The sequence below is a fragment of the Coloeus monedula genome (genome assembly GCF_965178545.1).
Source record: "Coloeus monedula genome assembly, chromosome: 7".
Lineage (NCBI taxonomy): Eukaryota > Metazoa > Chordata > Aves > Passeriformes > Corvidae > Coloeus > Coloeus monedula.
The window spans coordinates 12,524,936-12,597,024 of record NC_138787.1 but is presented as its reverse complement, the minus strand read 5'-3'; the positions used below and the strand labels follow the sequence as shown (position 1 = coordinate 12,597,024).

Here is a 72,089-nt window from a genome sequence, read left to right as displayed (position 1 = left end):
TTGTTGCTGATGAGAATTTATCTACAGTTTCAGAGAGGCAGAAAAACTCACTCCTAAAAAGAGAAGAGATAGTGAGCCGTTGTTTCTGCATGAGCTGATCCCATCAGTCTCCACATGCCCCTGCTGTGCAGAACTAGGATGCTAGGTTAGCCTTGCCTCAGTGCTGCAGATTACACTCAAATCTCATTTATCCTCAGTAGCTGTATTGATAACTGCTTTGGGAGAGTGCCTTAAGATGTATTACCTTAATTCATGATTTGCCTTGCCTCCCTCAGCCTCTCTCTCCTGTGTGCTCTGAAAGCCTCCCTGTACTCTGGGGTCCTCCAGCCTTGCCTGGTCACTGTGCTGTCCCTGTACCCCAGCAGCTCTCTGCCTGGCCCTAGTCACAGGGGGCCCTGGAGGGTCAGTTCTGGAGTCAGGGGCTTTGTTGTGGCACAGCTTCTGTACTTGGGCAGTTCTTGCTTCCTGCACAGCTTGTTTGTACTTGTTTGTACCTGTGCAGGGTCACGGCAAAAGGATTGCAGATTTCTGCAGATGATTCACAAGAGTATGATGTATTTCTGCTGTTGTATGGGAACTCATTACAAGGCTCCTAATGTTTTTCCATTTGGTAATTTAAGATCTCAGGTTTCTTGCACTGAAAAGCCCCTCTAGCATTTGTGAGGAGGTGAACCTAATAGTTCCAAGCTAAAGCCAGGTTCCTGAGACCTCAGTTGAGTGTATTCCTCAGAGAAGACAATCAGAGATCTTTCTAAATGGGAACAGCTTTCCTGGCTACACTTAAAGTGTTTGTATAGATCTGCAACAAAATTAGAAAGGGGTACTTGGGGATGAAAGCACCACATGCCCTGATGCCTCTGACACCTTTCTGTCTTTGTGGCAGTATATCATCCTCACTGTCTGCATCACACACCTGCTAGAAAGGGCTCACTTGCCCTTCCTGGGTCCACACACAGATGTTTGTATCCTGGTGTCAACCTGGCTTGTCTTTGGGTCGCTCTGGACTAAAATGGGTTGATACCTGCTTCAGAACTTCTTGCTGTGGTTTTTAACACTTTGTACACTGCTTTGCCATCTCCCTCTATTTCTCTCCATATCAGCATTACTCATCCACTTCCTTGCATTAGTGTTCCATATGCTCTCTTGCTTCACAAGAAAGGCTCAGTATAGCCTCCATGCATTCCCCTCCCAGTGCTCTGTCTTTGGGCAGCAGAGACTGACAGAACGAGTTGAAGCTGACAAGCCAGAAAGCCAAGTGTCAAGGCTCTGTTGTCCCTGTAATGGTTGCAAAAACGTCTGTACAGCTCTGTATTCCTCCAGCAGACCAGGGGCCCTTCACTGCTCACCTTGGGAGAACAAACTGGCAAATACCTGAGCTGGAAAAGGACTGCCCCTGCAAGAAGGCTGGTTACAGTGTCGGAGGAGAAGGAAATTCAGAGTCATTAAATAGGAAAGGATCGACTCATCACGTGCTCTGGACTTTTTAAGCAAACACAGCAGGGAAATAGAGTAACTGTGGCTTCCCTTCCCCCACACAAATAACTGGAGTCCTTATTTCAGCAAGTGCCACACAGCGCACAGCTACGCAACTCATTTTCATTTTACAGGGCTTCTTGGCTTTTACTGTGACAAAATTCACTGCCTGTAAAACTCTTGAATTTTTATTATCACTTTCAGAAAACAGCATTCCTCTTTATTTTCCTGTCAGTGGCCTCAGACTTTTCTGCTGAAGAGTTCTATTTCCTAGACATGTAGGATTTAAGGGATGGTCAAAACAGATTGCCCACTCTGTACAGTCCATGAACTTTAACGGTGCAGATACAATGAATACATTTTACTGTATTTTTTGTGTCCTGAACACTGTTAGGCAAAGAGAGCTTGTTTTAATGCTGTTCTGCATGCTTCTAGAAACCAGCCCAGTCCTCAACAGACTCTCTTCCCTTAGGCTTTCTCAAGGGGAACTGGAACCCTCTTTCTCTGCTTGTGTTTGGTTCACATCTGACCAACAGTTCTCTGTCCTTCAGCTTCAGCTCTGATGTGGCTTTACCTTTTCCTAAACTGCAGGAGACCTTGTTTTAGTGTTTATATAGAGCCACCTCCCTCCCTGTTCATACTCTGGTGAATTGGGTTTTATTCACGACACCTCAAATCCATGCTCTTCCTCACACATGCTCTACGACTGTTTAGGGAAGAGCAGCTTTGTCTGCCCATGCAGGCCATGGCTCCATTCTGAAGTGCCTGGGAAGGGGAAACTGACCCTGGTCACAGCACAGGGGCTGCTAGCGAAACGTCCATCTGTGTGAGACCACACCTGATTATAGGAACTCACCTGGTACAAAATTTCAGGACTCCTGGCACTGGAGTCAGACAAGTCATTCTCTGGCTTAAGTTTGTACAATGACAACCATCATCATTGGGATCCCCAGGACTGCATTTTTTATATCATTTTAAGGGAATACTGTTCAATTTGTAGCAGGTTTGGGTGGAACCAGATATGGAGTCAGCCCCTGAGAATCTAGCTCTGGAGTCCTTACCCAAAGAAGGCTCTCACTGACTGTGTAGCTGGCATTTTCTGATGGCCCACATGTCCCTCCTACTCTCTAGACATAAGAACAGTTTCAAATAAATCTGTGGCATTTTTTATAGTTTGGTACTGTGGCAAGCTAAGGGAAACTATTATCCCAAAGGAGAAAGACACTTTCATCTTCTAGTACACACTTCATTGTGAAAAAATAACTCAAGGGGATAAAAAAAGGTTATTTTTTGCCTAGATCATTCTGTGCTCGATTTACATCATGGCCTATGAACTATTTTATTCTGTCACAACTGTGGAGGCAGGGAGCTGCATCGTAGCCTGGGAAGAAACAGCAAGAGGTAGAGAACCAGGAAGTTCTTAATCCACCTAATGTGCAAGCCAGTATATCACATGGATTAAGAACCTAAATTCTCTATTTTGATGACCTCTTTACATGTGTCTGATCATTCTGTGTGACAGCAGAAAGAAACAGAAAATGGTTTTATGTGCTTTTAAACAAGAAAGAGTTGCAGAGGGCATTACTAAACTGTAGATTTCAATCATCAGTTCCCAGGAACATGAAGATCATTAGCTTGGGGGATTTCACTATAATGTCACTGCAGAAGATTTATTCTGTTGAACATCAGAAATCCATGCAGATGAAGAAAATACAGGTCTTGCCCTCAGGAGCAATTAGTGAGCTAAAGTCAAGCTAGCCAGGTATGGGACAGAAGTGCTACTCTAACGGAAGTGTTGACAACTGGCCTTGCTTTAACTTTAATAAATGGGATAATTTCCTGTGACAGATAGTTAAAAAGCTAAAAACCTCAATGAAACCCAAAGAGCTGAGGGTCATTGTGAGTGCTGTTGTCTGCTTAAGTGCATCAGAATAACTGGCTCTTGCTTCTGCCGGGCATTTTAGAGTAAAAGTCTCTGGAAATTGAGGAGCATATATATATACAAGGGAGCAGAGAAGCCTGTAGCAAAGAAATAAGCCTTTTACCCCGGTAGAACTTACTGCACTATGGTGTGAGACACAGGAGCCCATGGAGAAGCTGCCCAGCATCAGCACTGACAGTGCTATTGCTCTCCACAGCAGGGTCCCCCACCTCAGGCGTAGTCCCTGGGTCTCCCTCCACGTGGCAGATTCAGTGCAAGAGAGACGGTGGCTGTGGTGAAGTGTGTATGCATTAGGGTGGGTGTAATTTTGCTTTTTCTCCTCTGAAATAAAATTCACACTATTAACTTCAGTATGAACAGTTTTCCCAGCACCAGAAACATCTGCCTGCATTTTCTCCCCTCTCTCTCTTCCCTATCTCTCTTATTCACTATTTTCCCTTCAGAGTCTGTATCCCCTGTTAACAAAGAAATAAAAATTCATCACCACAGCTGTCTTGCTGCTGTTCTGCTGCTCCATGATTAATATTCAGGCTGGAAAGCTGGTGATCTTAACCTAGAAACAGAAGAAGAATGACTTACACTGCAGGTCTGGTAAAGCTCCTCTCTGCTTCTGCTCTTCTGTTCCCACTCTAAGTCTGAAAACTGTCTCAGATTTCACAGTGGTGATTTCTGCTCCTAATATCAACTCCTGAAGGGCTCGGCTTCAGCTCAGTTGTTGCCAAATCATCAAACACCTATGGGAGATGTGGCTGAGATTTGGTCCAGTGGATGAAAGGGAAAGAGGGGAGAGCGATTATAGAAGTAAGTAAGACCCTGAATCTGAGAACTGGGTCTCATATTTTATTTCTCCTTATTTGCTTCCCATAAAATCATACTTATCTTACCTGTAGAGGTTGTCTCTGGCACAGTCCTGTTTCACTGATACTTTTGTTACCCAAATGGCATTAAAACTGGGAACATGAGGCAGAAAATTTGCATCAAATTCTCACCATCATACCTTGGTTCAACCACATAAATACCGTTACACTTATGTGGTGTTTTCTCTGCAGCAGGGATGTGTCCCAGGCTGAACCAGTGGGCAGGAAGATGGTATTGCAGCTGTGTCCACCATGTAATCTGGATGGGGCATTGAACGTAAGTTCCAGTCATGATTTTTTGTCTGCTAATGTAATGATTTTTGGTTAGATGCTCCGAGAAGAAGTATTTAAGATGTATCACATTGCTATACGTGCAAGGAGTCCCTTAGGTTGAATAGAGGAGCCCATGCTACAATGTTGTGCTGGCATGGTGGTGTGGGGATTGCTGTGTTTGTTCTGCAGGGCAAAAGGAACATGTCATGCACAGGACACAGCTATCCCACTCTGGTGTCACTAGGTCTGGAGCAAATGAAGCCAGAGCAGTGGGGGCTGTGTCTTTTGAAATAATGAAGAAATCTGGGGGGAGGGTGTTCAGTGAAGGCCTACATTAGTCTCTCCCACTAGTGCCCTGCAGCTTTTAATTAATCAGGTCCAATTATTCAGCCTATATCCATTTGAATAGTGGATAACACTGGAAGGAATTCACTTTCAATGGGATTTATGGCCCCCTTCCCTTAAATCATTTCAGATAAGAGATTGTAAGTGTTATGAAGCCTGCACGAATCAGTATGATCCAAGCAGTTAATGCTGTGATGTATTTATTCAGGGAACAAATTGGAAACCAGGAGGAGAGGAAACAGTCTTTTAATTTACAGGAAAACAATAATTTATAATTATTTTGCCTTTAAGTCAGAGAACAAACACAGCTGTTGTTTGAGGCTCTTAATCTGATTGCTGAAATGCTGGCTTTTCAGTGTAGAATGAGCCAAGGGGACAAGCACTGCCCTCAGGCAACAGAGAGCAGTTCTCTTCTGCTAAGGAGAGTCAGATGAGGAAAGGACTGGACTTGCTTTCAGAATGTGATTAGACCCGTGTGTTTCAGCTTGTTTCATGTTACTTGCTACCTTCTATTTAATGTATTCCCCACTTGGCTCACACTCCCAAGGTGAACTGGGAACCAATCAGCTGTGGGTTTGTGCTGCTGGAGGACTATTTCTGACATGCTGGGAAAGTTCCCAAAGTCTTTTCTCACCTTGCTTCCATCTCCTGCCTCCTCTGTCAGCTGCCAAAACATCACACTTGCTAGTGACAGCAAAGGAATTGAGGTAGTGTCCCATCTCAACACAGCTGATAGCAGTGTCTGGAAGCTCCAGGCAGGTTCAGGATGCCGTCACATGAAGGGCTGAAGCCTTGCACTGTTCAGAGACAAGAGGCTCTTGAGGGATGGAGCAAACATTGCTGTCCCACCTTGCCCCAAATCTTGTCTTCCATCCTGTCCTCCTTTTAAGGATGAGTGAAGGAACACCCACACAGGAACAGGGGCATTGGGGCATCACTTTCTGCCTCTTAGAAGTGCAAGAATTACTAAAGAATCATTTTAAAACTAACTGCCTTTTTGAAATGGGGTGGTAATATATTCCCTTATATTCTCCTAATGGAAACATTAGTGACTGATCAGTTCAAATGAATCTCAGTGTATAATCTGTTAATGTAGTTATATCCCATGGCAGCTGTCAGTTTGGAGAGGATGGAAATACCCTGGCTTTCATTCATCTGTCTAGGGAAGTTCACTGGGATTCAGATATTTTTACTATCTCTCATCCTCTGTAGTAGACAAAGTGGAACAAATGTCCTTGAGTGCTGGTGATACTTGCAAGGAACAGAGGTGATGAGCAGAAAACAGCATGATGAAAAGAGACTATAGGGGATGAATAACAGCATATGTCCTATTTTGCTGCAGGGGCCTTCTGTTTATAGCAAACTCTAGGGTTTGGATGTAGTATTGTTCTGCCTATGCAACTGGGTTTTTTTTTCCTCTGTGCTTAGTCTTCGCCAGCAGAGATCTCTCAGGTTTCAGAGTCTCTCTGTAATTAGAAAGAACAGCTTAAATCCTGACTTCAAACGAGAAGCCACCAATCTGCTGTGTAAACAGAGAGCTTGAGTGAGCTCCCAGGAGGGTTTTTAAAATATGTTCTGCTAAGCCCCTGGGGGCAGGAGCCAGATCGGGAAGGGGATGAAGCCCTTCATTGCTACCAAGCAATCACACATGTTGGGGACATTAGGGAGCATGGGGAAGAAGCCGCCCAGCGCAGCTGCACAGCACGCAGGTTCTTAGTGTAAAAGCACGGCTGTACCTTCGGTAATGCCTCCCGAGGCTGCATGACTTTCGTCTGAACCAGGAGGGAGCCCAAATGATTTTCTGCCTAGGGAGTTAAATTGCATAGCACATGGTACTGGCCTCTGTTAGCTGCAGGGAAGGAGGAGGAGGTTTGGGAAACAGTGTAGTATCTGATCCAGCATCAGCTCTACAGGGACAAAATTCCCTCTTCATCTTTTTTTTTGGAGCAAATTGGAGCTGGCAAGTGACATCCCAGATGTTTCAGGCATATAGTACTTCACACTGAACTGGCACTGGGCTCCCTCCAGCTGGGTCAGCTTTCCTGCAGAGCCATAGTTCAAATGGGAGTCTGGATCCTGAAACAGCTTCATGGCACAGACTGTAGGGCCTTCCCCCAGCTGCTGTAAACAGCAGTAACACTGTGCGCTGTCTTTGTATGGATATTGAGAACAGACTAAAGAGGTAGACTGAGGTGTGAAGGTCTAGCAGACCTTTTGCAAAAGATAAAGGAAATCTATGGAGGAAATCTATTGTCCCATACTACCTCTAATCTGTGCTAATTGCTGTCAAGGTGATTTAAATGATAAATAGGAATATAAACAGGAATCTCTGGAATTCTTTGGTAAGCCCATATGGCTGACTTGCTCTGGAAGTTACCAGCAAGTACAGCTAAGGTGCTGCTTAGTTTACAAGAGTTCATGGGGACTTTGGCAGGCCAAGAATGAATGTGATCTATTCCTGCTGGTCCTAACTCTCAGCAAAGACCAAGAAAGCTCCTGGCAGCTCAAGAAGAGATCAGGAAATGTATGACTGTGTAAAGGCACCTTTTTCCCCACTTGTGCGGCCTTATTTTGGATTAAGTTGTTCACAGAGTCAGGCTTAGCATTTCAGACCCGTGTGTATCAATTTCTTTACTTGCTTTTAAACATAGCCACTCTGAAAATACAAAGAGTAGATCAGAAGAAATAAATTTTGCATGCCTTAGGTCTCTTATTGAAAAGCCAGGTGACATTCTCCCCAGGAGTCACACAAGCCATGATCATGGCTATGTCGAACCTTCATTTTCAGGAGGAGGAGCCTACAGACACCCTGTCAGGTCTCTCAGCCCTGCCCTGCCATCACCACAGGTTGCTGATTCTTCTGACTTCTCTGCCTGTCCCAGAACCAATATGCTTTATAAAATCTGCAGCAGTTGTTTTGCAATATGAACACAAAATTTTGGAGCTTGTGTGAACAGGATGGGGTGTTTCTTTGATATAGAGGGGATAACATATCTTTGGCTACTGCATGGGCTGGGAAGGATTATCTTTGTTTCTCAGGGCAAACATGGTAAGAAGGTGATTAGATACTTGCCCCCTCTTTCATCCCCCATTATTCTTTCATACTGCAGCCAACTCTCCATATGATTATTGTAATGTGTGGCTAGGAGGCTCTACCAAACTTTTCCCTTTGTCTGTGAATGCCAGTCCTCCAAAGAGCAAGTAAAAGAGCCTCATAACATCCCATCCTTTTACAGAATCACAGAATATTCTGACCTGGAAGGGCCCCACAAGGATCATCAAGTCCAGCTCTTAAGTGAATGACCCATGCGGGGATCAAACACCGACCATGATGTTATTAGCAGTCTGCTCTAATCCACTGAGCTACTCTCAGGGTTTCATAGGAACAAAGAGCCAGTCAGCAACACAATGAGACAAGTCTCCCACTTCTCTGAAGCCTCCCACTGCTGGTAAGGAAATGTAGGTTGAGATCATCTTGTTATCTGGGTCTGAATCCTGGCAACTCTTGTGCAATATTTTGGGCATCTGGCAAAAAGGCATGTGCACTGCAGAGCTAGTTCTGGAAGGGCTTTGTAGGACTAGTCCTGTTGTATAGGACTGGATGAAACCTGAAACCTGGAAAGCCTGTGACGAAGGTGGACATGGGCTGTGGAGCAGCTCTTACAGACCTTGGTGTGACACTCATGGGATCTGCCTCCACACTGGCGTGGCCGCCAGTGAAACCAGAAGTAGAGAAGTGGAAAGTCAGGTGTGGCTTTGTTTGAACTACACATTTCCAGTCATTCTGGAAAGCAATTCTCATACCTGGACTGTTGAGTGGCAGTATACCACGTACAGACAGCATATAAACAGTGGAACCGAAGCACAATATTCTAGGGGAGAAAGTTTCTAGAGGTGCTTGATACTCAGTCATCTTGTAGGCTCTGTGGGTGGAAATGCACAAGCGGTATCACAGTAGAGAGTTACAACTCTTCTCTTGGAGAAAAATGCCCAGAAATGGAAAGATTATCAGTTGGAGCATGAATTGGAGTGAGATTTGACCTGGAATAAAGAAGGTTGATTAGTCTCAAAAAGACTTATGCCAAACAAAAGGCCAAATCATTAACTGGTGCAAGTCACCATTTAGGTCAGCTGGCCCAGAGTGATTTAGTGGAAGAGGGACTTGAAAAGCTGTTTTGCTAAAAGAGATGTGAGTGTGATAGTAGATAGCAAATTGAATCATGTGAGTCTACAGTGTGTTATGGTAGGAAAAAAAAGTAGCTAATGAGATTCTTATCTATGTATGGAAAGGCATCAAACCACAGCTGAGGGAGGCACTGTTTCCTCTCAATGCCTGATGATATCCCAAACAAAATATACTGCTTTTAGTCCTGGGATGTATCACAATAGAAAGGTATAGATAAATCCATGAGGATACAGGGAGAGGCACTGAGATGTACTACTGTAGGACTGGAGAGGCTGACTGGTGAGGAAAATGACAAAAAAAGGCAACATAGATAACAAGGAGCCTGAAAAAATGAGATTACATATGTCCATGTCCTTGCCAGGTGTGAGTTCCACAAGGTAAGGGAATAGTTTAGGTGGTTATAACAGGCTATGACCAGAAATAGTGGCATAAAATTATAAAACATAACTGACAGTAACATGAGGTCACTCCTACCCCACAGATAATTCTCTGGGAAAAAGGTGAAGGAAGTGCTTTTGCATGGCATACCCAGCTGGAGAAAATATCCTTCACCCTGATCTCTTCCATTTTAATGGGTCCAAGTAGCTGCTGCAGTAAGGGTTTGGGTTTTCCTGCCATTTTTTGCCTCTCTGTTACGATAAATATTGATAGCCTTGCCCAGAGCACTTCCCTTCTCCTTGCTCCATGTGGATCCTTAACGTGCAGGTTTGGGCTGTGCTGGGAAGGGTCTTGCTTCAGCTGATCTCTCTCCCTCTATTGAGAAGCTGTGGTGCTGGGAAAGGGTAGCATTTAGCATGGAGGGGAATGTGGGTAGGTGACTGCCATTAGCAGTCTGTAGGGAGAAAGTTGCCAGCAGTATGGAAATAATGGCGTATTGTGCATGTGATCCTTTGCCCTTTTGGCTGATGAAGGAGCCTCAATCAGTCCTGCCCCTCTGGGTAGGGGATGGGAGTGCACACTGGGCCCTCTGTTAATAGCTGGGAAGAAATTCAAGCAGTCAGCACCACCTCCAACTCAGGCAGCCCCTCGGTCAGTGGAATAAGGCGTGAGTTTCTAGACCGTAATGAGCTTGTTTTTCCATGAGATTGCTGTAATAAGCTGTAATGAACAAAGAGCTGCAGGATACAGAGTGAGTGGGTGATAGGATGGCAGATGAAATTCCATGTTGATGTATGTAGAAGTAATGTGGGGAAAAACAATAAGTGGATGAGTACATATTAGCTATTACCACCCAGAAGGGAGATCTGGAGCCATCCTGGGGAGAAAAACTGTGCAGCATCAGTCAAACTGGAGGTGGGGGGAGGGAACAGCCGGGAAAGGAACTGGCAGCAAAACAGAAAACATCATTATACTGCTGTATAAATCCATGGTACATATGTGTCTTGAATGCTGCCTGCAGTTGGTCCCCCAGAGAGGATGTAGTAAAATGAGAAAAAGTGTGGCAGTGCTGGCAGGAGTCCTGCAGGGTGACAGGGGGCTTTGGCTGGGAGTGAGAGGCAGGGACAGAGCTGGGAGCAGCCACAGGGTGAAATTTTGAAGAGCCGTTGGTCAGGAGGGACAAACATTGAGGCAACAGGTATGAAATGACTCCTTTATGAAGGGACAGTAACCAAGCTCTTCACCTGGAAAAAGTGACAGCTGAGGGGGCTATACTGGAGATTGGTCAAGTCATGATGTGCACGGAGATGTGAATAAGGAATGCTCATTCACTATTTATCACAGCATGGGAGCTAGGGGGACAAGGAACAAAGTTATGGTGAAAAAGTTTAAGGGAAAGAGAAAAGAACAGCTTTTTTTACCAATGCATGGCAAAACCTGGAACTGGTTACCACAGGACAGAAGTCAGTGACATGCTTATAAATGAGTTCAAAGGGCTTGGAAAAGTTACGGAAGTAGTTTAAGTAGGGATGCTAAACTGGGATGCAGATGCAACCTCCAGCTCAAGGAGTTTCTTTGCTCTAGATTGCAAGAAATTGGGGGGATTACTATCCTGTAGCTGTCCTGTGTTTTGCCCTAAGATGCCACATTGGCCAGACAGGATGCAGAAGAAGACCGGCTTTAAGTCCAAGGCAGATATGGCAGAGGCTGTGTTAGGGGTCTAGCTGTGGCTAGATCAGTGCCAACTCCACATCCTCCAGGAAGCAAAGCCACACTTAGCAATTAATGTACTAGTTCTTGTGACTGACACTCTTTCAATACAGTCCTACTCCAGGGAAGAGTTAGCTGTTCAGGAGCATGTGAGAGTAATTCCTAACAAAGAATTGTCCAAGCATTTCCTTTAGGGAAGCAGCCACTAGAAGATAGACCTTTGTTCTGCATCACTGACTGCTTTAGGTCATCCCTAGAGATGGATTTAAAGCAAAACCTCTTGAACCCTCTTGAACTTTAAGGAAACTCATTCCTGGATCTTCCATCTGGCTCAAAAGCTCTGTAAGGGGCTGAGATTCAAACACCTCTGAACTGAGGGGAAGTCTGGAGCCAGATCCACAGCTGTAGCTCGAGGCCATCCTGAGCTTTTCATGTGAGCTTTCTTTGAGAGCACCAGCTCTGTTACGCACGGTGCAGATGGACCACAGGCCATGTGGAAGATAGAGTGAGAGAAATTCCTCTCACACACCACTAGCACAGAAAATTTACCTTCAGGTAAACTACTTTAAGAAGGCTTCATTATATTGGACAGCTGTTTACCCTGCTGAAAAGTGTGAGGAGTCCTTTTCTGCTTTTCCAAGACTTTCATCTCCCCTCTCTTTCAGGAAGAGTAGATGTAATAAGATTTAAAGCTCTGCCATGTAATTGTCATGAAGTTTATATCCCATGATTCCTGTTTGTGAGCAGAAATAAATTAAGCACCTGGATAAGCCCTCTTTCTCTCCCCTCTCCTGAGCACCCAATGTGATGAGAAAACTGCTGAGAAACAACCACAATTAACGATGGGGTCACATTTAGTTCAGCACCATCGGCTGGTTAATTGGCTGATTCCATTACAGTTCCCCTTATCTGTGTGCCAACACAGCTTCTAACAAGCTGCTTGCTGGGTAATTAATCCTGTCCAGGGTTTACATCATGAAGCTGGGTCTGCTTTAAGGGACTGTGCCATTACTAGCCCTCTGCTAGCAGGGCTGCTTCACTCAGAGCTCCTCCTTGCAGAGCCTGACTGTAGGTCCAAGTGGCAGAAGGGACATGCAGAGTCATTACATTCCCTGGAGAAAAGCCAGCCCTTGGTTTTGTGTAAAGAGTCCAGACCCTGTACTCAGTTTCCTGTTTTTGCTTGATGTTGCTTGACAGATCCAAAGTTAGGCAGTGCCTTGAGAAGTTAACTAACCCTCCTGCAAATGCAGGTCATTTTATTAAACAATTCCATAACAGGATATAAGCTCTGCTAAAAAATTGAAATAATAAGTTTATAAAATAACCACTATCCTGATTGACAAAAAGAATGTAAGAGCAAGAGGAAAATTAAAATAGAGACTGGAAAATGAAGATGGAGCTGGACATTGAAGTGTGGGAAGGGCCAGGCCTGAGCATCCATGCACAGGGAAGAGCAGACAGACACTAGCAGAGTCAGCAAACAAGCAGCTATCAGGGAGGTCTGTCACCTCTGTCACTGTTGTGTCTTCTGCCACAGGCACACAAGTGGGCTTTTGGGTGTGAGGCATACCCTTGTTTGTACTGGTGAATGCACTAGACAGAAGTGCTGATCTTATGTGCTCTGATGCAGAAAAGTCCTTTCAGCCTCTCAGGTAAGCTGTAAGTGAGAGAGGATTCACCTCGGCCTTCCCCAGTCTGTGTTGTGCCAAGATGTGTGCCAGGCAGCCAACAGGAGTGATTTAAGGAAAGAAAATTAAAATATGGTGGAGAGTGAATGATTCTAAACATTCATTTGTGGAGCCTCTATTCTCTGATTTCTCATGAAAACGCTTCTAAAAATGAGTGCATGAACAGTAGGTCACTTTGGAACAACATTCTTGGAAGCAGGGACATTGGAGATGCATGTGGAGAAGGCATAATGCCAGGATTAACAGGAATGCAGGCAGTTGGATGCTTTGAGCTGTGGATAAAGGACATAGATGCTTGTATTTTTACCACCTGTTCTCAGTCAGCTTTCATTTAGGAGGAGATTGATTACCTCCAGCTTGTTCATGGGAAACTTTCCTGTATCATGTGCCCTCAGTCCTGGCTTTAACTTGCATCAGTCCAATGTTAAAGTAGTCCAGCAGCTGTTAACAATCACCCAAGTGGATTTTTTTACTTCTGGAAGTTGGAAAAGAAAGGAGATGGTCTCAGAGATAGCACCTGATGAGATGAATCTTGAGCTATTCCTCAGAGTCCATTTGCAGCTTGCTCAGTGCAGGAGCACCATGAGCTCAGGGACCTCTGTGTGAGTTCTCCCAGCTAAACTGGTTTTGCTTCAGCCAACAGCCTGGTGGACTTGGAGTGTGCAGGGCAAGTACCCAGTCTGAAGCCATCTTCAGAGTAGAAAGAGAAGACATCTACCTCCTAGCCAAACAGGACAGGAAAGGCTCTGTTAGCTGGACTATCCGGACCACCAGGAGACAGTGGGGACCTGTGGAGATAACTTCATCATTGTGAAGGTCTGTTGTAATATACAGCCATGCAAAAAAATCCTCATTATTAGTCTTTGCATAAATCAAATTTGGACATTGGTCTGCACCTATCAATTCAGGCAGGTGAAACAAACACAAAAGAGGCATGTGATAAAGTGAGATGAGAAGGGATTGCTTTTAAGAGTGGTGCCCCTGGAGGAGCTGGGGAAGGCTTTGTAGCACTGTGCTGAGGAGGGGAGATCAGCATGATAAAGACAGAATTTCTGAAAGGACACAAAGGGAGCTAAGGAGCAGGAAGGGGAAGGCACTGAACAGGGCATGGGGTCAGCAGTTGAAGTCTTGAAGGACAGATGGAGGGGAGAGAGGGAAGATGAGACTTGTAAAAAAGCAAAGAAGGCAACTGTGTTGTTTTGGTGAACTAGAAAGTGGGGATAGATGAGATTACATGGCTGTACTGAAAAAAGATGTGGACACGCGTGTTCAGTTAATTTTTCTCACAATCAGTAGCTGAGAAATCAATACTCATTAACAGCATAAGTGACCCTTGATTAAGAGAACAACAGAATTATGAAGGAAAGAGGATGCCTTCAGACACTTGGAACCAATAGAAGTAGTGCCTACTTCTCTGTGTCCTTTTTTCCTGTGGGGCTGCTAGGGGTGAGACCGTTGATCAGAGTTAGATGTCTTTTCTCCATGATCACTGGTGTCAGAAAGGAAAGGTGATAGGAATTTGACAGTGACCGGTCTGACAGTGTAGGTTCTTATTTTGTTTCAAGCTCCTGACTAACAAGTGGGAATACTGGAACGTGATGGATGTTTGACAAGTCTGCTTTTGACTTAGAGAACTGCTCCCCCATTTTCCTCTCCTGCTGCAGTTTAGCTAACCAGCTCTCAGCATGCCTGCTCCTCTTGGGAACAGCGAGCTTTGGACACCCACAGCTCTGTGATGCTGCCCAACCTCTTAGCATGGGGCTTCCAACCCTGCAGCAAGGAGGAGCTGCTCGAGAAGAACTTTGCCAGGTAGCCAGTACCTTCATTTTTGCTGACAAACAGTGCCTGCACATTTATTTTCACCAGCATTGGTGCATTAGGGGGATTTTTGCATTTCTGACTGTACTACTATGACACTTCACAGCCTCAGTTACGGCTGCATTGTGGATATTTCCATTTCCAACACTCTGGAGCTCAGAATTTGTCAGGGCTGAACACTTCTGAAGAAAATTATCTGAGGAAGACAAGAGGCACTCCAATATGTCAAAGAACAGACTGGGACTATTGATGTATTTGGTGCCATGTTTTCAAACTGGTGCCTGTTGGGAGCCACATCCATCTGTCTTTAGTTTTTTCTTCCTCCAGGAGTATGTACTAAGTACCATCTGATTTATTTATAAAGTATGAAACAACTGCTGTTGAAGGGAAAATCTAATGCTGTTCAGGTCATCCTAACTTCAATGGGTAAGACACCTGAAGCTTTGATATTATTACTGAGGATATCAGAACTGGTGAAGCTTTAAGTACAGCATTTGGAAACATGGAAGATTTTCAGCCAGAGTGGGAGTAGGGTTGATACAGGAAAATCCTGAGAGCATCGAGACAGAAGCTAGAAGTTTGATGATGATTTTTCTTATTATTACCAGTCTGCCTTTACAAAGGTACCAATAAGAAATGGTACTGGTTTTCCTGTGCAACTGCACTGCTCGAAAGTATCTCGAATATCAAATGCAATTTGTTGAAATCTGTAGTCCTGATGTTCTGCTAGAAGGGAATATATTATATCCTATATGGGTTTTTTTATTTTTCTTCAGGAGCCCAGTTAGCCAATGCAATTTTCCTATGAGGAAAGAATTTCAAAGGGTCAGGTCCACATATTTCTAATACCTTCTAGGGAAATTAGCATTTCTGACAGACCAGTGTGCAAATCTTTTTTTCTGTGTCTGTGAATGCATTGTGGCCTTTGTTTGGTTGTTAGGGATTTCTTGTTTGTTTTCTAGTGAGCTTAGCTAACATGCAGTTTCTGTTGATCTGCTTATGCTGTGGAAGGTCTGAGTTCTGTGGTGTTGCCTGTACATTACAGATACTGTGCACACATTTTAACCAGATACTGGACAGCCTCGTGAGAGTCCAAGAAGTCCCTGGCTATCTCAGATGGGATCATTTGCACTTTATGGAGAGCAGGACATAAGTCTTGTCATCAGGAAGATGCATTAGACCTATTCTGCTTGCCTTTTTCCATAGGTTTGCTCTGTGCATCCCTTTTGAGACAGACTAAGCATGCTGTTTATGGGTGTGATTTTTTGCTACCAAAACACTAATGCTATCTCTAGTCCTACTTATATGTGCTGACACTAATAAGTCTTGTATTAGTAAAAAGGTATTTCCCTCTAATAAGGAAGGTTTTGTCAAATAAGGATGCTTTTTAACAGTTTTCATGCATGGAAGAAAAAGGGATGGAAGAGAGGAGATATGTGTTGCTTTAGCTACACTGATCTAGTTAAAAGTAGCACCATTTTTGTGTGTAGACAAGAGCTTAGGAAATGTGCAGGTCTTAGTCTGGGGGCAGGACTTTAAAGCACCCATTGAAGTCTAGTGTCAGTTTTCAAGGCTGAAGAATATTATTTTATTTAGGCTTCCAGACCAGCCTTGCTCCAGGAATGCACTTAGGTTGTTTTTAAAGCAAACATGAAATCAATAGCCTGGTGTTCTGCTCTGCTATTTCTTGCCAGAGCCTAAGGACCACACATGGGTTTTCCCTCCTCTTCGTCACACTGCCAGGCATGCTCTCGGATAACGGCAGGCAGTTCTTGGGGATGAATGCGGAGAGGTTCCAAATGGCCAAACACGCACTGGACATCTGGGCAGGTTTTGCTGCAAAGTATTTTCCATCAGGCTTCCCTCCAGATATTGCCATGAAAGGACCAACTCACACCAACCACCCTGTCACGGATTTTATCCAGCCTCTGACTTTAGTGGGAGTTTCATCTGAGTAAATCTCAAATAGGAGCCTGTTGGCTTACCTCACCATTTACAATGTTCCTGGTGGAACCTGGGGCTGTGGTTTTTATTTTGACCCTGGCAAACACCAGCCCCGAGAGCAAAACAGCACTGTGCCCTCCTGCACACCATGCCAGTGGTGGGCCTCTGCTCACATTTCCTGGGACTCTGGTGCAGGAAAATAACTTACTTTCCTCCATCCTGTGCAAGGAACAGGAGCTTCACCTAGAGCAACAGATTCTGAGTGCTTGTCCATGTAGGACTGACCTGCAGTTGGGTACCCATTCCCGACTCCAAGCAGCCACCATCCTCATGAGCTAAATAACAGCCTCTGGCCAGCTACTGACCTCTCTTGAGAGTTGAATGCTCCTTTGGGTTTTAGCAGCTCCCTCGGGCCAGGCTAGATCCTGTCCTGCAGGGTTTGAAGCTGAACCATATGGTACCAAGACAGGTCCCCAGACAGAAATGAAAACACACATTAGCAAAGAGGACAGAAACAGGCTAAAATTGGAAGTGACCATTTCGTGTTTGATGTTATTCAGGGGAGCCTGTTCTTCATTTAGGACATTAATAGTTGTAACAGAAGCTGTAATATTTCAACAACAGTGGTGATTAGGAGCAAAGAGGCAGCTAATCTCCATCTAAAAAGAGCTAACTAGCCCGTCCTTTAGCCCCCACCGCACTGTCACATTTAAATACCATGAATATTCACTGCTTGGCACCCAGCTGGCATCTGAGCTGTTTTGACACAAAAACCTTCAAACTCAAAGAGTTTTTAATCAGTCTGCAAGAGAGAGAAGAAGAAAGTGAGAGAAAGAAATAGGAACAGAGAAAATGAATCAATGAGTTCAACAGAGAGGGGGGTATCCGAATCCAGTTAACCCCTTCCTTTCCCTGCAGACATAAGTGCTGTCTGCAGCTCTGCCGCCCTCTCCCAGGCTGCAGGGGAATGGAGAAGGGGCACCCCATCTCCTCTGGGCAGTCCCATACCTCCTGAGTGCTCAATCCTAACCTGGAGCCCCATATTCCTGGGTATCCCATCCTAGTTGAGTGCCCATTCCACCTGGCTGTCCCATTTCCTCTGGCTACCCCATCCCACCCCAGCGTCCCTTGCTTCAGGCACCCCATCCCACTCACCTTCCCATACTTAAAATGCATCCCCTCCTGCTGCCTGTGCTCGTTTCCTGGCACAGGACTTATTTACTCTCACCTTTGCCTGTGTTTGTGACTGGTTACCAATATTCTTGAGGCAGACAGCACTGTTTCACTGACAGTATGTGATGTGCTTTAGAGCAGCCAGTCTGCCTGCAGAGTTTTCATCTCAGAAAGAGGTTTCTCAGTGTTAACAGCTGCCATCTCCAGTATCCTTATTGAAATCTCAAAGTTGCCTACAGCCCACACAAATCTCTCTGCAACAGCTTTTGCCACAGGATTAACTATGCAGCTGCAAATACTGAAAATCACGCCTTGTCCTGCAAGAAATAACCCCATAATGTTCTGAAGGGTAAAGTTTTACCAGCACTGTGGATCTGAGCACTGACAGATGACCCAGCAGTCCCCATTTAACCTGGGTCAATCTCATACACACAAATGCATTTCTGTCAAACTAGTCTAAGCACACAACACAGAGCTTATGCAACTTTGTGCTTTTATGTCAGCTTTGGGCTACTTGGGGTAGACAGTTTATAGCTGATTTGGCAGGACAGTAGGGTGGCGTAGGAGCTGGTCTACTCCAACACCTTGCCATGAAAAAACTGACTTGTCTAAGTTTTCTAAACGTGTTTAACTTGGTGGAGTGCTAGATTCATGTTTCATGTCATATGGCTGTGGCATTTTTGATCAATACTGGGAACCACAGAGTCAGATTTATTTTATAATCAAACCGCAGCCTAAGCCTAGAAACTTTGTGGCCCAGACTGCAGACCTCAACCACATGTGGGGAATCTGTACTTGCACCTCAGCTGGCAGCATGTTCAGAGCACAGTGGGGACTTTTCCAACCTACTGTGTCTTCAGGGAATCTATTGTGGGCTTAAACTACACATAGGTTGTTGTCTCATCTGCCTTCAGGGTCTTTAAAATGGAGATGCAACTCAAAAGCCAGTGTCACAGTTCTTACAAGGAAACCTCTGGAAAAGTGAGGTACAGAAGCCTGGGACTAATTTAGGCAGATTGTTGCGGTCACTGCAAAGGATACTGGTATCCAGGAAGGGTGTAACTGAGGTGGTGTTGTGCAGACCTTCCAAGGCAGGCCTGTGCTGAGGGAAGGTGTTGCAGTTGGAAACAAGAGGACAGTGGCTGGAAGTCCAAGGCCAATGAGAAAAATAAGCAGCTAGCACTAGAGGAGCAAAGTGGATAGCTGCATCCCACTGGCAGTGGAGCTGAAGATCTCTTGGGAGAACAAAAGAGAGCAGGGTTAGTGAGGAGCCTGAAGGCCCTGCTACATGGTGTGATGAAAAGGGTGCCACAGTGGAGGGACTGGGAGCAATGTGGTGGCAATGCTGTGTGAGTCAGATCTGCGCTACGCTGATCTGTCTGGGCTGGAGGTGGAGCATTATGGATGTCAGGGAAGGACAGCAAGGAGAAATGAATGTAACCAAGATGGGAGATGAGAGCTTGGGAGCAGGTTTTTCCTGTGTGGGTTCTCCAAATCTAAAGCTAGTGTAAGATTTATTAGGAGTTACTAACGCTGTGGTGACTTTTACTGAATACAGTCTGGGACTCCTTTGGGAGGAAGAAATAGAAAGATTTGGGTTCCACATTTCCTTAGTGCTCTCAAGATCCTCTGATGCTCCCCAGATACAGAGATCTCACCCAGGACTTTAAAATTTACAAGCACACACACAATAGCCAAATGTGCTTTGTAATCTCTTCCCAGGCAGCAGACAAAGTGGGTTTTGCATAGATTGGTACTTACTCTATTCAAGTTGATAATTATTTTGAATGGAATACTCCCCATGAAGCATGCCTGGAACAGCATCAAACCCTATGGGCTGTGGGAGGCACATCCATCAGCTGCACTCTGGGGTGCATTCTGGAAAAGCTCACAGCTGGATAGGAGGATCCATTTTCCTATATACTTAAATGAGAAAATAGCAAGAGCTTTTCTTCAGTCTCTTCTTGCCAACATCTGGCCATGACTTAAAATGAATTTGCACAGTTGCTATGAACTATATCTGGGCATGCTTCCTTTGCCTGTGGAAAAATGTGGGAATCTAATCATCCAGTACAAAAAGAAGGTGTTCCAGCTAATATGTGCCTCAAAGACCCCGAGGACATGGATTTGGAATGTTTTTGAGGAGATGGATCAAAACTATTTTATTTGACATTCACCTACAGTTTTCTGTTGCCCGACTCCATCATATTTGCATAGAGCCAACATGTTCAGTATTAGGAAAGTAAAATCCAGGCTGAGCCACAGGCAGCAGAGGTGTTGAACTGGCAGCTCTCACCCACCTGAGTCCACTCTCTCCCCAGCCTGTCCCAAAGGGAGCATGGTGCTCCTGTGGTGGTGCTTTGAGGGTGGGGGGGGGGGCTCAGATAAGACATAAAACAGAAGCTGTGGCCATCTGTGGCCATTAAAATTCCATGACACCTTTTGGTACTGAAGCAGTTGGTGCTAGAAGTACCCACTTGCAATACAAGACAGACAAGCCTTGTGCAGCCTGGTGAGAGAGTGCCTCATCAGGTTTGACCGGTGTTTTTCCACCTGCAGTGGAGAACGAGGCAGATCCTCATGCTCACTGCCCAGAAGTCACTAATCCCAGAGCTGGGAGCAGAGTTGCTGCATCCCTGTGACCAGAAAATAAGCTGAAAAGGAAAGAGCTATGTATGGATTGTACAGCATGCTAATAAGAGAACTCTATTGTTGCTGCGACCGGATTTTCACACAGTGCTGCTGGATGGTTGCACATAAATGGACAAGTCTATTTGCAGGAGGTAGGACCGTAGAGTAGTTTGGGTTGGAAGGGACCTTTAAAGCCCATACAGTCCAAATCTCCCCCAATTTTTTTAAAGTTTTTGAGATCCTGGGAATGCTTGCAGCGAGCCATGCAGTGAGATGTAGCCTGACACTCCAAGATTATTATGTGAGATAAGAAGGCTCTCAAGCTCTTATTGTAGGCTGAATCACATCTCTAAAACTGTTAGAAAACTAAACTTGGGGTGAAAGTAAAGGCCCTACAGAAAATAAAGTCTAATTCACCACATAGAGGGGTAGAAAGCAAGGGTGATGGTGGGGACCTTTACTGACTGACAGCTTACAGATCCCGTCCTCAGCACTTGCTCTCATGCCTGAGTCTCCCTGCTGTGCAGTGACCCAGGGCAGGAACCAATCCAGCTGAAAAATAAACATTTTTTTTCCTAGAGTTGTTTTTTATCTGGATGAGTTCTCTGGTCTCATTCACCACGTGCTACACAGACAGCATGCTGGCATAGCTGGTGGTGCAGAGTATGGGCAAGGAAGCAACGGGGAGTGGAAGGGGAGCAGGATCGCTTAAACTGATGTAAGAAGCTCTGATTCCAGAAACACAGCCACAGCCTACCCAGAGTGCTCTCCTGGGTGCCGGGGCTGACCTGCAGTTTGCACAGAAGGAGCAAGGGGAATAAAATGCCTCTCTCAAAAACCTTTCAGAAATTCTTGAGTAATCAGTGCAAATCATCCCAAAATGCTGCCACTGGGACTGTGCAGTTGATGCATAAGGGTGCTGGAACCTTATGAAACTTACTGGTGTGGCATCCTGATACTGAAAAACAACAGCACTTTATGTCTTGGTTCCTTTCTGTCTATAATAACTCTCTTGCAAAATCCTTTCTTCTCTGTCCTTCTCTGGGAGGAAAAAAAAATCTGGTATTTCCCTTTGCTCCTTCCTTGGCACATCCTGTGTACCTGGGAGCTTGCTCAACATTCCTGGTATTGCTTTCTGTTAGGAAGGTGTTGTGTCTACACCCCAGGGGAAGAGCTGCTTGGTCTGGCCTTGTAGGTGGAATCCCCATGGCACCACCCCACCCCAGCTGCTGCCCAGGGAGGAAGCACAGGGCTGTGAGCCCTTTCTGGCTGCTGTATTTCATCTCTCTGTGCTGCTGCTTCCCAGGCAGCATGTGATCTTCTGTGGTATGCTCTGGCTTCTATAGGGAATGGGTTAATGCTATAAAATAGTCTTTTTATGGAACCTCTTGGCAACACAGAAAACTTTCCCATTGCCAGGGTGTTCTTTTTATTCAACAATTTGTTCCCAGAAAGCAGCCCATTTAAACAGGTTTTCTCTATTAAGGGGCTTCAGCTGCATTTGGGTTTTTTTGAGCTTATTCAGTGTGCTGTAAACTGCAAAATAGTGTCCTACAATAGATTTGTCTGAGGGAACTGAAGTGTGTACTCCTGTGATTCTGCCTACTGTGGGAGCTCCTTGAAAGCCAGATGTCACATCCAAAGAGTAATCTGTGTTTACAAACACATGGCCACACATACTCAACATTTTCAGCAGCCACCAAACTGAAATCAAATCTTGCAATTTTGCTTCTCTACCCACCTGCCCTGCACACAGACAAAAGCAAGAAAAAAAGTTTCCAGAACTTAGACGGGATCATCTCTTTTATTTAGATGAGGAAAACACACATTGCTGTCTGCAGAGGGCTGAATTTAACATCCCAGCTGGGGCCTCTCATCTGTAAGTTCTTGCAGACAGAAAAACACCAACTGCTAGCAAGATAATCCAATTTCCCTTCTCCCGAACTCAGAGGAAGGCTGCCTACTCCCCCACGCCATGTGGGTTTCTGTCTGGCAGAACTTCTCCCAACCACTATACCCCGGGCAAGATCCATATCAAAGCTTCAGCCCCCCAGGGATCATTAGAAGATCATTTATTTCTGCATATTCCAGTCGGGGATGCAGGGGTAGGGGTGGAGGAGGCAGATAACTTTATTCACAATGCAAATAGGCTGCCCTTACTTTCAACCTTTGCTTCAAACCTGGAGATATTAAAAAAACATGAGCTCTTCTAAAATAATAAATACACTAATTCTGCTGAATGTTATATTGCTGGTGCCTCCAGAAGAGTGCCCTGGCACCATTTGATGGGAAAAGTCAGTGAAATCTGTGAACTCTGCTCTTGCCCTCGCTCCCCAATTTGCTGTTAAAAGTTCAGTCGAGTGGGCTGAACCCATATGGAGCACTTGGCTCATTTAAGAAAGATTGTTAGTAGGTAGTTTTGCACCACAGGACTAAGATGCTTCCAGGACTGAGGGAAAGTCAACCCAATTCTCTTCGCAAATTTGAAGCGCTAGTCTGTGACTTACTAATAGGGAGCAGTGAGTTATTAAGCTCATCACAATGCAGCATCCTGCTCCTCTAGTCCAGAGGGAGCCAGCTACTTAATAAAACAGAACCCAGTGCTAAGCTACAGGGATAAAAGGATCTACATTAATATGAAAATATTAATATCTGGAAGAGTAGATTATAATCTAAATGGGTTAGAATGAGATAGCACCATTGTTTAGAAGAAACAGCTTGCTCCTAATCTCATTAGAGTAATGATACTAGCAATGGAAGATATCTTCAGACCCTTGAAAGCGCTTTGGAGGCTTGGTAAATGTGGTGATCCTGCTGGGTGGGTTCAAAAAGCTGCCCTAGGCTGCCTTTCAGTGTCAGCTGGATGATCTGTCTGAAGGAAGCAGAATGTTCAACTGAAGGGGATGATATGGCTTCTCCTTCTGAAAGATGTGCATCTTTGCAGAAGTTCTGCATCCCTTGCAAAAGTGAGCATTGCCCAGAGACACTCGTGACTGGGGAGGTTTCTCTGCTCCACTTCCCTCCAAAACTTTATCTGGAGCCACAGGGGAGGTGGGTGGAAATTGGTAAGATGAGGCTATGTTCTTCCTCCCTCACTTGTGCACACCGAAGGGCACTTGGCATAGCAGTGCCTGCTATGAAAGGGCAGAAAAAGATGGGGTCAACTTCAGGGGCTGTTTCCCCCCAGGCCACTGCCCCAGGGGCAGCCCCTTCAGGGTCATCTCTCTGCAGTTGCCTCAGGCCCTGTCTGATGTGAAGTGTCCAACCCTCACTGCTCACACACTGCTTCCCTCCAGGCCTGCCATTTTTTCCTCATGTGTATTAAGTTGAGCAAACCTACCCTGGCAGAGACTGTGATGCAGCCTGGGCACATACAGGCAGCTCCCTGAAGACATGGTGATGGCTAGCAACCTGTCTGCCTTCGCTGGCCATGTCCGAATGATAAAGGTTCCTCCTCTGCCAGCGGGGCAGCTGCTTTCCTGGGTTTCTCTCTGCCACCTTCAAAGACATTCTAAGCCTGCCTCCTCACTGAGCCCCCAAGACAGCCTCATCATTCTGCTTGCAGGAGCCTCAAACATGGTCCCAAGCTTGGGGCTCACAGCTATCTCCAATTGTCTTTCATCTCTTTTTGCACAGAATCTGCAATGGATGGTCAGCATCCCTGCTCCCAGGTCTCTTGCAGACTGTCTTCTTTCAACGTCATTGAATCTTCCAGGTCTGTGTCCAACTGAATGGCTTCTGAGAGGGTTTTGTATAAAACAGACATCTAATCAGGTGAGAAGCCTTCAGCATTTACCCATTGAAGCATGGCATGGTTTATCCTGGGGCTTTTCACCAACTGCAGGACGCAGGTCCTGCAACTCAGCCCTCAGCTCACCAGCATCAGCATAGTGACCTGTGCAACAGCATCATGTTTAGCTCACAAGAATTGCTCTCAGACATCGTCATGGGATAGTTGACCTTGGCAGTACTGTCACATGGTGACAAACCCAAGAGCCCTGTTCAGAGACATAAATTTTTTCAGCCATTTTGTTTTAAATCCAGTCAAAATGTCCAACGGCCCAGATTTAATTAGCAGAGAAAATTCTGCAAAGAAAATGCAACAACCATTACTGATGAGAAGGGTGAAGCAAAAGTGAGACTGCATTTAATAAGAGCTGTTATTTTCCTCTGGCACCTGTGGCACTTCCAGCCTTAGTCACCAAAGTAAATTTTCCAGCACATCCTTCAGGGAAGTGCCCAGTCAGGCCAGCAGTCTAGCTCCCGCTTGCTCCGTTACAGAGGCCTGTCATAGAGACATTGCAAACAGACAAACTATGGGCCAGGTGTCCAGCCAAGGCTGGCAAGTAGAGCTTAATCCACTCAAGATATGAAGGACCTTTCATAACACATGGTTTTGATTTTCACAAATATTGAGACTATTCTTTGCATTAATGATAAAGTGGATTAAATATGCCCCATTTTTCTAGATAGTGCCCCTCTGTAGTTTCACTGGGACCAAAGTGGATCTGGCATTTAAACTAAAGAAATCCCTGTTTAGCATGTGGGAGTCTCTGGAGAGGCCTCAGATCTGCATTGCAGCTGTGAAATACAGCATCTCCTCTGTTGCTTATCAGAGATCTATGTTTCTCCTGGGAAAATTTTGCCCAAAGGATTCAGCCCTTGCCAAATTTTCTACTGGAATTTGTTTGTTTATTTTAAATTTCTTTTTAAACATCTGAAACCAACAAACTTTAAAAATGCTCTAAATCTATCAACTTGAGTTAATCTCTTAAAATAAAATAATAAAAAAAATTAATTCCTCCAGGCTGCCAACTTCTATTTCTAAGACTTAGTCTAAAATAGATTTAAATGACTGAAATTCTAAACCCAGGAAATATGAAATTTAATTGGAAAGAATCATGGTTTTTCTTTTCTCCTGTGCTACTACACCTGCTCCTGAATTTTAAAATGGTTCATATCAAACAGGCATGTGTGTGTACAGTGCTGCTCTTTTGGCCTCTGTGCCTGCTTTGCAGCCACAAGGAAATACAGGTACCCAAGGAAAAAGTCACTCAGGGACAGCTCTGCCTCATCTCCCCACTCAGTCCTCACAGAGAACTTTCCCCTTTTCTATGCTCTCTTCCTTCTTCATGTCTATACACAATTGTCATGGAAAAAATATCAGGGCAGGAACGGAGCCAGATATTTTAGGTCTAGTACAACATCTAATGTTTTCCATGGTTTCTACTATGCTGAAAGGCAGAACTTTGCCATGATGCTATATGGACCCTGGAGATGATGTTTGGCTGTGAATGCAGCTACATCTCCCATAGCTCCAGGCGTGTTCCAAGCAAGTGGGTGGGCTGGGATCTATAAATAGTGTGTACTAATCCATCCTTCAGTTTATGGCTTCTGAGAGGGAGGCATGGTAGAAAACACACAGCTACAATCTATTCACACAATTTAGTAATATTAGATCCTCAGGAGGTATTTCTGCTTACTTCACAAACATCTGTTTATTGGAAATACCATTTTGATAAGCAATTTTCTCAGCCTCAGTATTGCAGCAGTACAGACGTTACAGGTGAGGATGATGATATGGTCCTTTTTTGGTCCTAGTGCAGGGTGGTTCTCCCTAGTACAGAGGTGTAGGACCACAGTTCTTTTCTCACAGCTGCACCATACATAGACATCTGCAACACATGAAGCACTTGGACATCAGCAATCATAATCAAGCCCCCAAAGTCAAACTTCAAGGAAAGGTACTCCCCAAGGACCCACAGTTCTCTGGGTAGGACTCATTTTGAACTCTAGTGATGTTAGATGGAGATCTTCCAGTGTATCTCAGCATGGAATATGTTTGTCCTGGAAACAGCTTCAACTGCATATTTGAATGAAATCTCTTTGCTCTGGAGAGAGCTAATGGTCAACTATCTGTAGGTATTTTTCCCATGTCATCATCTTGAGTCCTGCTGACTGGTAACATACAGAGCTGTCTGATGTAATGTATGGCCAAGAATGGAGAATCCCAAGTTTCTGCCTGTTTCTGGTGGCTATCCAGGGAAAATGGTATTCACTGAGTAGGACAGTGTGGGAGAGTAACCCTCTTATAAAAAGTGAATTCTGATGTTTGTATCTGTATCCAAGCTGTTGCAGTGTATACAATTACTTGTATTTTAAGAGCCTTGCTACCTTGTCTCACTACCCTGGAAAAGACTTTGGAATATTAAAAAGAGAACCGTCAATCCCACTATCAGCAAATAATCCTCTAGGAGATAAATACGGTAAAAGAATCATACTTGTCTTAGCCAATATTGATATAATCTCAATTTCATATGTTATTGTATTTGAAAAACTGTTCTGGAACTATTCAGAGAACATACATGTGATGGGGTAAATGAGTAGCATATGATTTACTTTTAAAAGGTCAGGCTGTGCAGCAGTACGTATCTCTAAAAGTATTTATTACATCGTATGACCAGCTGGTTGAATGTCTTACTATGATACAGCAGCATCGTGGTACTGTACATTTTGAAGGCAATGCTAAATTCAGATCCTGGCTCCAGCTGAAAGGCTCAGGATGCCGTGACTTGCTGTTTGGGGCTGAAGAGGAAAGCAAAGTTCAGGGTTGGATCCAGACCCAGAGCCCCAGAGTCCCTATTTTCCTGCTGCCAGGAGCACTGGTTTTGCCCTACTTGTTTGACTAGGAATGAATATGACTGGCTTGGTTTTCTTCCAGACCGGTTTCACTTTGCCTCATTATAAACTTCACCATGTACTGTCCTTTCCCCTGCCTTATCTCCCCATCTCCTTCAAGGGCAACGCTGGAATGTAAGAGGGGTGCTTTTGCTGGGAGCTGTTCTGAGCTAAGAGGACAGGCAAAAGTGACCCTTTATCCTGCTTGGTGTTTCAAACAGCTTCCGCTTGCGGGGAGGGGGTGTATTGAGAATGTGTGAGAGAAAACACTGAAAAGGGAAAAAAGGCACAAAAAGGGAGGAGAAAAAAAGTACAGCAAGGAAGCTAGAGACAAACTTCAAGTTGTGGATTATTTCTCACCCAGGCTCTAATTAGGAAGCCTCTTTTGGGACTGTGAAGCTGTCAGGCTGCCAAATGTCAGCGTGTTTATCGGAGATCAGGCGAGTCTCCTGTCTGCAGCAGTGAGTTCCGTGCCATGATCCTCCTGGGTCCTTCCAGCGTGTGTGACTCACTCGGCACTGGCACCTCCGGGGGCTTCAAGGCGCAGCGGAGGGCTTCTTCTTCTCCCTTAAAAACCCAAAAATAAGCCCATTCCTGGGATTTGGCCTCTTCATGCTGTTTCTGCATGGAGAGGGTTAACCATACAGTGCAGAGCAGCTTCAGCGTATGTGACTCAGATTCCCAGGGAAATCCCCAGCTTATCTGATGGAGCCTGTTAGTCTGCTAATTGAATAAGCTCCTATTAAAAGTGCAATGTTTTTTAATGACTGCTAACAACGGGCCAGATTCTGATCTGATCTTTTCGCTTGGGATGGTTTTTGCTGCTGGTCGGGCCCAGCCCCTGACTGCAGGCAGGCAGCCGCCCCCAGCCCCACCGGCCTCAGCAGAGCTGCAGCCGGGCACTGAAGCCAACACACCGGCTCCAGGGCTTTTGGGGTGCGGGTGAGCTACCGGCCTCGAAGCTTCACATTTAAGGAGCCAGGACTTCATGAAATGTAACAGGCAGGAAGCTTTTATTGGGGATCTTTAGGAAGAGGCAGAATGCTGCAGTGCAGCCAGCAGAGGAAAGCATTTGTTGGGAGGCTAACAAGGATTTAATGTAACATAACTGCTGAGCATATTTTTGATGTGATTCGAGCCGTGCTCTGAGTAATTAATTTTCCCAGTATTGAAACCAGGTTGATTTGTTGATTCTGCGTATAAGGTGTTGTCTGTGTCTGCCTAGGAAAAATGTTGTGTATGGCTCTGCATATGCACATTCAAACCCTAATTTTAATTAGAATTATGTGTATAATATCTGTATCTCCTTTTTCTCGACAGGAATTGACTTTGAGAAGGTGTATGCCTAACAGGTAAAATTTTTTAGTATGTGGTTAGCATTTAAAGTTAACTTCGTTGGGTTCCAGGGTACTTCCAAAGGAGACTGTAACACCTCTGATTTCAGCTAGGCTCAGGGTGGGGTTGAGCTCTCTGGCATGACCCTGTGACCACATTTGCCTTCCTTTTCTTACCTGAAACTCCCAGTGGGTTACCCAAGCCTATGTAACATCAGAACCATGTAAAGTTTCTAACAAGAAGGCTTTTTTTTGTTTCTTCTTGCAAGCCAGGAATGAGATCTGACCACCTTCAACCCCACGCATCTCCACACCTACTCAGTTCCTTTGTGTCCTTTTTGCTTTTCTCCCAGGAAAGTTTCTATTAAAATGCAGGAGCTTCTTTTAGGAGATCTCACACATCTACGCTGCCACTGAGCTGCTGCTTTAAAAGTTTCATAGCAACCCGTAAGTTGTGGGTTTTTTCCACACAGTAACAACAACGAAGTGTCAAAAATCTCAAGCTCCTGTTATCAGAGGCAGAGTCTAACCCCCATTTCTCAGCCTGTTTTCTATTCCCCACTCCCGAGTTGTCAGATGCTGTGACATGGCTCCATCACACCACGACTAGCAGTCCCAACAAACAGAAAATGATTTCCAACTGGCAAACACGCTGTTTACTTTCCAGAAAAATTGCACTTTCCCATCTGACAGCTGATCAAGGGATCTCCTGCTGCTGTCAGCATGAAGAAGTGTTTAAACACAGGGATGGAAGTTTAAACATTTTCTCATTATCACAGAATAAAAAAAATTAAAAAATAATAAAAAAAAAAGGCATTGAGTCTCTCCGACCACCTGCTGTGCCAGTAATGAAGCGATGTCACATGACCAGCCGGCAAGGACTTTTATCTCTGCCCCAATATCATTACTGAAGTGACACCTGTCACATGACCTGCATCAGAGCTTTCATCTGGGCTCCCCAAATGCAGTTCTGGCTTGTGAGGGGGATTTTCCTGGCACTTTCCTCCCCCACACACACTTTAAAGAGCATTGCCCACTTGCACCATTACAGACAGGGGTTTGCAAGTTTTAAAGCCCTTGGATCTTTTCTTGGGCATATATAATTCGGCCAACAAACTTGCTCCAGGCCGAAACAAAACAGAATCCTGGCCTGGGAAAGAAGTTATTTCATTTACTTCAAGATGTTTTTAAAGCAAATATTTAAGTCTGATGTTAAATTCTCTTTACATAAAGGAGGACGTTAAAGGATTTCTCAAAAACCTCAGATTTGTTTTTGGTTTTTTACTAGGTGGTGAGAAGAAACAGTTTGATGACCCTTAAGCACAATGATCTCTATTTACATGCACTTTATAAACTCTCACTTGCTTTACCAAAGCATCCTACTCCTGCCAAAAGAAAGTATTTTCTGGGGAAAAAAAAGGAAAGGTCGGTCCTACACCTCTCTGCCAATATCTGGGATTTTTTGTGAGGTGTTCAACAGCAAACACATGGATTTGAGATGGGCCCACATAAATGACAGCAGTATTGAGCACTTACTTGCCAGAACCCATTCAATTATTATCTCAAAACATTAGACATTCAAATGTGACAGGGGATGATCACCCCACAGGAACTAGATGTGAGCAGGTTGGAGATAAGAGAATATGAGCTTTATGGATTTTTCCACCTCCTCCTTTCCTACTCCACACTAATCCATGAATGAAGTCAGGTACTTTTCTCCTTGCATAATCTGATTCAGCTCACAAAACAAAGAAAAACTAACTCAGCAAAAGAGTTCATCGTTTTCCATCTGTTTAGTGAACTAAATCAGTTCTTTAAGGGCTTACAAAGGTGCCAGGAGAAAAAGAGAAAGACTGTAAAGCTTGAAGCAGGGAGGGGAATGGGGGAAGCAGAACTGCCTTTTTGGGTGGCACTAACTTGGTACATGAATTCAGATGTGTTTCTTGTTACCTACTCTTTCTGACTCATTACAACACTACAACCATTTTCCCTGAAAGCTGTTGCCCCTGAGATTGTGCAGGCCAGGGTATGGAAAATCTACTGAGATCAGTACTCCTGATGTAAATAGTGTTCCCATTAGTTGAGGAGAGGAGTGGTTCGGAATCTGTTTCTCTCTGATCTGGCATGTTTTAGGCATTGGACCTACAATGTTGAGCTCATGAACAGAAGACTGCTGGGTTGCAGCATATCCAGGGTCTTCCTGGCTTTCTGCCCCTCTAGATACAGAATTAAAAGGTATCATTTGACTCTTTGGCAATTCAGCATATGGCTAAATTTAGCAATGGCATGGCCATTATGGGGTAGCAACTATGTAAAACAGCAAAGCCATTCTGTCCCACTGCTCCAGGGCAGAAGAAATTTACAACTGATGCTCTGGATAGACCATGAGGAAAAGTGACTCAGTTCTCATCATTAGATCCCTCACTGACCATGCATAACAAATCCTTTCATTTAACATATCTTGAGCATTTAGTTGCTCTCAATTACGAGCAGACATTCAGCCACAACCATCCCACTGCAGGCAAGGGAGATCCTGCTTCTTCACTTCTCTTAGTCCAGACATCTCCGAGAATGCAAAAGGAATGCAGAACACCCCTATCCCAACTTGGGCATCATTTACAGCTGCTCTGTTCAGTATTGCAAAGGGAGGTCAGGTCACTGAGAGTGGCTGATGTTTGGGAGTTCTGGGTCCATGCAATCCAGAGGTAGAAAGACTTGGGACATAGCTTGTCTTTTCATCAAGGCAGAGAATTTTAAGGAACATAACATAAGGATTATCTTGTCCTCTTAACTGAGCAGTGCCTGCAGATAGTCTATGTCCCCTTCAATGCAGCTAATCCATACATTCCTGAAATTATGTCTGTAGCAAGGGCAAAGGGGACTATAAACAGTTGTTCTGCTTCCTGCCCAGATCTGCAGTGTGTGTTTGGTAAACGATGGACTGGAGTGGGGCCGGAGATGCAGCTCTCTTACACTAAAAGCCCACCTTTCAGCTGTTTCTATGGCTGCCACCCATAGCTCCTTGACTGGTTTTGTTCCAGTGCCTCAATGGTCTGCATAATTCTTGCTCAGAGAAGTTCTCCCAGTCATGCCAGTGACACTACTCAGATGAATAAAAATATTCAAGAAGGTTTGTATGTCTGCACTTCAATGATTTCTCTTTGTCTTCCTTTTTTCCCAGATGTGCTGTGAGGTTACACCAAGGCTACTGGTTTCTATGTCCCAGAGCTAAGAAAAAGTATCTGAGATAACTGAAACCAAGCAGACTAGTACTTGAACATAGTAAATTACTTGCTTTCCCAATTCTTCCAGGAAGAATTCTATGAGAAATTTCACAGTAACTGCAGTTGGAAAAGAGGTCTCTGATTTCCCCATGTATCCCCATCAGCACTCACCTCAGATTAGCTTGTCTTCTCATAGTCTGTCAGCAGCCTTGAGATCAAGGAGATTAAAACACTGTGGAAACTCATTAATGAGCCAGGACTCTCTGCAACAGCTGGACCAAAAATGGACTGCATTTGGCTGCATCTTAATTCTCTGCCATCTCCCCTCTGCTCATCAACACCTGCACACATTTGGGATGCTGTATAAGACCCCTGAATTCAGCTCTAAGCAACCAGTCTGCAATGCACATGTCTAATGCTCTGCTGGTATGGAACCAGTATGCTGGTAATCCTGTTAGTAATGGCAGAAGCTCCCTCTAGGAAATTATAACAAATAGTCTTAAACAATTCCTTTTGTTGACAACTCTATCCAAGAAACCATCTTCCCTGGAGACTTCACTCAACTTTTGACTAATCCCCTCCTTCCCTCAGGAGCTCTTTTGTTGAAGGAGATTGTAGGCATACCCCAGGAATGACAGGTCTCTGTAAGCCTTGGATAAGCCTCTACATTCTTTCAATTGTCAGTCCCCATCTGTCCTGTTTGTACATCGATCTTCTGGTCCAGGGAGCTCTCTATTAAGTGACACATGGCTGAATATATTCTGCAAGTCCAGTGTCCAGACTGTGCTGTTACGTCTTCGTTGCCAAATCAATCCTTCTGACATTGCTTTCTGAAAAACAAAAGGCAGGACATCTGCACAATTTCATTCTCTTCTACTGAAAGGTGATTTTTTAAAAACACACACCCCACCCCTCAATCTGTGTCTTTGTTTTACAGTCTCAAAGATTTTTCCTCAGTTTGTAAATATAAGGAGTTATTTCAAAGGTCCTTCGTGTACAATCTGCCCCTATTGCAGAGGAATTCTATTAGGGTAAAAATCCATGGCCTAAGTCCTAAATCAAAAAGAAAAATAAATCCCAATTACAAATATTCTGCAGGGCTAGTGCCTTCAGTCACTCTGCTTGTTAAAAGTTGGTTTAAAACAGGCTCTTCTCTTCCTGTAGATTCAACTACACGTAGCTGGTACAGTATCACATACATGTAGGAGGCACACCATTAGTTATCTGAGTATTTATTTTGAGAGACAGAATGAGAACAGTAGCAGACTCCAGTGATCCATATGTTCCTCCTCAGCAGGTAGAGGGAAAGTGGTGGGTGGAATTGGGTAGAAAATGGGTGGAGTGTTGGCATGGAGTACATATCACCCTGGGATAGACGACTGACAGTATCTCATCTTTTCCTGACACCAGAAGGAGAACAAGGAGGAGTCTGTGATGATGTTTTGTCCCTTGCTGTGTTGCTCAGGGCCCATGGATTCAAGATGGAGCCTGGTATGTTTAGTTTTTTGGTTTTGTCTATTTTTGTAACTTAACTCAGGTTGGCAAATGAAGGAAGGCTGGCCAGTTTCATTATGTTCCCAGGAAATTCCATTCTCTCATGTGCCAGCATGAGGCTGTTGTGCTTTAGATGCCTATCTACCTCTCATTACATTTGAAAAAGCATACAGAACCCCCTGCTTTCCATTGGTAGCCTATTAAAATGACAAAAAAATTACTGTTTCATTTATAACCTGGCTCACATGTCTGAATCCAGATGCCTTTTTTAAAAAGAGAATTAATAATACGAGCACCATCACATATAAAATGTTTTCCTGTAATGAACTGCAGAAGAAAACTTGAGTTGACATTTAAGCTTGTTTAGTATGCTTTGTAAGCAGCTAAAAAAAAGGGACACAATCATTTTGAGGCCAGGTTAATACAAAAAAAATGTTTAAGAGTGTCTCCTACTAGTTCCAAGTTTCACTATTTTAAATGATATATTTGTGAAATGCTCTCTGAATCGGTTAAAATGGGCCAAATCCAAGTTCATTGAACACTGATGCATGAGTGCCCTCCTCAAGTGAGTTGTCCCAGAAGCCTTAATGGAACTGACAGCCAGCTTTTCTGGCAGGATTAGTTCCTCTCTGATCACAGAGAGAGAACAGCCGTCCTGTCTGCACTCAGCTGAGCAGGTGAGTAAGGAAGGCATTCAGGCTGCTTCCAAAACCCAGTCTGGTCACAGCTCTGGCAATGTCAGGTCTTTCTTAAACGGATTCAAGGCTGGCCTCTCTCTGCCTGCTGTTGTCTACATGATGAGGGCAGAAGGGGTAGAGAGAGGCTGTGAGACCAGGCACTGAGTGCTGGGACCTGATCCTATGGCAGGTACATGCCATCTACGTGCATTTGAAAGCACAGATGGGTAGCTGAGGTGTGTCCTGCTATCCTAAGATTGACTCTTAGCTTGGCAGACGATAAGACAGTCAAAGTAATTTGGCCTCAAGACCAGTTTCCAGGTCTGCCCTGCAAGCACAGATGCAGTGGTGACACAGACAGGACACATGCTGCTAACAAATGCACAAAGTAAACAAAGAGACAGGATATAATAAAAGGGTATTTTCTGGTAATTTCTTTCAATAACAGTGATTTTAAGTGAGCCTTTGGTCTTCTGTAACAAAAAGAAGATGAAAAATATTGATGCTGAAGCATCATTTTGAGGTGTGGCACTAAAATAGTGATTAATTAAAATCAAGGATATTACAAGCTAAGGAGATTTTGCTTAGCTCTGCCCAGGTTCCAATGTGTGTGAAATCAAAACAAGTAAGCTATGAAATGTGAACTCAGTAGGCAAGGACAAAGGAGAACAAGGCAATTTGGCCATTTTAAGCAATGGGGAAATGAAGCAATAATTTGACTGGGGAAGCATCAGAGGAAAGGGCACTGGTCTGAGACTTGCAATAGGACAAAACAAATCCAAACCTCCTGTGATACCACTGAACATTGTCCATAGGGGGCATTGGCTTGCTGATGTCTTCTCTCTGAATGTGAGATTTCCCACTTTGTTCTCACCCTGGAATGTGGTCATCCAGCCCTGAGCATCAGATCTCTTTTCCTACCTTCAATACACGAAGGAATTCATGCTAAGGGTGACGGCAGCAGCTTTGACAATGGCAACTGCATGCTTACCAAAGAATTATTCAACCATCCATGATTTCTACCAAAACTTGCTTGAACCTCCTGAGACATGGCTTTTCCAGTAAGAAGCAAACAGGTCACAGATTTCAGGTTGCAGTCTCACTCCTGGAACTGTGAGCACTGATTGTCCTGCGGAAAAATCAGGTTAAAGATAAAGCTGCAAAACGGTCCTTTTCCTTCATTGAGCTACTTTCTTAATGCTCTCCTGTGACATTAACCACAGTATAAACTAATTCAGGATCCTATTTCTCACAGCTGCATTCCTTCTGATTGTTTTTGGAAAATCATTTCTTTAATCTAGACACCCTTCTCTAGAAATCTCATCTGCAGTTTCTTTTCTCTTTTCTTTTTCTTTTTCTTGGAGCAACCAGCAAAATAGTATTTGGTAGAACAGTGGTAGGAATGCAGCCCGCTAATCAAAAGGATTCAAATGGATCTGTGCACTGCCAAGCTCTCTCCTTCCCACCCAGCAGAGGGGAAAAAAAGAAAAAGAAAAAGAAAAAAGAGATAGAGCGAAGGCACAGAGCTTCTCTCCTTCAGCAATCTCACAAATGCAAAACCTTCCACTCCAGTGACTCCTCATTAACTTACCAAATCTGACAGTCTAATTATCGTAGCCGCTTCACGCTTAGAATAAATAAATACTAAAGTGGGTGTTTAAAGAAATTGAGCAGTGAAATTCAGTCATCTAGACAGTCAATAGAGAGTTTATTTTAAATTTTTATATTCTTATGTATTTATATCATTTTAGGAAAGATAATGAGATAGTTGTCTTTCAGGCTAATTGAGTTCCTATGCTCATAGTTGCTTGCTGTCACAATCTCAAACTTAGCTTTAACTTTTGTGCCTTAGAAACCTGATCACTACATCCCCATTTACTCTTTTCTGCTGATAACTGGGTGAAGTCAGAAGTGCACCTGAGGATGGGAAATGACTACGTGAGACTTCCAGCCTGGATGTCTTTCACAGCCAACAAGACAACTAAATCTTTTCAGATTTGCATTTTGGAGTGTTAAAGGGAAAATGGAAGTTAAAGAAACCTCAGAAATAACTTGCAATTAGAAAAAAATACAGAAAAACATCTGCTAACCTCTGATGCAATAGTGTCTGCCTCCGTGAACGGTATTAGCAGCACTCGCCCCAAGAGTGGTTTGTCTCCCTGAACAATAAGACCTTTATAGAGATTCTCTGGCCTGAGATCAATGGGAGTCAGAGCATTTGATCCATGTCTGTAGGACTTTGTTTCCACAAGTCACATGGGCCAAACTTTGTGCCAGTAGCTTTTGCAAGAGCAGGAGCTGGGGAGTGAGCAAAGGAAATTTTCCTTTTTTCCCATCTTTCCCTTTGCCCCGTGCTCCTAAAGAGTGCCCAGCACAATACCTGCCCCAGGACAGCATGCAGGGAAGAGCTTAAACAGGGCAACATGTCCAGAGTCCTGTGCACTTGGCAAGCATGTGCTGTGATGTTGCAACAGCTCTTTCCTAGGGTGGTGGCTTAATGACAGAAAACAAAACTTTAATGCCCTGTCAGTATGAAGGCAAGCAGATCTTCCACCAGCGTGGGGATCACACCAGGTGAAGTGAGGGGTGGTTTTCCTGAGTTAAGTGAAGATTTGTTTTATCACCTCACAGATAAGAATGCTTCTGGCTTAAGAGGGGCAGCTGAATTTCCTGCTCAATGCTAGTTTTGATTTATTCCTGTTTTAAGACACATTATAAGCCAGATTCATATACCTGGTAGGAACTTTGTAGGTGTCTGTATCTGACTTGCAGTGAAGGATATCCATTTGCTGTGTACAGAGGTCTCAAAGCAGAGTGGTAAAAAACCAAGTGACTGTATGAACCTTCTAGCTATTTAGGAGATCCTAAGGAAACCATCCAACCCAAACAAGGGGTCATGAAAGCCAGCTCTTCTTGTATGTCCCCTGTGATAACATTTACCATTTGCTGGTTAATCCCCACAGTAATGGGATTTTTGGTAGGCAGTGGCTTGCAGCCTTAACGTCCTCATTGCCCACACTTGCTTACTTGCTTTGTCTTAGTTTAGATGCAACAGACATTAAAATGACTGTCAACATCAAGCCTCCCTCCTCCTCCTTGTCTCTGAAAGGCTGAATAGTGGGCTGTTTCAGGAGAAATGGTACAGTGTCTTCATCACCTGCTGCACTGATTTTGTGTTGCTGGGGGAGGTAACAATTACAGACCAGTTGTACCCAAAAAGAGCAAGTACCTCCTAGTCAAAGCCAGGATCACATCCATGCAACACACAATCCTCCTCATGGAGCACATACCAGAATTTACTAACTGCTGTGCTGAGGATATGGCCGGGGTTGAACATCTCCTACGCTGTGAGAAAGGTCTCTACTGAGACTGGATATTGGTCTGGTGGGGAAAGGATCTGAGCTGCCGGCTCAGGCTGCCCTGGGCCCTGTGCCCGGGTGGTTTGGCCAGAGCCCTTCTTGCAGTGTCTTTTCTTGGGAGTGCACTGTTGATAACCCCAAATCCCACTGCTTACCTTCCCTGCTTGCAAGCCTGCTCTAAAGCATCAGAGGGCAAAAGAGAGGGAAAATAAACCAAATCTATAACAAGAATAATAAGCTACAACTGTTACTGTGTCTGACCTGTCTGACAACAGAGTGAGATACCTCCTCAGAAAGCCCTTTGCACTTCAGGACTGACACTGAGTTGAGAGCACAGCTCATGCTTTCTTGATTCAAGGATCTCATCTTTCTTCCAGGAGGGATTAATTGGACAGAAAACATTCTGCTTTAGCAGGTGGCAAAGGGTTAGACTGAAGTTTTATCAGAGCTGCTGCAGTGCAGGGCTGCACTGCACAAAGATAATTGTCTCAGGATTGGCTTTGGCCAGAAAAAGGACAGCAAATGCTCCGGTTTTACAAAAGGTCATCACTACCACCCCTTAGGCTACTAGCCACACTGAAGGGAAGCTGAAGAAACCCCTGCACCTCTCTCTGGTTTTATATCCAGAGGTGCTGGTGGCACATGTAGAATTAAGGCCACCAAGATGATGAACAAGATTTGAACCAGAGCCTCAGCCTCAGAGCCACAGGAGTGAGCAGCTGTGGGAGAGGCCCATCTGTGGGCCAGCCCACTCAGAGGACAGAGGATCTTCTTCCTCCCTTAGAGCACAGGCTACTCTTTTTTTCTAGCACTTTGCACTCAGATGAGCATAGCAACAGCAACTTGTTCTACTCTGTAGGAGCTGACCTCCAGGAAGTATAGAGCCCTGTGCTCCCTTTCCCCCTTCCCAGGGGCAGCAGCCAGCCTCTAACCATTAACATTCCCCCTAGTAATCAGAAACATGCTGTTTGGAGGGGTACTTAACTTCAAAACAGTGATTTCTCCAATTATTTTCTCCCAGGAACTGACCTTTGAAAAACATCCTTTAGCTTCCAGCTTGTCATAACAACTTATAAAAAGGACAGTTATGGATACAATTATTTAATAAAAACAGAGAATAATTTCTTATGAGAACCTTTTATTTTTTCTAATGTCTCTCTCTTACTCTCTCACACACCTTGGGATCAACCCCATCTTCTTTCACCTTTCATCTCTAGATCATTCCTTGCCCTTCTGCTTTAACTTTCCCCTTCAGAGGATGGCAGCTAATAGCCAGCATCCTCCAGAACAAAGTCGAAGAGAATATATTTAAAATCTCCACTGTTATCATAGCAACAAGAGTTTTAAAATGATACAGTTAAATTCCAAAATAGTATTATGCCAAAGTGACACAAGAGAGAAAATGTCTTAAACAATTATGGCAATAGGAATGGCTACATGGGGAATTATTCAGAATTGCCTAAATTTTACAGGCTTAATGAGTCACTCATGAATATGGTCTTGCATGATCGTACTGTACTTGTTTCAGCCCTGTGCACTTTGATTCTGTTCTCAACACATTGGTTGCTATGATAACGCCATGCAGTTTCCTGTCCACGAGGTACTTCTTGCTGCAATATGGGGGATAATAAATATGGGATGGTGCCTAAACCCAGGTGAAATGAATCTGTCCCCTTGCTGGCACTATATCGGAGAGATTGACACATTATGCCAATCCGTTTTCTCATTCCTCCTATTTCTCCTCACTCTCTTCCTTTCTCTCACACTGTCTGTCTCTGTACCTGTTTTTTTCCTCTCTCTCTCTCTCTCTCTCAGCACTGACACTTTCATCTTCTCCCTTGGGGATTGGAGATGTCACTGCGGGAAGTGCTTGTCCGCCTCTCTGGCAGCAGCAGAGCCCTGTGGCTTTGACAAACCTCATTTAATTGGGAGGAAGCCAGGAGGGTTTGAAAGAACTGAAACATCCACGAAACTCCTTTTATCAGGCATAATTTAAACTCTGCATGGAAAAAACCCTATATGTATAAAGAAAAGTCAACTTCCCTCCTGCTGTGCGTGCTCCCCTCCTCCCCCCCCAGCACAGGCAGGCTCCTGCGAGATTCCATCTTTTCATTTTTCTAAAAGTGTCAAAGTAGATTTGTGCTCTGTGGCTGGGTGAACAGAAAAGGAATGCAGATGTCTCTCACTCAAGCACATACACACACAGAGCACCTTCTGAAGGGCAGCGGTTTGGGGGATTGGGAGAGATGCTAGCTGGCTGTTCCTTCACTTGGGATGTGTTGCAGGAGCCAGAAATTTGGTTTTCCAATAGCTTGACAACACAGTCCATGAAGGCTTTTTCTTAATTGCCCCTATCTTAAAACACACCACCAAACTAACAAGTGTAGAGGGTGCCCAGGAGGCAACAGGGAATGCAAGGTCCCTTTGGCCTGCTGCCCGATAGGAGAGAGCTTTTCCTAGTGAGGAGCAGAACTGTAGCTTGAGAACCCTGTATTTATTGTCAGCTCAGGACAGCAGAGACAGACCTGTGTGTACAGCTATGTGCTTAAGAGAAGGGAGCAAGGGAAGAGGAAAATAAAGCAGGTAAAACTGAGGGAGAACTGGTGTGACAGGGTACAAGGAACAGCTGTCTCAACATCAAAAGGGAGCAGGAGGAGCAGTCCAAGGGAACTGGGGATAGCACACCATGCTGAGCAGATGGGAATTCAGGACATCAGGAGGGACTAGCGGGTGAGTTACACTGAACACACAGTGTGAGCTGGGGGAAATCTCCAGGCCCTTGGAGTTACAGAATGGGGGAGAAATGACCTGTCAAAGCATATACACCTCTGCTTTGCAGATGGACCATGGTGGCAGCCCAACAAGGTCCCCTTCTAGTATTAACACAGTGGTCAAGTGGAAGAAAACAGAAAAGCAAATTCTCAAATTTGCAATGGGATGTAAACTTTGCAGCATACAGGAGTAGGGAGGGAGTGCAAGCAGAAAAGAGAGACATCTGGGTGAATGGCAGAGACTTTCAAAATAGAGAGGAAACTCATAATAAATAGCATGTGCAGCAGCTCTTTCTTGGTGAGATGAAACTGAGAGTTAACTTACCAGCAGGAACCTGATAGAGCTGAGGAGGCAGAGGGCTGAAGAAGCCATGAAGAAGCGCATCTTGTGCAGAGATTCGGCCTGGAGGGAAGGCTGTGAGCATCCTGGAGGCCAGATTCTCTGCTGCTGGCACCCTGCTCATCCTAGAAAAACAGGAGAAAAAATAGCACAGGAGATGAGGATGAGCCAGAAAGCTGGAACCAGAACATGACCCAGCCCTTCTCTGCTTGAGGCGAAGATAGTGGAGGGACACAGGGAAGCTGGATAAACCCACCACAGCTATATAGCTTTTCAGGACATTTGCTGTTCCATCTGAGTTTGACTATGTTGGAGTATATGCATCCAGGATTTCAGCTCAAACTCATGTTTACAGACAAATTTTGAAAACAAATTTCTGTTTTGTAAAAAGAAGGTTGTAAGTGAAAGGGGAAATGATGCTGTGGAGACTATATTTTACATGTTGTAACTGTAATATCAGAGTTTGGTGGTACTGGTATACAGTGACAATCCAAATGTAGAAAATAATGTGACTGGCCCACTGAGAAGACTAGAGGTTAAACCTAATAAACCTAAAGAAAATACCATTTCCTCTTCTCCTACCCCAGTACCAGCAGTGCAGCTGTTTGTAAAATGTGTTGGGGATTCCCAGAGAAGAATCTGTTTCTCAGGGTGAATGCTTAAAATAGATGTAATACACATATGCTCCATGCCCAGCAAATACCAATCCCAAGTGGCTCCTCTCTAGAGGAGCACACAGCTGGGGACAAGGAAGTGGAAGAGTGAAAACAAACCAACAAGGAAACAAATAAAAATTGTCATTTAGTTTTACAGCTTTTACTTTGTTTGTTTGTTCTGATCACATTTCAGCTTCAGAGCATGGCCTGTTGTGCTTCTTCCCTTGGCCCCCAGCGGTGCTTCCCCTCCAAGTGACATCAGGGGCTGGGATCCCCCTGCCCCTGCATTCCCCCTCCCTATACAGGACATTCGACATGCTGACATTTTTGTTTTGAGGAGATAAAATGTAAAATATAAAAGATGAGGAAAAAACCACCAAGATAGAAGGAGAGAAAGAGACCCTGAGAAACAAATTTGTAAAAGGTATCTGGCCTCACTGTGGTAGATAATTGCTGGATTTTCACCTCCAGCAAAACAGTTCAAGCCCCTGCTTCCTTGGGGAGCAGGGATGGGACAGGGAGCCAAAGCATCCAGTCTGAGGCTTCTTGCTAGAGCTGCATGACAGGGTCTTACTGGAGAGCTTCTGCCCCCTCAGTCCCTGCTGCTGCAGGCTCACACTCTGGGCAGCAACACAGTTCAGTGCTTCCCACCATGGCTCAGGCTTCCTGGTGGTGGCCAAGCTCTGTGGGGAGCTCCCCTTTGATTTCTTAATTGTCCATGGAGAGTCATGGCTGAGCGGTCTGTATGAAGCAGCTCTTTCCTTCTCCTGAGCTGAGCATTCCAAGGCAGTCATTTGGCCATGGCAGCACCAGGACTCTAAGGCAGAGCAGGAGCTGGCCCACATGCAGCCCAGAGCTCTGCCACAGAGGTGCTAGGCCAGCCCCTTGGTATGACCTGTAATGGGGTGTGTCAAAAGATTATGGCCTAAAAGCAGAAGTGCAATATAGCACAGTTGCAAGGAATATGCTTATTGCTTTGTTCAGGCTGAGAGGGGATTTGTTCTGTTACAGGATCTGCATTATCAGGGTCTGGGCCATATTGAGCTTTCTGTGTTCTCAAGTTGTGCATGACAATGGCTGGCATTTCAGTAACCTGTGCTTTGCTGAAAACTTTAGCATGTTTGTTCAGCCATTTAGAACAGCATCTGGGAAATCCTGCTCTGAAGGGCAAGACACTTCCCTTCTAGCAGGGCTGGATCCCAAGCAATCAGCTGAAAAGATAATAAGCAGCAGCAATGAAAAATGTGGTTATGTTCCCAAAGGATATTTGATTATTGACGTCTGCCTGTACACAATCTTGAGGACAAATCCTGTCTTGTCTTTTCCTACATAACTATAAAACCTGTTGTGTGCCTCAAAATCAGTTTAGGGGGATTTGATTTGAATGACTCCCTGAGCTAGGTTAGGGCACTTTAATTATAAATTTCTTTCACTGATACATACATACATTCTGTATATATGTGTGTGTGTGTATATGTGCTTGAAAAAATACTCCCTCCCCTTAGCACACTAGGGAGTGATTCAGCAGTGCTGCTGTGTCTGGTCAAGCTGAGTGTGTAACCATGGACTTCATGTCATAGCTTTTGGCCACTAAGAATGTGATTTTTCCCCTCCTAACTAATCACAAGATTATTTCATTGTCTGTCTCATGAAAATGCTTTCCTAGCATGTCTTCCTTAGCGCTGTTGAGCAACATTCCTACAGTCTGTTTTCAAAAATGAAAACTGGGACAGTGCGAAGTCTGTCCTCAGTCTGGGCAAGAGGGCCTGGGAAAGTACAACCTTCTCAATTGAACTGTGCCCCACAAAAAGCTGCACACGAAGTCATTGAATCACTGCTTATCTCAGAATAATCACTACTCCTCTGAGAATACTAAACCCACTATGTGTCTACCTTTACTGCAATCTCTCAGAATCAGTTGCTTAACTGATGTTAGATCTGCTTGTTACTACAGAGACACCCTGCTCTTCCTGAGCTTGCCAAAAGAGCTCATTTCAAGTTAAATGATTGCATAAAGAAACAAATAAACCCAGAGGCGATTTTGACATTGCTGTTATAGGTAGCTTACCTGTCACAGATGACTTGGAGTCTCTGAGGTCTCCTGGAAGCAACCAGTTCTAGAAAGTGTAATATGCAATCATAAGATTAAATGAAAATCAAGCCAAAACCCATTCTTTGAGCCCCTACCAAAAAATGTGCTCAGAATATCAAAGGGCCATACAGAATCTATCATCTTATTATTTATAAATAGACATTATTCTATAGGACTTGAGTACCTGCATTGATCTTAATAAGGCTGTTCCAGTTCTGTAACCCTTTCCTTTCATATATCTGTGAGTATAGGCCTTGGACCTCCTCCTGTTACAGCATGAGTCTTAGCTTTGACATCAATAAAAGCAGTATCAGTCCCTAAAGCCTTCACACAAAGGGAGCAAAAAGAAGTTTGCAGGCCTGAATCCCCAGCAATTGTCTTGGCTTTCCAAGGGGCTGCTGAGCTTCACATATTGCTCTGTGGGTACATGGGGCTTTTCTACATGGATGCAGCAGTATGATTGGGGATGGAGGCAAGGCACTTTGATCCCACTCTCTTGTCCACAGCTCTCACTAGATTTGTTGTTTGTCCAGTTAACCATGCTCATGGAGGCTTTGTACTCACTGATTATTGTGATCTCTATCAGACTGGAACTTAGCAGAGTTTGCAGTTTTCTGAAGTCTGTGTTCTCGTTGATATTTTTCAAGGATATATTTCTAAACATTGTGGTAAATATAGAGGAATACATTCCTCTAATGTTTTATTGGAAAGCATGAATTTTCTCAGGTTTAGATATGAATGAATGGCTTAAGCCTGGAAAATTTCCCCTTAGAGCTGATCAACAGAGAATATTCTTGCATCAGAAAGGCTGCAATTTCTACCCACCTACATTTTCCTGAGCGCTGTTTCTGACAGCAGAGAATGAACAGTGGCACTCTAGTCATGGAAAGGAGAGCAGGAAGGGTGGTGTCGACCTCTCTTCCAGCTCAGCCTGGACAAGCATTCCCCACAGCAGTGAGACCACCAGGAGGCAAGCACCACTGGTCTGTTGCCAGCAGACTCAGAGCTTGGTTGGGCTTTATGCTGCACCCTCCAAGAGCATCTGCCCTCCCTTCCTGCCTGGAAAAGCACCAGGCATTTTATTCAGGGACAGGAGCTGCCTGCTGCAGTCAAAGTGGGAGTCCCCTCAGCCTTTGCCTGTGCAGCCATTTCCAGAGTGCCAGACGCAGCATCTGACCAACTTGATACACAGACAACCTGAAAAAGTGCAAATGACTGAACTTCCAGCCCTTGACCCTTCCAGCAGCAATCTTGCACCACTACACCAGGCAAGCAGGTTGTTAAACCTGTCTATCACAGGGTAAGTAACAGTTCAGAATTGAATTGTTCTCCTACACCCAAATACTAAGGTAATTTCTAGAGCAGTAAATGGGAATATAACTTGAGATGGGATTCATGACTATTTATGTGCCAGAGCTCTGGAATATCACCAATATATAGAAATTAAATATTAGCATTTTGAATACTCCCTTCCCAAATAAGTCATCAAGATTGGCAGAACATTCCTCTTGGATCACTAGTAACATTTTCACTGGATCATTCTTCCTTCTTTTTGCCCCTTTGGCTGCACTAAAAGTATAGAAATAAATTATCCATATTGAGCAGAGATGTAAAGATTCCAGATAGAATAGAAGAAAAACAATTTTACAAATGGTTTGGAAAGGCAAAAATTTTTCTGTATGAGGTAGAAATTTTTGCCTCTTCACAGAGCTGGCCAAAAACTTTCAGATGTTGTAACTTCCTGTCAGAAAAATTGGATTTGTGAGATGAAAACATTCTATGACAATACATAAATTTCATTAAATATTTAGTAAAAATGCCAAGATTACTTTATTGTAATTGTACTTTAACTCTACTGAAATCTTTTAACATCAATATTTTTTAATGAGTTTAACACACAATTTTAAATATGCATGTTCATTTGGTAACAGCAGGGCAAAATGTTTCAATGATACCTAAGTGAAATGCCACTTTGTTTTTGTGGAGTGCATTTTCAGGATTAACATTCCAAAGAGGAAATAGGATTTTCCTTACATTAGAAATAGAAATATCAGCTTGCTTACTGGGAACTGGGAGGAGTACCTGAATTATAGTGTTTGCTGTCTTGAACAACCCTCTTGACTTAAATTTATCTTTTATGTAACCTGGAGATTAATAATTAATCTGCAAGGAATAGTGTAAGAGCCAGTGAGCCAACGACTCCTGTCCCTGTCCAAACACATCTCTCAGTGAAGAATTCAGCTTGAGTGAGGTCTGCCAAATTTCCCACTTTGAGTATACAGAGCTTTGATTATGAATGGAAGATGTGAGTAAGAAAACAGTGTGTCTCTGCTCAAGGATTTAATGCAGTTAACTAATGCACTTTAAATCAGTTCAGATTAATCTCCTGACCCCATATAGACAAATCCTTAGAGAATGCCGAGGCCCCATTGTGCTGAGCAGGGTAAAAACAGAGCAGTAAGTATTATCCCTACTGTAAGATTAAGACCAATCTAAAATTGTAAAACACTGTAAACAGCTACTCCATAAAGGTAAGAGATAAAGAATATTTAGATCATTCCAAAAAGTGGATAAGATACGATTTAATCATCTCACAATGATGATCTAGACATAAAATGATGGGATTGTGTAGGGCTGATTGGCTTTTTTAACAATATGAGTAGATCTGAAAGGTAGCACTTAGGTTTGTTATTTTCTATCCTTACGCAAGGCAGAGTGTGCTAATGAGGAAATACCTTCCTATTTGAAAACCCAGGTGGAAGTGGCTAATGAACTGATAATGAGGCAAGCAAGCCAGAGGACAAAAGTTAAACTTTCCTAATTGATGAAGAGAGAGAAAGAGGATGCCAAGTGCTGCTGGATGAAGGCAGTGGGGTTGCAGGCTCACAGAGAAAATTTCTCTCATTAGTGAAATCTCTGTGGCTGCAGGACAGGAGCAGAGCTCTGTCTGTGTGGCAGGCTGGAAACTGCAGGCTGTGCCCATTGCCACACAGATGGGAAGTTTTCCTACACCCTGGCCAGCATACATTGCACATTAGTTACAGTGCTGCTCTTCCCTTCGAGATCAAAGCCACATGCAGTTTATTATGACAATAAAATTTTTATCGTTTTAGAATTCAGTTTTCAACCATCCAATTTGTTAAATGAAACATCAGCATGAAAACTGAGATTAAAAAAAAAAAAGAAAAAAAGAAAAGCACTCTGAATGCAGACTTCATCTGCATTTTCACAAATGTCATGGAAGTTTGCGTGTCAGGGCCTGCTGCTTGTTGCCTCCATCTGCTGGTGACATTTTGGAAAAGCAACGGACGCTGAAAAGCCATACCTGGGAGCACAGGTTGATTCTGGAAAGCTTCTAAATCTCATACAGCATACCAAAGCCTGCAGATACGTGAAAAACTAGGCTTCATTTGAAAGTCATTGCTGCATCTGAAACGGCCTTGTGTGAAACCTGTATCTACTCTGTGAGGTGATACTACCTGGCATAGGCAAGTTCATCAGTCAGCCTGTGCAATAAACCAAGGAGTAAAGCTCACTCTAGTGAGTTCATCATGTCATACATAGATATGCACTGTTCCCCACTCTTTGGAATCCAAATGTCAGAAAAAGCAACCAAAAACTAACTTGGTACACAGGGCGCTCCAGTATTCCCAGTTTGGCAAAAGCACTAGCTTAATGTCATGGGCTGTGATTCCTAATCCTTTCCTGCCCTTGACCCCTGCTGTCTAGATTCAAACTTGTAACCATTAATGGGGCTGGATCAAAACACTGGCCTTCTGGTGTCACCAATGGTGTTTAGAGGGGATTTAAACTCACTGCTTTTCAGTGCAGTGAAATGAACACAGCAGTAGATTAATGCAAGGATTTGAGCTCACACAGCATGAGAGCTTTCAAAAATAGTGTTAACAGAGCTACAACTGCCTCTTTCAGGGGAAGTAAAATGAGGGGAACAGAACAAATGAACAAACACAGGGCAAAGCCTTGTCACTATTGGTAGGGCTGGTAAGCCCGGGGAGCCAGGGAGACAGCCAGTGAGTGTGCTGAGATGTGGGGCAGGAGCTTTCCCAATCCTTCACGCTCTCCATGGAATGGCTCTCAAACCTGCTTGCAGGCCCTATGACTGCACGTTATTTCCTACCCGAAGTGTCTCTCCTGCAGAGAGAAGGTGAGATCACAAGCCACAAATGAGTTACTCACCCGTCCTTCCCATTCACCTGGAGTCAGGTTGAGACTTTGGCAAACTGTAGGGAATGGGCACAAGGGTGTTCCTGAACTTCTTTGTGCAAGAAGACACCGGGGCATAAGGTAGTTGAAAACTCCTTTGCACGTTTCATCCCTTGCCAGTTGCCCATAGAGGAGGCAGGAGAGCTGCTATTCCTCCAGCTGCCCTGTGTGTGCCTGACTCACAGACCCCACAGCCCATGCTGTATCCTCTTCAGACTGCAGCAGGATGTGCTCAAGCCCACAGTAGTGACAGGAATACATCTAAAGATTTCCAGATTTCATTTCAAAGATTCCTACTAACCCACCTGGCCCAGGAACCCTTCCAGTAACAATCCCAGTCTGGGGCTGAGCCTAAGCTGCTGAATCCAGTGGGAGTTTTGCCATCAACTTCAATGAGAATAGGATCACACCTCAGTGCTTTGTTTTGCCGGTGTTCGTTCCTTGCCTCTGGCAGGAACCTGTTTGTTTGTTTGCTGCCTGTGCTCAGTGTGAACATCAATACGACTAGCTAAAAGAATTCAAACCATCAGATTTGGGGAAGAGCTCCAAAGCTTGTTTGCTTATCTGAACCAACCCAGGCACCCAGATTTGCACAAATGGTCTGGGAATAACCTCAGGAGAGAAGGTTTTCTCAGGCAGACTTCACAGATTGTACTCAGGCTGAGCATGTCCTGGGGGGGAAACAGCATTTGTGTTTCAGGGAAGAGAGGGGAAGTGCCCAGAAGCATATAAATGGCAAATAGCTTTAAACAAAGAGACTAACTTGTCTTCTTACCAGCAGTCCCATCAAAAAGTGAATTGATTTAGTTCATGAGTAGGGCAAATAGTCCAACTTTAGGCTAGTCTTCTTCTGTCCAGACTGGTTTGTTCAATCCAGATGTGAGCCAAGCGCTTGGTTCCAGTATGTGGCTGGAACAGCTCGCAGCCCCTTAGTCAGGATCTCAGGAAGGGAAAGGGATATTGCCTCTCCAACTAACACAGCTATTGCCCCAAACACTGACATAGCACCGCTCTTCCATGTGTTTGCCAGCTTAATGGGATGCTCCTACAGAACGGTGTCCTCTGAGTCCTGCATTTCTGCCTTGTCCAGCCACAAAAGGCACCAGTATCCCAGGATCACAGCAGAGCACACGTTAGTTCTGCCCCTCTGGAGTCTATATGGGAAACTTTCTATCAAGTCTGAAAGCAAGTCAGACTTGAAAACTGCTTATGATGACTCAACTTCACTGGAGCTATTGCCATGCTGCCCAGGTGCCTGTCCTCTTGTTCCCAGCCCTGCCACTGGCAACCTCCACAGCAGCAGAGGACAGCACTGCTACTCAGACAAAACAGAGCTGAGGGAATTACTACACAGAGCAGCTCTAGGCACTCACATTCTCTGTCGTCTGTGCAAGTATCTTTGCTGGCATAGCCTTTATGATTGCTCTTTTAGATTGTCCCTCTACACAGCATCAGGATACCTAATCATCATCACTGAGAGTTTGTATGTTTGAGGCCTTGTATTAGCAGATGACTGGCATAAAAAATTCTTTGTGATTAGTTCCTCTCACACATGAGCATTTCTTTATCTCCCAGACTACTCAACTTGTAGACTAACCAGCCAAGCCTTCTACAACTTAGAGAAGAAAATGCTTCCTCCAGCTGTCTGTTCTGTGCTTGCTTGCTACCCAAATTAAACTTGCTGTGGACAGCGACACATTCCCATTTCACGCTGGTTTGATTAATGTGTCTCAGCTAATTGTGTGAAAGATTCCAGTCCTTTCGACTGTGAGACCAGGTTATTGTTCAGCCAATTTCGGCTACCATGTGAAAATGGGGGCTGTTTAGTGTTCATGCACCAGAATCAAAGGAGGGGCATCTTGGACTGGGTCACAGAGCAACACCCACTTCTTTGAAAAGATGTTACTATGCTCTACTAAACCCGTAAACCTCTTGCTCAAAGCAGTCTTCTCCCTCCTCCTCTCCCCCATTCTTTTTTTCCCCTTCCAGATAGACAGGCTCCCCCCACCACGCTCCTATGGCACAAGCGAGAGAGAATGGATAGATTGTAAATGGGTGAATTTCACATTCTAGGGTTTTTAATATTTCACTTTTATATTTCTCTTACAGAATGATCCTGCTGAGAGGCTGAGAATGAGTGCTCATCATTTCCCCCTCACTGACACTTGAATATATTTTCCCAGGAGAAAACATTAAACAAAAAGAGAAAGAGAGAAAGGGAGAGAGAGAGAGGGAGAGGGAGAGTGACTGAGCTAGCTTTTCAAAGCATACTTCTCAACCTGCCCACATCAAAATACGAGACAACTGGCCCTTTGAAGTCCAGGACACAGACTTCTCTACCAGCCCATGTGGAAATAAAAGAATCCAGCTTTGTAAATCACACAGATTTCTCACCTTGCCCACATCAAAATCAGGGACAGTGACCTTTAAAACTGAGGTTTAAAGGTCCCCAAACCAATCTCCATGAAAATAAGGAGAGTTCAGATAAACTTCATCTCCAGGTGCCTGTCAGCTTTTCCAGTCTAAACCAGGAGACACTGGTCCGTTGCTCCACTCCACTGAGGAGTGGAGACTAAATACACTGTGAAACTTGCAGCAATGAAATCTTCCATCAGACTTACATACACCAGCACTCTGTGAGGCAACTCTGCAACACATTTAACTTTGTTTGTAGACTAAGCCAATCCCATTGTTGTTGGAGGTACTACAACACCACTGCCATTACGTAGCTCAAGGGATTTAGTAACACTGAAGCACATGATTTTTCATAATAAGAATTACTGATCCAACAACTGAGTGGCTAGTGGCTCAGAGAAGAAGCTGGCCTTCTCATGAGTTAAATCCTACCTGGGTTATAGTTGGGGAGCTTGGAAAGTCCTGGCCAGGTGTCTTCAGTTGGGACCCCCAACACCTGCAAAAGAACAAAGAGAGTGAGAAGAACAATAACCTCTTTCTGCCTATTCTTTGCCTTGGTGAGGAGTTGGAGGAGTCAGTCTCAATGGAGAGTGACTGGCCTTCCCTGTGCAGAATTGCACTGCCCTGGCTGGTGCTGGATCTATCACCGTGCATGAAGGGCACTGACATTTTAGCACTTGATTATGTAGCAGAAAGGGTCCTGCTGAGATTGAATGCTGTTGCTGCTGGGAACATCAGCAAAGGCATATGCAGCTTCACTGCCCGCTGCCACTGCTGCCTGTGCTTGCCAGCCCAGGGGTCACACAGTTGAGCCCCTTCCAGTGCTGAAGGCGTTCTGCCACACCAGAGCTGCACTGGGGACTTACTGTGCCCGCTTGCACTGGCAGCAGCTGGTATGCTCAGCAGCAGCACAGGCTGTGAGCTCTGAGAGAAACCCTTGCCTTCTGAGGTGAGAAAGTAAAGCTGGCAGAGAGGTCTAGTAGCAGGAGCTAGAAAGCAGTGCAGAGCCTCATTCTGAAGGATACAGAGCTTCAGCAGAATCTTTGGCCTTTATTGGGGATTGTGGGCTTCAGCAGTAGCTGCTCACTGAGCAAAGTGTGGGCCAGTAAAGCCTCCTCCAACTTCATTTTAATTGCTGAAATGTGTGAAATCAAGCATATCTGGATTTCTGCAGTTGCGGATGTTTAGTGTTGTTATTATTACTTAACACATGCAAAGTGGCCTGTGACTATTGATATGGATGATTTGTGCTAAAGAGGTAAAGCCACATATTTAAGAAGAGTTCACAACATGTGAAATGGTACTATAAATCAGTACTGCTAGCTCCAAGCATTCAAAGCTTTCATCCAGACAATGCCCAGAATTATCAGGTTTCCTTAAAAAACAGTGAAATTTTAACATGAAAAGTTTCAGGGTTTTTATTCACTTTCTGTTCTCCAACACTAGATTTGTCTCACATTAGTTACCTTTTGCATTTAATAAACAATTCCTGTTCCTTAAAATGTAAGCTGAGATACATGATATGGGGAACCTGGTCTCACAAAAATTTGTAGTAAGATTGCAAGAAAACAGGCATCAGTGAAAAAATACACTAACAAAGGAAGAAATATAAAGCCAGCTGTTTGCAGTTGTAAAGCATCTGGTAGTTGGTTGTTTTTCTCATTCACTGCTGGGAAACAGCTGTGACAATTGCAGCTACCTGGAGAAGACAGCCACAAGCAGGGCCTGCATCTCACTGCTGGCACACATTAGCACAATGGCCTCTGGAGCAAAGCGGGTTGCTGTGGCCCATGTTTCCAAACTGCTTATGGACTCAGCCTGCCACAGCAAAGACTAAAGGGTAGGATCCTTGTCTCTGATCACCTGTAAAATCATCTTTGGAAAGCTTGAAAGCTCCCCAAAGAGAAGGTGTCTTGCAATGTTCAGCCAGCTGAGGACGTTGGAAGTTGGCTCGCACCAATGGCAATTTGACAGCCCTGGGTGAGGATGCCTTCTTGACTGGGGTGTGTTTATCATGTGAGTAGGGCAGGTCTGCCCAAAGAAAACTCTGTATGCACAGGAAAGAGAGAGTCGGAATTTGAACTTGAATCCAGAATTTGCTCTCTTTCTGCTATCCTGTTAGCTTTCCAGGAAGCCCTGCTCAGTGGGCCCTCATTCTTCAAGGTTTCTTGTGAGCTGTCAACCATCAGTTCTACAGGCATCAGAGGAAACTGGGTACCTTCAGTGCATAATAAAATCATACTCACCAGGGTCAGCTCAGCATTCTGCTTCTTTTGGCGAAGAATTTAAGAAAAGTTATTTGTGTGTGCTTATACTTTTCTGCATAAGGATTTCAGCAAATATTACATTTTACTGCATTGAGGAATGAAAAGTGTTCAGAGCACCAATCACTGAATGCCATATGAATTTATATTTGTATTTTCTGAGCCTTTTCTTTACAAAAGATGCTTTTCCAACCTGTAAACTTGCATCTCTTTTTGTTTTCCACTGTAACAGGGCAAGTGATTCCTCTCCTCTCCTCTCCTCTCCTCTCCTCTCCTCTCCTCTCCTCTCCTCTCCTCTCCTCTCCTCTCCTCTCCTCTCCTCTCCTCTCCTCTCCTCTCCTCTCCTCTCCTCTCCTCTCCTCCCCTCCCCTCTCCTCCCCTCCCCTCCCCTCCCCTCCCCTCCCCTCCCCTCCCCTCTCCTCCCCTCTCCTCTCCTCTCCTCTCCTCCCCTCCCCTCCCCTCCCCTCCCCTCCCCTCCCCTCCCCTCCCCTCCCCTCCCCTCCCCTCCCCTCCCCTCCCCTCCCCTCCCCTCCCCTCCCCTCCCCTCTCCTCTCCTCTCCTCTCCTCTCCTCTCCTCTCCTCTCCTCTCCTTTATCCAAAAGACTCCATTATCTTTTTTCCCCACCTTTTTTCTCACCTTTAGAGAGATTCCTTGCCAAATCAGACAATGTGTTACAGTTATTTATTTGAAATTAATTCTACTCTGACAACAGTTTTACCTGTTCAATATCCACCCTAAATCTAGATGTTAACTCTCTGGTCCATGCCATCAGACAAAACAAAGCAGCTTCTCTATACTTCACTCTGTAGTGAAAGGTCTTGGTGCAGGTCAGTTCAGTCCACTTGGGAAGACACAATTTCAGCCAAAAACATTTTTAATGTCTATATTTCAGCAAGTGCTTTAAGTTGGTGTAAATAATTGTCCTTTCTCTCTGCCCTCTAACTGCTTGCTTCTCCTGTGATGGCTTAGCTGAAGGAATCAACCTAGCTGATTTTGCTTAATTTTGTTGGGAAGTTTTATTTTACATTGAGGAGCCTCGTAGTCATTCATTTGGCACTTGTCACATGTTCATCTCAGCAACAGAAGCACCCTGGTGGCATTCTGTAGACTAATCCAGCCTACATGATGTCCTTCTCAGGATGTTAATCAATAAGATGGAGCTTTTGCATGCCAATCCTATGCCTGGCCCCTTAAAATTTGAATGATAGATCTTAAGTTTGTCAGGTTTGCTTGCTCTCCATGCCATGAGCAAACTGGAGACACTGCAGTTCGCATTCACTCATGCCATATTTCCATATCCAACACTGCCAGCCTTCCCTTTCCATTTGGCCCTGCTCCCGTGCCATGCCTTCATGAGTACCAGTGGTCATTAGTGCTACTGTTTGTGCAACCAGAAGATGAGCCAGGTAAAGGAGCTGTTCTCATTTAGAGTAAGCCAGGGAGAAAATAAAGTTGCAGGGTGCCCAGTTCATGTAGCCTCACATGTGAGAGATGACACGGGAGCACCAGTGAGCAGCCAGGGATAGAGATGGGGGATGGAGACTGCTTTAGGTGGCACTTGCCTCTAGAAGAATTGTTGGTAAAATGACAGCCAGTCAGTCCTGCTGATTCAACATGACAAATCTATTTCACAGAATGGGAATTTTCCAGCCTTATATCTATTTGGTGTCTGAATCAACAGTCCTACATGGAGATAAGCATGCTGGGTGATACAGACTCGTGCACACAAATGCTGATGGTCTCTGTACCAGTGCAGGGTGCCTCTACTACTGGTATATGAAAGGAACTGACTATTAGAAAACAGTAGGAATCCCCGTTCTGAACCTCAGACTTGGCAAAATATCTCAAGTTAGACATCGAAAGCCTCTAAGGAGGTTTGAAATCTTGGTCTAACACAGAGTCTCATTCCAGGCTGTATAATATCATAAAACCTCCTGTGAAAAGCACTAATTACTTCATAGCTCTTTAAACTTTCTCACGATTTTTAAATAAGGGGGTTTTTTGCCTTCTATAGCACAAATCCTATTAATCATGGCCTTAGTTGTAATACCAGAGAAATTATGGTAGTGCTATAAGCCTCTAATGCCACAGGAAACGTATCCAGAGATTTCAGAGACATAAGTGTAAGGATAGCCTTCATTCACACTCTGAGAAACTGGACCATACCCTGGCTTTGAACCTTGTTAATTAGCCAAGTATGGATTTTTTTTCCCCCCAATAATTCTTTTTTTTCCCCCACTCTCTATGAAAGAGAAATTCAGCATTTACTTAAATTGACTGAACTCAAGTCTAAGAACTGGATGCACTTGTCTGACTTTTTATCACATTCCTAGTTACAAGCAGAGAGGAAAACCCTACCAAGGAGGAGTGTTTCTGGACAAAGGGGTTAAGCAGGAAAAATCTGACTTACACAGTCTAAAGGCTATAAAGTAATTTCTCATGATTTTCTGAATTTCATTTTCTCTGTACTTTCTCCTTTGAAAGCCAATGTCTGGGAAACACTCTAGGCAGAAGAGCAAATCCTTGGGAGGAGATGTGAAAGGGCAGACAAAGAATCACAGAATCACAGAATATGCTGAGTTGGAAGGGACCCAAAAGGATCATTGAGTCCAACTCCCAGCCCTGCTCAGGATGCCTCAAGAATCCCACCATATGCCTGAACAGACCAAGTGATACCTACAAGACCTAATATGAATCCATAGGTTGACCTTGCTGTTGAGTCAGTACCAGGGACAGCAAGAATGGTCAGGAACACAGTTAGTGCTGCTGACTGCCTCATTTCTACCAAGCTGTGCTAGGGATGTGGCTCTGTGTTGCTGTTTCCCCAGCAGAAAAAACAACGTAAGAAGATACTGAATATGTTGCTCTCACTCACTGCTACCTTTATAAAGTAATTTCACACTTTCCATTATGCCAAATCAATCTCTAAAGCCATCAACTGGATGATACAAAATGTTCCAAGTTAAAGTCAAGAAGGATCTCTGACAAACCTCAGGGTCTTGCCATTTTCAAGGTAGTTCAGGTGCAGTGTTAGACTCCTTTGTGAGAATGTGGTGTGCCGTATCTCACAGTAAGTATTTTAAAAGAAGCAACAGAATTTGCAGTACCTGCACACCTTTTATGCCTTCTTCAATTTGATGTCACTTTAATTGGCTTTAAATTTTTGATGAGATGACAAACATCAAAGGGAAGTCATTTGATTTACTCCTGTGTCTGTAAGAAAGTTGCCAAATATAAAATGGGTTACAAAGTCTGCTATGAACTTGGCAGATTAGACCAAATTATTTTTGCTATTCACAGGACCTGTGCTTAGGACTTCAAAATTAAGTAGGCTGGCTCCAGCCAGCTACTTAATTTTTTTAATGGATTCTTTTTCTCTTCCATTTCAGGGTGTATTTTACTCACCGCCCAGATCTTCTCCAGCTGTTCATGAGTACCAGAAGTTGCTGCAAATATTGGCTGACCCTGGATCATTTCCACAAATATACAGCCTGCACTCCTGCAAGAAACCCAAGGTATTAATTCATTCACATAAATGACATATATAATATGATTGTTAGGATGGGCAGGGAGAGAGGAAGAGGTAATTGTTGTAATGGAAATTTAGAAATTCTGATTTGTAAATGCAGAAATACTGATATAAGCTGTAAATCCTATATATATATGTATCTTGCATGTCAAGTCTCAAAAGTACCAGTCTGATGTGTCAGTATTGTACACCCACCTCAGGTCATCTAGTGAGAATGTGTGTGAAGCAAGGCAGGATGTGGGGTGTCTGTATATATGTAAATAAATAGAGGCTTCAGTGAAGACTGGTAATACCTTTATATTATGATGGTAGGAAGGATCTTGCATTATAAAAACCCCTAGTGATTGTGGAAAGTCAGGAAGGTTTCCTTTGGGAAGGACCATCTTGTACAGCCCTGATCTTGCAGCATGTTCTAAGCACTGCAACTGGCCCATGTTGCAAGTTTTATGTAGTATCATTAATCTCATCCTAGTCTTGCAGACTGAATCACTTGAATTGAAAAGCTCACAAGTCAATTAGGATGGGATCAGAGCAAAGATAAGTTACATTCACATGCCTCCAGGATTTCAGAAAAAACCCGAAGCAGTCAAGGTTCCATACAAGTCTGTTCCCATCTCCTCTTTCTCATCAGCACCACCCACTAAAAAAAAAAATTCACTTTTCACCAGCAAGACAAGACAGGTGATATCCTTGGAAAATAAACCCACTAAGAACTGTCTTTTTTTTCCAGTACCAAACAACTTGTTTCAGGTCTCTGTCCATTAATCCTGTTACAAACTACCTGAAAAAAGGGTCATGGCAGAAGCCTGTGGAGTATGAGGTTACTCTCCATGAGAAAAGGGTGCAAAATTGGAGCACTAAGAAAAGGAAAGATAAACAGGGAACTACTACACACTTCATTGGCTTGAAGGATATATTAGATGCAGAAAGATCCCAGAGGCACTACTATAGCCATTTTCCTTCAGAAGCAATTAGCTCTTCCTTGGAAAGCTGAAGGCAAGATTTCGTAGCATAAAGAACCTAGTCATAACAGCAAGTTAAAATATTCTTATTTTGATGTCATCCCCTGCTCTGCACTTGCACCAAAACAAACCAGCCAGCTTAAAAAAAACCCCAACACCCTCAAAATTGCTTCATTTTACTAAGGTGGATTAGTCCTCATGGCAATAATGATGAAATAGCTGTGATCAAGATAGACTTGCCTATTTGCAACTATTCCCATCTCTTACTGTATGGCGTAAAACTCCACTCATTTACTTTTTAATCATTTTCTTCAATTTTTTTCCTAGGTTTTCTGTCTTTTCACTAAGTCCCATTGCAACTTTTCGGGTTTCAGTCTCATTCTTCTTTGGTTATATCATACTTGAGTCCTTTAAGCTCAACTCTTGAAAACCCAGCTTTGTCTAACAGGCTCTGAAAGTATTATTTTCACTTGCTGAGCAATAACTGGTAATCTCTTCTGGTCATCTGTACTCCTGTGTTACCCCTTGCACCTTGTTTTTGCAATACTGTAGTTGCTTTTCCCACCTGGCTGTGGTCAGTTGAAACCCTGGTGTGCAACTCATCTGCGGTATTTATTTTGGTCATCCTTGCACACCAGGTGGTGCCAAGCCTGTTTGCAGATCCATATGTAACACTGTTTTCACAAACATCTCTGCTGCACTTTCCCTTAGCTTCCTGTACCCTAACCTTGGCAGGTCTTGTGAGATGAGCTTCTTTGCTTGTCTAATTTCCTCTTCCAGAGTCCAGGCATCATGAAACTTAATCCACGGCTTTTGCGACATAGAGTTTTTTGGTGGTTTTACTACACTACCACATCATCAGGCATTACTTCGGAGCCCACAGAGAGATTCTACTGAGACCAGTGTCATACCAACACTGTTTTCACAGCTGATGTACATGCCCAAATGGCTCACCCTATTTTGCAACCACAGGGGCTGCTGTAATCTGCTGGTTGCATTGCACAAGTTCAACTGTTTATGGTCAAAGCAGTTTAGGTACTTTTGATTTGTAGGGGAAGAGAAACAGCTCTCTGTGTTTTTGAAACAAGTGATGATGATGTTCTACCACAGTTTGCATTCTGATATCCTAGCTAGGAAGGCCCATTAGACTGGCAAGAGCATGAACTTTGGAAACTAATGGTAGTCTTATTAGCCTTGCAGTAGAAGCCTCCTTTTGAGAGTTACAGTTACTGCTCTGACAACATTATGAGGATACTTCTGATAATGAGGATGACTCAAAAGCATTTACTTTTAAATATTTCTAAATATTTAGACCTGGGGTTGTTTTGCTTTTCCCCTTTTTCCTTCTTTCCTCTCTAATATTAATTTTTCAAGTCTTCTTACCCCTTTCCAGTCTGTAAGTTTATTAGAGGGTCTCAGTCCTATAAAACTGCCTTGGGAAGAGATAGGGCAAAGGGAGGGGTCTTTTGGGAAGAGGCCTAGACATGATACTTTAGCAAGTGCCAGATATGCACACAAATCAAAACAGTGACAGCTAAAGTAGTAGGAGAAATTATAGGGATATTCAGGGAGCATAAGCAGAGCTGATTCAGACAGAACAGTTGTATCTATCTGCAATCTCTGGGGAAGGTTTGAACACTGCACTTTGTCCTCAGTCTGCAGTGCTGCATCACACAGTGGAAAGGCTTTCATCAGGATTAAGATCTAAGATATCTCTGTGGCATCCCAGAGTTCCCTCTCCATGTTTGGGGGTTCCTTCTGGCACTAGGAGATGGCAATTTTATATTTAACCAGACATATATCCTTCCTGTTGTTCATCACCAAGCCTGGTCTATACAGTGGAGCCCTCAGCCAGTATCTCCCAGTTTGGCATAGCAGGCCATGTGAACCAGGCTGAGGAGAAGGCTGTAGTGAGCCTGGCAGGTCCATGTTAAATGATAGCATGTGAACTCTTATTCTACATTAATCTACCAGGGAAGATCACTGTGGGGTTTTTTTCCTCTCTTTTTTTTAAATGGCAGATTATACAAGGAAAGCCTGACTGAAAAGAAGATATCTGAAGGCACTCATGATGTTTGCAGCCACTAATGTGGCTGTGCATAAAGCATTTGGTGTTTTTCAAAAAAAGGAAAAAAAAGTCCTTCTGATATGCAATGTAATCTCCCTGAAATCCCTTAATTGAATCTTCTAAAGTCCTGAAGAGATAGTGAAGGAGAAAGAGAGAGAAAAGAGATACAGAGAGATTAAAGCAGCTTTTCTAGTTAGTCCAAGAGTGACTGAGTCTCCCTCTATATCTCTTTCTTCATCTATTCAAGGCCTCATTCACTTCCCATGTGCCTCCCACTGACAGTATTGCTGCTCAAGCACACTATGCATGAATTGCCATAATGTTTTATTTTGTTATAATTGGTTTCTTTAAACCAAGGCTTTGACACCCACTGTCTCATGCCATTACCAAGGGCATTCTGACCTGCCTTCATGTAAATTGCAGCATCCAAAAGACATAGGGTTTTTTTCCTTTCTTCCCAATAGACAAGTAACATCTGTGTGAATTCACATTATTTCCTAATAGACAAAAATTGAACTTAAATGCAGTGTACATCAAGATAATAAATGACTCTTGTTAGAGGAAGTTACTGAATAGAGCTCACTGAAGTACTCTCTATTCTCTCAGCGTGACATCTTTCTTTAGGGCAAACACTTTGAATGTTGTTATTATAAGGTGGCGTTATAACAAAGGTGCCTACAGTGTGGATGTAGTTCAGTGGGATGGAGAGCACTGTGCTGTTAGAGCTGGGATCTTTGTACACCACTCCTATGTTGCTATTCATTACACCAGAGCAGAGTTATGCAGTGGGGATGTTGGTTTTGCATAGGCAGAAACGACACACTTTCTGTGCATAGCTGGCTTTGGACAGGGGTCAGTTTCCAGGGAAAAAACCAACAGGCTTATGCCTGATACAAGCCCTCTAATCTGCTAGGCAGGCATCTTCTTCAAACTCAGCAGACGTTTCTGAAAGACTGGAGGGAAAGATGACAGGTAGTGGGGGTAATAGACAGGACTATTTAGACTGGCTTAGCAGCTGGAAGCCATTAGAATTCTAGCAAGGTTTTCCTCCTTAGAGAAGTCTTTAAATAATTAAATTAGCAGCAGTCCTAGGGAAGTAAACAATCTAAAAACTTCCGTTTCCCTGACCTACCCTCCAGACTTAGGTCACTGGAGTGTCTGATAAGCTGCAGACCTCTGGAGGGAGATACAGCCTGTGAAGACCTGGAGCTTTGCGGTTTTTAAACTCAGCCAGCCTTCTTGCACATTCTTCAGCCTGCTGCACTCCTACTCTTTCCTGGCCTTTGACTCTGCAGTAGTTACAAGTAAGTCCTGGTGGGACGGGTATCAGCAGAAGATAATGTGCTCTGAAGAAAGGGTGAAGCAGCCATACCATTTACAGATGTAAAATTGCCCAGAATAAGGAAGGTCTCCTGCAACTTCATGAGCTGTATGCTGTCCATGAGTACATCAGGGCTGTGTTGCTGGAAGTGGGCTCAGGCTGAGCCAGAAGGTTGATGAACCTTATAGTTAGCCCAGCTACACATCCAAGCCAGCCCAAAAGGCCACAGTGGGACCCTGTGAAACCTTCATCCTCTCCTGTTTTCTGCCCATTCTCAGAGACCCTCTCCCTTCTACGAATGTGCAGCTTGTTTCCTTTTGATTCCCAAACACATTAAGATTTCAGGGTACAGCTCATAAAGTAAGAAAGCTTTAACAGACACAGCCCTTCTCTGGTGTGAAATACAGACTGAATCTGAGACACGGTCTTTGAGAAGAAGGACAAAATATCACAGAAATAATGAAAATCTCAGACACCTTTCTATCTCCAGACTCATTAAGAAACCCTTTAATGCCACATTTTGTTACCAAGGCCAAAGTAATTGATGGTGCAGTTGTGGATCCGTTGTTCACAAAGCCATTTCTGTAGAGAGTTACTACTGACTCAGCTGACTACACAGAAACACTTGCACTGAGCAAAAGTGTTCTGTTGCAAGACATGAAAATGCTTCATACATGTTACCAGAAAAGATGCATATCTCTCATAAATATTATCAGATGAGGTTTGTATCAATCTGTAGCTGAGCTGTATTGACACCATTCCCAAAAACTTCTATGAACCCTCTATGAAACTTCTACAAAACTCCACACTGCTCACACATTTTCTGCTCACAGGTGTTAATTCCTCTACTTATAACCATATCTACTGTAACTTTGGCTGATGTAATGTAATTCAGATAAAAATTATTTTTCCCAGGGAACCCCAGATGCTTTGATATTGGTCAGTACCAGATATCTATATCAGAAGAATAAGCTGTAGCTCCAAGCAGCACATCAGGAGGACGGTACCAGAGTGTCACAACTTCAGAGGAGTATGTCTGTCTGGGGATGGACTGGGCACGAGCAAGGCCTGCAAAAAAACCCCCAACAAACCAACAAAACTGCTGTGTTAGGACAGTCCTTCTACCTGTACAGTGCATAGATGATAATAATTGGCAACAGGACATTATTTTCTCTTTAAACACAAGTAATCTCAATGCAGCTTACAAGCAATTGACAAAGTGTTTCTGGAGTATACCTCTGGGGTGGATCAGATCAAGCAATAGGCTGTGTTTTTGCACATTTACCATTTGAGACTGAAGCAGCTATCCCAAACCAATGCCAAGAAAGCTTTTCAGGTCACACATTGCTGTGGACTCTACACATTACATTATTTTCTGAACAGAGAGGGGTTGATTCTTTGTTCTCTTGAGCTAGTTTTACATGGCAGTAACTGCTCTGACTTAAATGAGGTTAATCCCTGCACCTATCAGTATAAATGCAAGAAAAGCTGGACTGACCACAGAAATAGTTTCCTGAAGTTCAAGGAAAGGTTATGCTTCTCTGCCTTAATTGGCTGTGGATACAGATCTATATGCATGCTACAGCTTTGGTCTGAACAGATACACAGCAGTATCCAAACTGTGACTCACCAAAGTCAGCTAATTTGAGCTCACCAAGGCAACTGATGAGCAAGTTCTGGGGTTTCAGATCACGGTGAAGAATGTGTTGTTGGTGGATGTAAGCCAGGCCACGCAAAAGCTGGAACGTGAAGAGCTGGAAAAAGCCAACAAAAAAACTGAAATGATTTTGTGTGACTTTGCATTGGTACATTAATTCTAAACTTCAGGAGAACCCTGCAACAAAGCAGAGACAAAGCAAGTAAGAAACCAGTAAAAATCCCAAAAATGAGTAGAGCTGGCTGAGGAGGAGAAAACTGTGATGGGTTATGACTGCCCTACAGCTTTCTGAGGTTTTCAGGGTGGAACATTTGGCCAGGAGGGCAGTTTAACTGCGGTCTGGAAATGCATGTTCTGGAAATTTAACTTTTCTTTAGAAATGGACTGTTGATTGCAGGAGCAAGGTCAGCTTGCCAAAACACAGACCCAGATTTCAGAACAGCAGCACTGTTGATTGCAGTGCTCAAGACAAAGACACACAGCCAAACAAAATGAAAGCCTAAGGAGCTGAAGGTTTGCCCCCTTGAGCCACATGGCACCAGCTGACTGCATTCCATGGCCACTGCACATGCCACCAGTGGAGCAGGGAACTGACTGACCCAGCAATGGGAACTGACTGGCCCAGCAATGGGAACTGTTGGCTTCAAGCTGGGAGAAGACATGAGGACCTGATTTTAAAAATACAGCAAATACAATATGATGAACGAAGTAAGCAAGCAAGCAAGCAAGCAAGCAAAAAAATAAGCAAGAAAGGAAGCCAAGAAATAAATACCTAACTCCAACCATCATGGTAGTCTAAACAAGCCTGGGGTAATATAAGCTGAGCTGAAACAAGGTATGAAGTTGGACAGTGGATAGAAAGAAAACACAGCAAAAGTAATAAGACTTCACCAGAGAAAAGATATTTTTCACCAGAAATTTAATCTGAAGAGGAGGAAAAACAGTGACACCCATAGGTCATTTTTGTACCAGAAAAGTGTCCCTGTAACATTCTGCATACTTATATCATATTTCATAAGAATCACTCAGAAAAATCAAACAGCATTTGCCAGCAAAAATGAAGCAAGCTAGATGACCCTCCTAAAGGAGCAGTAAATAATTTTGTAGTTCAGTTCCTGCTGACAGTCAGGATTCTGGGCAGGAAAGCAGAGCAGCTGGCTAGTGTTTACTCACAGAAATGCCAGTGAGTACATATTACAGCCATGTGCTCCATGTGCTTTATGAGCATGTCTGGTAGCAGAGCCCTTGAGATCTGTGCCAAAACTGCTACACTGCATCTCAGATGTATCTGAGCTTTAAGGATCTTTAAAATCTGAGGTCCCAAGAAACTTCATTAGAATTGGTGTTGCTTAACAACTATCTGGAAAAAGATGTGAACAAGGTGGCAACATTTGAAGATGACAGAAGTATTTAGATTAGTTGTGATAAGAAGTGACAGTGAGGAACTTCAGAGAGATCTGACAAAGCCAGATGAATAGTCAGTTTGATAACATACAAAGTTATTGTTGACAGCTGTAAGATAAATTAACTGAAGTTGCTCAGGAAAAGGACGCAGGCATTCACTGAGGACATCTGCACTGAAATCTTAAACCAGTGTGCAGCAGCAGTCCTGAAAGTTAATTAAATGTGAAGATGCATACAAAGGAGAGCAGGAGACTATTATAACATCAATCTATAAAGTAAGGGTACATGTTCATCTGTGCTCAGATCCAGTCAACCAATCTCAAAAGCTATGGTAGAAACACAAGGGACTTAAACGACTGCAAATATGAAGATAGTTCCAAATGAAGAGAGAGTGAGATTTGAGAGTTTTTAATTAGAGAGATGAATAATGTGGTGTAGCAATAAGAGAATACAAATTTGTGTAGAGATAGGTTTCCTTGCCACAAGATGTCATTGTTCACAAAAGCTGAATGTCCGCTTGCAGAAAATAGGAAGAGGGATTAACTGAAAAAAGACTTGGAGACTGAGGGAGCTTGTTACATCATCAAAGGCAGATTTTCTCCAAAGTTTTTGTCATATATGTAACAAATAAATATTAGTAAGTAATTTACAGTGACCATACATAGTAGAAAATAACACTTCCTCGTGCCTTAAGGGATACGAGTCTCCTAAGGAACTCACCATAACATTGCAATAATGGAGTCCTCCAGGATGCTGGCCCATGTACTGTGCTAGATCTGTGTGCTAAATAGAAGAGAAGAACTTGAGGCAAAGCTACTGCTGTAAAATGCCTCTACCAACAATGCCTCTTCTGTAAATGGGAAAATATGCAACTGCTACAAAGGTGCCTATCTCACCTTGGTGGACAGCTGGTCTGATGCAGCACACAAGATGTGCTTAAGTTCTGGGTCACATCAGGGACCTGGCTGACCTGTTATCTCACCCCAGCATTTATAACCTGAAGCTGCTGGTTAACAGAATTCATACTTGTGCCAGAACTAATCATAAAGCTGCAATAAGAAGACATAGCTTCTGTATTTTCTTTATAATTTGCTTGACTATCAGCAAAAGCAAGAGAAGTAGCAAGACTCGTATGGAGAATTTTATATGTATCCTGGTCTCCCCATGAGAGCAATCCACAGCTTGGTCATGGTGAGCCACTGGGGTCAGTGCCAAATCTAACCCCAGCTGGGATGTGAGCTCATATCATTATTTCCTATCCTCGCTGTGGCTAAAAAACAGTACTTTTATTGTGTTGGCAAGGCAGAAATGGAGGTAAATAATGTCTGCCACTCCAGTGGACACAAGACATGGAATCATTTTTGCATACAGCTGTCGCACATACAGAAAGAAAAGAGTAAGGCTGTGTGGCTGGAAAGCAGGAGATCAAGAAGGAAAATCAATCATTGCACTAAAGCATTACAACTCGTTTCTTTATAGATTTCTCATAGTGCAGTAAATTCATTCTGCAGCCACTTCCCAGTACTTCCCAGTACTGGCTCCACAGGAAGCTAGAAAAACATCAACTCACCACGTACTCAAAGACAAATGTTAGTGTCTCCTTGGTCTGGATAATGTCATGAAGCAGTACGATGTTGGCATGTTTCAAACACTTGAGAAGAGAAGCTGGGAAAACACAAAAGGCAGATCAACTTTACTGCTGCTGGAAGTGGAAGGAGATTGTGCACAAAACAAGGCAGCGAAAATAAAGAACTGGGGAGTAATAGTCCAGACTTGGAAGTTCTGTAAGAAGTGGCAACTACTGAGTCTGAAGGAGGATGGAACAGCTCCATAGAGAAGCAAGCATCAGTGCTCCAGGCTTGGCAGGAACCCATCCTTCTCTCAGAGGTGGGATCTTGCCTCTGTCAGAAATAGCAGTTCATAGTTCCCAGGTGTCAGTTTATAAGTTGAGAAGTAATTTCTTCAAGGTAAATGCTGAGAGGAAGGACCTGGCAGCTCCCAGAGCCAGAATGAAGCAGCCTCCAGCCTGTCACTGAGCTTCTCATACTTCTCCCATCCACGTCCTGGTGTGTGCCCTCAGCATGGCCCTTACGAGAGACTTCTGGGAAAAGCTGAGTTCTACCAGTTTCTGGCTTCACAACCACAGAGCAAAAATCTACAAAAAAGAAATCACTGTAGATATAAGCTAAATTCTGAATTTAGTTCTGTGCATATTGGTTACTGTCTCTGGTTAAAAACACTTAAGAACAGAGAGGAGGAAGTTACTGAGTGAATACTAAGTTGTTTGTATTTATAAAACTTTGGCAAGCTTTTCTTTCAGCCTAACTATGGAAAAGCACCATTGCAACTCTGTGGCCCTGGTCCTTAGGTCCTGACACGCCTTTGCCAAGCCTCAGCACATGGGCTGTGGTGATGGAGGGGGCAGCACATGGAAGCATCTCTGGCCCCATATAGACCACAGAGCACTGACTTACGCTAAGACAAAAGCTGCAGCCTTCTGAGCCTTTTGGCTGTGCGTTGGGTTTGTTATGTTACAGCAGGCTCCAGCCAGCACACTCCTGAAAGGAGCTTCTCAGCAGACACTCTTCATGGGAGAAGAGGGTGCACAGCTTCATCATTTGCTACCTTAGGTGTGTGACAATATTGCAGTAACTCTGTACAGAGGAGGAATGTGGGGAAGAGGTGAAGCTGGGATTACTTTGCCTGTAGGTCACTGGCACAACTGAAGAATCTGAGCCAGCTGTTCACAGACAGTAGCCCCAAAGCCCAAAAAAACAGATGTCCCTGACTCCAGATTTTAGTTCAGCTTTTGACATTGCAGAATATCCTCAGAGCTGTTCCAGATCCACTTTTCTCCCGCTGATTAAAACCAAATTAGTTTACTGTCAGACCATGCAGTCCTACAAATTTCATTCAAATAAGGCATGGGCGTAGGATCTTGTTTCAGCTGAATTAGCACACAATACAGAGCATGGGCCAGCTGTGGGAGGCAGAGTTTTAGTCACAATTAAAAGCTGCTTTTTTGGTTTTCAAACAATCTGAAAAAGATGTTTGAAGAGTTTCATGCTGGCAAAGCAAATTTATACCGGATTAGCACTTTGCCTTTTGCAATCATAACAATTTCACCTGATTTCAAAAGCCCTACTGCCAGTTACTCTGTATGACACAGCTGCAGCCCAAGCCTATGTCAGTACTCAGACTACTGAGCAGTAAGGATGGCCTGATTCAGAACAACTACTGGAAAAGCAGATTGCAAAGCAGTTCTTGCACAGAGCTTGGTGCTGCTGCAGCTAAACTTCCTCTACTGCTGATGCTAGTCCATTTAGCTACCACCACTGTGTTCCCAGTGCACAGCAGTATGGACCTTAAACATGCTCCACACTGCACCTAAAATTCTATGAACCTAGTAAAGATACTCTGGCTAGAGCCCATCTGCTACAGAACATGATAACCTGACTCTGTGACACCACAAAAATTCCATATGACTGGAGCTATTGCTCCAGATGAGCAGCACAGAGGGTCCATAGTAAAATGGAGGATTCACTGCCTGTGCCTTAATCAGGCTTCTGGGAACTGCTCCTCACTTTGTTGCTTCTACAACCCCCTGCTGGGGTGTCAGGTGCTACTGCCAGAACCGAGCTTTAAACGCATTTTGTCTCTGCGGGACTTCCTGGGGTGAAGCGTCTCTTTGTCAGGGGAGCGCATTCCTCCAGGGTAGCAGAGAATGCGCTGCGTTAATAAATCTTGTGCTTTGTTTTTGCTACTGACTTACATTGTAAATTTGAGGTGTCAGATGCTGCAAAGCTCAGCAGTACACAAAAGACCTATTTAAAGCAGACCCTTCATAGGATCACCCTTGTTTTCTCACATAATGAATGAAGTTAAGACTCTCAGCCTGTCCAGTAGAGCATGTTAAAGGGGTGCTGATCTTTAGCGCATCATTAGTTCGATGTAGGTAAAGCTTTTAAGGCTTTTTTTACTGGTGGGCTACAAGTGTAAATGCAGAGCAAAAGCACCACAGCAAATGAGTGTATAGGAAACTGTAACACAAGCCATTCTTTAAATAGGCATATTTCGTTATCTCTCTGCTTTCACACAGAATTGGACTAAGGACTTCGTAAACTTTCTTGTCTTAATTACTGTTATAAACCTGGAGTGGATTCAGTGACCTCTCTCGTTATTCTGAGTTGACTGCTATGAGAGTCCTTGTGTGCTAGTGTTGCTCAGTGAAAGCTGGCACATCTGGTCCCTGACTTTCCATCCCCGTGACAAGATTAACCCTAGTTTCACAAGTGCAGTAAGAAGTTAAAAAACCCCATATGTGTGACATCTTACATTGATAGCTTTCACTAATACCATAAAACAGACTGGCACAATGGTTGCATATTTCTGTGTATGGGAGAAAACAGATTATGGTCTTCTTGGGATTGTACAGCATATGAAAATAGAAGCCTCAATCAACCAGGCTTGTGAACTTAGTCTGTAGGGAAATGTAAATACATTTCAGCCAAAATCAAGCACTTGTGAAACAGCGTTTCTTTCTCCAAGGAATTGAGAAAGCTGCAGACATTTTGCCCAGTGCTCTACAAAGTCAACTGATAAGAAGAATTTCTCACTGGACTGAAATGACAGATGTTATTAAACACCAGTTTTATTGAAAGTATCTCTCTTCAGGCTGAGATCTGTGATGCTCCAGGTATCAGCCAGGAAAGCATCATGGTTTTAGTAACAAATCCACAACTGCCCAATGCAGCAGTGACAAAAGCTGTGTAGTTTCTAGAGGGAGTGAGAAAGCAACTATGAAGGAGGCAGCAAGCAGGAGGTGCAAGAGGGCCCTGACACTGCTAGAAAGAACATGTCTGGCTGCAGCTGGCACTTTCCTCATCACAGGCATGGATGCATCTGTCACAAGTGCATACACCAGAAGTTCCTCCCCTGTCCATTGCATGCCTATCCAGCCCAGCGTGAAGACCTCCTCCATGAGAGGATAAGGAAACTGAGGTTTTGGGAGAAGGACAGCCAGCACATTGAGTAAGCAAGAAAGGACTGAGGGAGACATCATGGAGCTTTTCCAGGTTAAAACAAATGCTCTTCAAGAGTGATGTTCCTCTGTGTCTTACCTTCCCGAATGGCTGTAAAGGGCACTCCCTCCTCTGCCTCCAGCTTGATCACTTTTAGTGCCACCAACTGTCTGTTGATCCTGTCAGGTCACAGTAGAAGGTCACATGAAGCATCTCAGTGCTTGGCATGATAACATTACAGTGTCCCAAGCAAACACCCAAGCAAAATTTCTAGGGCTTGCTGACCCACTCAGGCCAAGCTCAGAAGGGAATTACAAACCTCCTCCATCTTGTGTTCATCAGCAGTGAGCTGGGAGCCAGCCCACCTGGCTAGAGAAACACCGTGCTGCTGTCCAGGTATCGCTAAAGCACGGCTTTGAGCAGTGGTCCCACTCCACCTCTCACAGCTTTCCTGCCCTTATGTGATGGCAGCATGACCTCACCCCCAATTTTTCAATCATGTGGAGATCTCTCACTTCAAGGAAAACTTTTGCTCCCTCCCTGGTTCAGCCAGACAATCTCCTGGCACACTGCTGTGGACCAAAGTGTCTTTGTGGAGCCTCCATGGCTGTAGTGGAGTAGTTCCCTGAAAAGTTGAGATGGGGCTTTGCAAATATCCTGGTTAAAGGCAAAACTGGACTTTTGATTGGCCTTTATCTCCCGTAAGAGGTGTTCTCAGCAAGCACTGGGAAGGCAATAATGCTCACCTGCTGATCCCCTTGTACACAGTTGCACAGGATCCTTCACACAGCTTCTCTAGGTGTACATAGGATGTGGCAGCTCCAAACGGGATGGCTTGTCTCTGCTTCATCAAGAAATTGGTATGTGCTTTAGATTGCTGGGTAGAACAAGAAGCTACTAGCAGGTCATTCAGTAATTAAGTACTGATTCATGGCTGTAATAACCGTAGGATAAAGTATCTCCTGTCTGGCTCTGTGGATGCTACACCTCACCCATTTGAACCTCTTCACAACATCCTGCTCCTGGAAAGAATCAGTGTAAATCCAAGGTCTCTGTGTCCTGTACCTCCAGCTCTGGAGGGTGCAGAGCTGCAGGGGCTGCAGAGAGGGTAGAGAAAGGGATGCTCTGGTTACATCTGACAGCTGGCATAGGAAAAGGGGACAAACTGTGTCACTGGCAAACTACCATTCTACTTACGAGTTTCTTTTCTTTCTCTTTGACTGCAGTGGCTTTGAGCAATGCACATCATTTTCATCTCTCTCTCTACCAGTCACAGATCTCCAGTACTGTCTGTAAGGAGACCAACCTTCTGTGTGCTCACTCAGAACACACAAAGATAAAGCTGCCTTAACTGCAGAGGATACTTCTGCCAGTATCATTCTAAATGCATGTTATTCCCCCTTACCCTTAATTTATTTGTCTCTAAATAACCTGTTAGGGCAGGGGCCAAAAACCAAATGCAGAAGTGAAATTTCAGGAAGTTTACATTTTTGTATTCTTCTCCCCCTTTAACCCTCACCCCTCACCTCCTTCCTCACCTCTGTATAACTTACATAGCCAGTTAATTTGGCCCATACCACATAACAGTGCTATACACTACACAACTATAAAAAAGGTATCAATGAATGGCAAGCAGGCTGCAAGCTCCTCCTGAGCAGCTATATTGAATGGATGATAATTTGACAACACAGTGTTTGCCATCTGTGGCATGCTGCCTCCTCCAGAACTGCAGGTTGTGGGCTGCCTCCCTGTTTTACAATCCCTCATTGGCATAGAACTTGCTGGAGTGCAATCTTCTCTCCCTGCTCATCACATCAAAGGCATTTATTGTCATCTAAGGTACAGATTCCTCTTTCAGTAGCTTCACAGGCCTGAAGCTTCAAAGTTTGATGCTGTCTGGTTAGAAGCAAATGTGATAGCTTTGCACTCCCACAAGTGGAAACACCCAGGCTTAGCCTATCTCAATGCAAAAGTGTCACATTGTGATATTAAATACCTCTGCTGTAGTCACTGCTTCCATGTGCTGAAGGCCTTGGATTTGTTGGGAGCCCCTTCTCTCGGAACAGCAGCTGCAGCATCCTGGTCTGACAGCACTTACACACAGCACGTCTCCCATGTTGTCCCATTTAAATTAAACTGTATCTCTTTTTTTCTCCTTTGCTCCTCCTCGTCCCTCTGTGTCTGTAACAGCTCATATGACTTGCATGAGGTCCCTGCCTCAAGCAGTCTTGTGATTTCTGCAGTTTTTCTTTGAAAGTCCAAATGTACCCCTGGAGTAGCTCCATTGATTCCAGTTCTTTTGGCACATGCCCTCCAAAAACAGCCAACATTTTTCATACTTGAAAATGGAGAATTAATAAATCCAAACTTTCTGCTTATACACATTTTTTTCAGGTAAGCAACTCTCCGTGTAGTAAGTTGGATAATAAAGGGATAGTTTTCACACAGGAACAGGCCTTGACTTCCCTCCCTGCCTATAGCAGTTCTAGGCTTCAGACTTTAGCCCCTAGGCTCTCAGCTGAGCTTTCTAAGCAGTGTGGCTGAGCTGTGCTTTCTGCAGGAGCTGCATATTGGCTGTGCTTGCTTTGGCATTTACATCAGCATAGGGACCTGTCTGTCCTTGTTGGATTATATATCTAAGGGATGCGATGAGTTGTAGCTGATAGAAAAGAGTCTTGTCCATATGTCAGAACAACCAGAGCAAACTGATTAATCCTGTCCACCATAGATTTCATCAATTATGTACCGAGCAGGGAACACACAGTGGATTTGCCCTGGAAGTGCACAGACAGAAGTCCCCTTCTTTCAGTCCTGCATGAGCAGAACTCACTGTGCGGCTTCCTAGGACTAACACTCAACCCACACAGAGAAAATGCTGACAAGGGCTGAAGGAGCAGACATCATCCTGTGGTATTTTTATGCTGACTCATTAGGTCCTTCAGTTTTCATTTGAATGCACCATGTGAAATCTTCCCTTTGCTTCACTGTTTTGAAGTCTAAGAATAACACTCTTTCCTTGAGCAAAAGGATTCCTTTAAAGCAAAAATGTCCTGGGAAGGCAGGGACAATTTCTGTGTCTTGTTGCAACCAAACCACCCAGCCTTTGCATGGCAAGAAGGAGCTAACATACCTGGAAGGCTTGATTTCCTTCCCATGACTTTGTTTTGCACTCCCATTAGCCATAATTTGCTAAATAGCTATCATCATGGACTTTTGTCTTCTCATTATTTTCCAAATATTCTTTGAGCCATCAGAAAACAGCAGCAACTTAGTGTGCTATCCAGGCATGAGAAAGATCGTCTGGATGCAACGCACTCAGTAACAAACTGGTTATGTAGTCTCTTATTCTGGAAAACAGTTTTTAGTGTTATGACCAAATAATACTTGCATTTTAAAAGAATGGAAAGATAAATGCACAAAAAGTAGACAATATAAAATATACATGTAAATTCATATGAAGATTGTAAATTTTAATCTTGTGTACTTTTTGTGTCAGGGAGTAGAGGGGAAGTACTCTGTTAAAAAGAGAAGTAATCCAACTTCTCCCAGGTAGCCAGAGCTGATAAATGAAGAAAGCATGGTTTCAGCTGGTGGTTGTTGTTAGTCAAAAAAATATGGAGTAATCATTCTAGTTAGTGGAGGAAACACTCTAATATAAAAGTTTATAAGCTATCCTTAGAAAATGCAAGAATTTTTAAAGGAGAGCCTATACCTGTCTTTGGAACCATGGTTTTTAAATGAAAGCTTCAGGCAACGTAAGAAATAGTCAGCTAAGAGGTGACATTAAAAGTACATTTTACAAAACTTGTTTAAATAGAAACACATGTATATACCCATACTGGGATGTATATATACACACACACACGCTCACACACACGTATAGTGTGTACACATCTGTGTATGTATATATAGTGTGCATATATAGGTGTGTGTATATATACTGCATGTATATATCCATAGAGGTGTATTCCTATAGGTGTGTGCATATATAGATAGATAGGTATTTTGTATACATATACATATAGGTGTACGCACATATTGTGTGTATATACACATATTGGTGTATTTATGTCTACGTATTTTAAATGTATTCTGTGAAATCTGTGCATGTAGAAAAACACACATAGACGTGTGTGCATGACTCGTACAAACACCTGCACACACCTGCACGCACATCCAC

The 72,089-nt window shown here is 43.9% G+C and overlaps 1 protein-coding gene across 1 annotated transcript; it reads right to left on the bottom strand.

Annotated features, from left to right (window-relative positions):
• Window positions 1-34,844: 34,844 nt before the first annotated feature.
• Window positions 34,845-70,025, bottom strand: CDK15 (cyclin dependent kinase 15; the record flags this gene model as incomplete). The annotated part of the gene is made up of 13 exons (XM_082285240.1): window positions 34,845-34,954; window positions 40,281-40,420; window positions 43,020-43,068; window positions 50,115-50,178; window positions 55,353-55,446; window positions 60,775-60,895; window positions 61,458-61,581; window positions 63,609-63,671; window positions 64,459-64,553; window positions 68,009-68,088; window positions 68,656-68,753; window positions 68,902-69,051; window positions 69,906-70,025. The coding sequence occupies 13 exons, from the start codon at window positions 70,023-70,025 to the stop codon at window positions 34,845-34,847; spliced, it is 1,308 nt and encodes a 435-aa protein (XP_082141366.1).
• Between the last annotated feature and the right edge of the window lie 2,064 nt (window positions 70,026-72,089).